Source organism: Amblyomma americanum, chromosome 2, assembly GCF_052857255.1.
Source record: "Amblyomma americanum isolate KBUSLIRL-KWMA chromosome 2, ASM5285725v1, whole genome shotgun sequence".
Lineage (NCBI taxonomy): Eukaryota > Metazoa > Arthropoda > Arachnida > Ixodida > Ixodidae > Amblyomma > Amblyomma americanum.
In genome coordinates this window covers 92,052,745-92,124,833 of record NC_135498.1, presented here as the reverse complement: position 1 = coordinate 92,124,833, position 72,089 = coordinate 92,052,745, and the positions used below count along the sequence as shown (strand labels likewise).

Sequence of the window (72,089 nt, the reverse complement as noted above, 5' to 3'; positions counted from 1 at the left end):
TGAGCCCAACCACGTTAGCTGTTTATGACATATGTGGTAGTTATGGTGTCGAACCCTGACCTTGACTCACGACTATTAGTTGACCTCTGACCTTTTGAACATCCGATGGGGTGATGTGAAGCAACGTGATGACATCCGGTGGGGGTGTCACAAGACCATATGATAGCACGTCATAGCCATGTGGTCGTGTGGGTGTATATAGAACCGCTGTCGTGAGCGTGTAGCGCAGCTGCCATGGACGAGCATCAGAAGCTTAGCAAGAGTGCTTGCTTTTCGCTGGTTTCCAGGGTTAACCAAGTTAATCCACTGCCAATTCTTTTTTTTTTTTGCTGCAGCAGCTTGAAAAATCTCAATTTGGAAAAGGTGAGATATTCTGGTTGTTAAATTTAGCAGAAATTCCTCACAAGAACCCTTTTCGTTGAATTTTCGCCCTAAAATTTCCTGAAAAGGGAAAATTAGCCGAAAGAAACATCACTGCCCTGCGGCTTCTTCCGGCGCAGCAAACGAACGCACATTGATTGCTCAACCCATGCTAGGCGATCACTCAGCGACAAGGGGAAAGGGCTGCTCCCAGGGACAAATACTGCCGGCGATGAGGCTCCTGTGATGCCATACAGCTATGCCTCGTTCCTTGGTTCCATCGCCTCATGCTTGGAGCTTGAGCGCTGCAGAGCCGTAGAAAGCCGTTCCCAAGAACTGGCAACCTGCCACGACCAGGCAGAGAGAGAGAGAGAGACCACGGCCGTCCTTGCCGTGGGAAAGAGCAGTTTAGAACAGGGGGACCCTTTGATTCCTATCGAATAGGGTGTAGGGGAATAGCGGGGCCCAAGTGCGCATGCGCAGGACAGGAACACCAGCGGAGCTATTAGGGAGCTTCAGAATAGGGGACCCAAGGAAACAGCGGGCCCCAGCGCTACGTACGACTGCGCCGGTGAGCTTTAGAATAGGGGTCTTCCCTACGCAGCGTGGCCAGGCTTGCGTTTATCGATTGCAGCGCCACTACGGCAAACCAAGAAGACAATCTTAAAAAAGATTTCAAAATATGCGTTCATTTATCTCAAAAATAGTTACTATTGCAGACATTAAATTTAAGAGTAAAAATAAAAAGAAGTGAGTGCTTTTAAACAGCTTCTTTTTAAGTCGATGCAAAATCGGTCAGCCAAGTCATCTCCATGGCGATCACGACGGAAGTGTGATGACGACCAAACGATATGGGTACTTGCTAAGCCTAGCAGTTCTGTAAACACTGAAGCAATCTGAAAATCTGGCGCATTTCATCGCTAAAGATGTGTGGTGCGGGCACTTCAGACAAACGGAAAGCTTCGTACGCCATCCGTTTCCCGTGAACATAAGACACAGAGTAGCGGCGACCACGAATGGGTGGTGAAGCGAGAGTCCTCGCTTCGACAGGCATCGCCATGTTGCCTGAACGCAAGAGCTGCGTTGGGGCGCACGCCTCTTTGAACCTCCCGCGCTTTCTGACGTCAAACGACGCGCAATCGCTAAGCCTAGCAGCTCTGTAAACACGGAAGCAATCTAAAAGTTTGGCCTGTTTTATCACTCCGATTTTGTGATTCTGGTAAGTTCAGACTAGTCGAGAGCTTCGTGCGCCTTTAGTTGGCCGTGAACGTGGGACACAGTGTAGCGGGAACGACGAATCGGTGGTGAAGCAAGCGGTCCCCGCTTCCATACATGCCGCCTTGTGTGCTACGCTATGCGTTAGCGTCACCAAAACACCCAGGGGCCCTTAGCGCTCAGCGGACGCGCAGTAGTGTTCCACTATTCCCCGATGCCCTAAAGTGACATCGTGACCACATACTAAAGCTCTCTATTATTCTGCGCATGCGCACTGGAATTCCGCTATTCTCCTATCCCTCTAGTAAATAGAGTCGCCATGTTCTAAAACTCACTTAGAAGCCGATGGCTTCACTTAGAAGCCGATGGCGGGTAGTTTTCGGCATCATGGCCCTCATTATGCTATTGCATTAGCAAAGGTACTGTTTGAAGTTGCCGGCAACAGCCTCTTCGAAAGTGGACTGCAATTTTTTTTTTCTTCGTGTGAAGGAACAGTGCAGGCCGGTCGAGCCTTAGGCACGTCTGTAGCTAAATTCACGCGCTTAGTCATATAGTAGAAATTGCTTATAGCAATAAAGAAAAATAAAAGTGCCAGGCACGCGCCGCCGGATAGCACAGCGGGCTACGCACTTAAAAAGCGGACAACGAGATCATTAGCGGGCAGGTTATGCTGCTAAAAGGGAATCGACATTCAGAACAATTGTAACCGAGGCGAGACGGAAGTTCCCATGTCGACATCAGGACTCGGCGAAGAGAAATGGTTGTGAACATTTGAGGCCAAATGTCGCAGTACTGGGGAGCAAAGGGAAGTGTAGCCGCGGACGGGAGGGAGCTGGTCAGATGACGAAAGGAACTCCTGGGACGGCGTGACCACGACTGGCACGGATTAATTATTGCGTATTGGTTAGAGAGGCATTTTCCTCTAAATAAAGCCACCAGGTATGATGATGATTATTTTCATGATTCCTGTTGTGCCCGGACAATAATTTATACAACCAGATTGCGCAACTCTTCGAAATGGGCATGCAAAAAGGCAGCTAATTTGTCCTCGCCGAGCGCTATCGTGACATTGGCTGTCAAAAAAAAAATAAATACGGCATGCGTCGAACCATCTACCACTCTGTCGAGGCCAGCATGTTCACACCCTCACCCTCGCAGTCCATCCGCGAGATCTCTAGTGAGAGATCGTGCGCTGAGAATTCTGAGAGCAGGCCACTCTTAGAGGAGAGTAGAGAGGACGACAGTAGTTTCCAATTATCTCCACAGTGTTGACAGCGCTGCTGCCTCCTAGTTACAAACGTCACAGAGGTAGAGTGGTAGCACCGGATCCTCTGCCCGTCCGCCTAGGCAGCCCCGTCGGAGAGGTGGAGAAGGGCACTACCAGCACCTTCCCGATGACAGTCTTTCGGCTCGTGGAGCACCACACACACCACACGCATGATGCAACGCACGCGAACCGGATGCAAATTGCGCCATTGGTAGGCGGAACCCAGTTCTTTCCCCCTCACTCCTTTCTTCCGCGGCGCTAAGAAGGAGAGCCCGAACTCTCACAACACGACCGACCTGGGTCGCAATGGCGCCATGAAAGAACAGCACGCGATAAAACTGTACATTTTGTTTATTTGCGACATCATTATAAGGGCTCTGCGCTTTTTTTTCTGAAAAAGGGGCGGAGGAGGGGACAACCGGAATAAAAAAGTAACTAGTAACATGACACAGTATTGCTTCCATCACATCTTTGGCCCCCTGGTGACGGCTCTGGGACGGGTGCTTGCCGGTAGTGGAGTTTTGTCCTCTGCGATGCTTCCTGCTGCGTATGAACTCGATGAAGTACCAGCCAGCCCCTCGTCACGGTAGTGTTGTGGCGAACTGTTCCGGGCATGAAAGGTTTTGTACAATACAGGGTCTTCGTCATAACTCTCGGTTGGTGTCGACTTAATGAACTCCGTTTCCTTGTTCCAATTTGAATATATGGAGTGGGACACTGAGCCCGACAGTTGTTAGCGCCCACAGAGAAGAAAGTGCTATCTTGCTCTGTGAGGTTATTTCCCTGTTGGCTTTCTTCGGTGCACGTAGCAGGGTGGGCACATTTCACACGATCAGGGGACATAATTGGGTTGCATATTACCCACGGTTACTTGGCAGGCCATAATTTCGGCACGTGGCAGTAATGAGCATACGTTAATGGTGTCTTGCAGCCTGTGTGCATGTGTTCCAGACAGTCTCTCTGAGATGACTTCTCTAATTTTCTCCACGTGTGACCTTCTCTATGCAAATAGCGGTGGATCTTCAGGTATTTCATTGTAAGGTCGCGTACTCACGGTTTTATCTTGCGTGGAACACTGCTCCTAGTTTTAGGTTTAAAGCACTTGATGCTAGCTGGCTTTCTATAGCGAGGAGTCTGCTTTTGCCTTGGGCAGCTCCTGATTTTATTTCTTCATTGCTAGCACGACGCCTTGACCTGATGCGTGCTTGCCACTGGCCGTCTCGTTGGGTTCTTGCTCACTAAAGTCCTTACAAGATGCTCGTTTTCGCCAGAGAACCACGGCCTGTGCAATGGCCACCGATCATGCCTCGTAGTTAATCACGGACCTCTGAAGGTCCTTGTAACTTCCGCCTTCAGTCAAATCGCGACCTGCAGAGGTGTACGCTCGCTTCCGTCCTAACTCATCGGCCTGCGTAACACTTTCCGCTGGCCTCGCTCCGTGAGTCTTTTGTGACGGCGAGGTACCGCGGTTGAGCTCTCTTGACCTCCGGCAAAAATATCTCTGAAAAATCTCTGACCCACTGCAATTTTCTTGTGGGCTCCCGCCTGTGTTACATTGCGCCCGATGAAAGTCAAGCGGCCTGCCTCGGCGGCTGGAAAGCCCATGTCTGAGGTCGTCGCAGGAGGCTCGTTCATCCGGAAGCCCTGGCGGCGTAGGCGGCGGGGGCCAGCATCCACGAACACCCAGTGATGGCGTTGGCGAACTGCGTCCCGGCTGCGGAGACCGGCCAGATGCCCTCCAAGTGCGTCCGTCACGGACAAGCGGCTTGCCGCGTTCAGAGCTCATTCCTGGAGAAGGCGATCCCGTGGATACCTGAAAGCGCGTCTGCGGCGGTCCCCAGCTGAAGAATTCGGGAGTGCCGCGGTCAAAGCTGAGACCCGGGTTGCCACGGCCGCTGTCGATGCCGGTGGAGGGGGGGGGAAGGGGGAGGTGCAGCTCACCCTGCAGACGAAAGGTGTATGCTTCAGGAGGCTGGCGACCTTCGCAGACAGATACAACCCATATCGTGGGGTCCTCTCCAGTGTTCTCCATCTTCGGCATCCTGAAGCTCGCTTCTTCTTCTTCTTCTTCTTCTTCACCCCAGGTATATGGCACATACCCACGCGGGGGGATTGTCCAAGGTGTAGTAGAATAAACAAAGAAGTTTCCTTGGAAGATGACGACAAAATTGTAGCACCAATCGTGAATTTTGAAAAATCAATGAATAAAAACAACAGAACAATATTGACAGTTAAATAACAGACAGCATTTTTGTGAAAAAGAAGAGCTCGTAGAACTTTAAAAGGATTAGCACATCAACCTACCAGTTGCAATTATGTAATCGTGGAGAAACCCACAAATAGAGCCCAATGCAAATCCCTTGGCGTTCGCACCAAACGATAATAATACTGGCAAAGATAAAGGGAGCCCTAACCTGGAGAGAGGGACCTCCAGGTAAATCTTTCTCTGAAGTGCGAACATTGGGCAGTAGAGGAGAAAATGGTATAAAGATTCAACTTTCCCACGTGCGTCACATAGGTTCGTCGGTGTCAACCCACACCTGCATAGATATAAATTCAAACTTGGAATCCTGCACCGCAAACGCGTCATTGTTATCTCACACAGCCTGGATTTACACGAACGGACGTTCCAATTATATGCTAAGTGGTGATAGTCAGTGGTATTTAGTAAGGGATCTCGTAACCTGGCAGATATATGTAGGAACCGCTGAAACCTGGAAATCTCCAGCAGGCTGAAATTCGGGACGTGATGTGTCACTGACCCATCAAGAGCCGACCTTGCTAAGTAATCAGCCACCTCATTTGAATGAATACCTGGATGGCCAGGGACCCAGACAAAACGGACCACCTTCAAAGTGCATGGGACAAAAAATCGCAGGATACGGCGCAAAAAATCTTCTTGTGAAGTGTCAAGGGAGACTAACACTGACAAACAATCAGCGAGAATATTACCATGAGACACATGGTATGGAATTTTGCGAAGGGCCATTCCAAGAGCCAAAAATTCCGCAAAGAATATAGAAATATAATCTGGGATGCGGACAGAATAGCTCCATGCCAAATCCTGCGAAAAGATGCCAACTGCAGCTTTTTGGCAGTTGATGGAGGCATCGGTAGCAAGCACCGTATGATGGGGGTATTTCTCTATGTGATCCGAGAGAATACTGTTTAAAATGTTTGCGGGCATGTGTTTCGCATGAGATGGGAAGATGTGGTCGAAATGGAATTCCACTGCTGCCGGCGTGTCATCAACCCACCGCAAAAAACTGAGATCAACACCAGTCGGTGTTAAAAGGTTCTGCGTTAACATGATTTGTGGCATTTGATACCGTGGCCAATGATGAGAAAAGAATAAGGCCGGCTGAGACAAAAATAGGAGTACTGACATCAGTCACTGGGTCCATCGACCTGAGGAAAGTTCGCACCGTGAGTATTTGAAAACGGGAAGTTAGATCAGGGATACGGGCTTCCAGATAAAGCAGGCCGTTTGAAACTGATTTTGGGAGACCAAGGCAGAGGCGGAGAGCGCGCCTTTCCAGTAAGATTAAGGGTCGAATCTTGTAGCTTGCGCTACCAGAGAACAGAATGCAACCAAATTCAAGTAAAGGTCTTACGTAGGCTTTGTATAGTAACGATAACGTGTCGCGGCGCATCCCAACTTTTTATTGGCGATTCTTGTCAGCCGGCCTAGAGCGCGTTCTCCTTGAAACGCATTGTTCTTTATATGAAGGCTCTAATCTAATGCTGGGTGATAAGTAACACCCAAATATTTTACGGATTCCACTTGTGGAATCTGGAGAGAGCGATGAATTAATGAAATGTGCAAAGTCCTGTCTGGAGGAAATACCAAAACTCCGCATTTGTCTACATTCAGGGATAAATTAATACCCTGCAACCATACTCCAAGAGCATCCAAATATCCCTGCAGAATGTGGTAAAGGGAGTGAACATCCCTGGCCGAAGCGAAAAAAGCTGTCATCTGCATACATAAGAACTGTTATATTGGGACGAATGGGGATGTCACTGACCAAAATATTAAAAAGCAGAGGTGATAGCACCGATCCTTGCGGCACACCTCTTGATTGATAATATGTATCTGAACATAGGGTTCCCTCGGCGCAATAAAAGAATCTGTCCTTCAGAAATTTTGATATCCACGCATAAATGTAGGTTGGAGGATGTAACTGAGCAAGTCTGTTAAGTAAAATAAATAGTATGCTCTACACTGTCATAGGCCTTTGCTGCATCAAGAGTGACCAAAGCTGAAACTTCTGCGTAGCCAGAGCCGGATTCTGCTCTCTAGATCCACATGCGCGGACCACATAGAGCATCCACGACGAAAGCCAATCTGAGCTGAGCTGAGACCGTTGATGTCATGAACATGTTTTGTGAGGCGACTGTGCACTATTCTTTCTATTAATTTGACTAAATTTGAAGTCAGCGCAATTGGCCGAATATTATTTAAGACGTATCCTTTTCCTACATCTTTCATTAATAAAATAATTTTCGCCGTCTTCCAAATGCTTGTAATCCATGCATTTTCCATAGAAGCATTGACCATATCTAAGAGGGCGCTTGTAAACTCCTCGGCTAAAATAGAAGCTCGCTTCTGAACGAACGCTTTCTTCTTTTTCTTCTTCTTTGCCTCAGTAAATATGCCACATGCCCACGCGGGGGTATTGGCCGAACGAATGATTTTTTCCTGTTCTATTCGCTTTCTTTCTCTTCACCTTACCTTGGTCTTCTTCGTCTTCTAGTGCTGAATTGGAAGGAGTACATGGTCATGACTATTCTGCGCATTTTTAATGAAATGCGCAAGACATTAGTAAACATGGATTGTCACGAGCAATTAGCTTTCGCCTGGTAAGTTATAACTTATTATCTTCTTCCATGTTTCTGCTTCGGTTTAAGCCATCGAACGGCAGCTATGCCATCACGAGCGAGGTTGATATTAGGTGAAGCACGGGCAAAATGAAATATTACCGCTGATTGATGGTTTTAATTACAGTGAAACGCTCTTATTGTGTGAAGATCCTGGTCACTGTTGCGTGACGCTTCCGAGGGCGTACTGAGCACCCAGCAGTCTACTGGGCGGCTACAATCTAGCTGTCTCAGCAAGATAAGCCGCCTTATATACGTCTTAACCAACCCCGAGACAGTGATGTTTTTTAGATGCCTTGACAAATTTTCTTGCAGTCTGCTTCAAGAACGTTTCGAAACATCTTGACAGATCTTGTAGCTCAGCTCAGCTAATGCGCCAATTTCTTTAAAGCTACAAGACACCTTGCAAGACACATTGTAGAAATCTCAAAAACAGAATCCCGTGCACCCTGTAAACCACAGATGTCACTGTTATGGGACGGTAGTTACTTACGTCAGCTTTGTCCCCCTTTCCCTAATATATCAAGATCATTTTACTTAATCGCCATTCATCGGAGACTTTCCCATCCACTATCATTTTATTCACTACCTGTATCAATGTCTGCCTAAATTTTGGTCCTAGCTTCTTTATTAACATAATTGGAATACCATCTGGTCCTGTTGATGTGCCACTAGGAACTTCCTTCTCTGCCCTTTCCCACTCTCTTTGCTCAAGTGAATCTATTGCAGTAACCGGTCAATCCTCCTTCGAAAATTATGTGCAACATTTCTTTCTTTAAATTTTTCTGGCATCCTTGTTCTTATGTGTTTTATCGCTTCATCCCCTTTTAGTCGAATACCCTGATCTGTAACAATAAACGTTTGTTCTAACCTATTCCTATTACTCATTGCATTTAGATACTTCCAGAATTTTTGAGCTGGTGTTCTATCCTTTTTATTTACTTTTGACATCCATTGGACACCCTTTTTTCTAATTTTCTCATTATTCAAATAGGATGCTTCCCTTCTACACTTTATGAAGGTATCCCATTTTCTGTCTATTTCAACTTCTGGTTCCCCCCTCTTCTTGGAATATCTGTGTTCCCTGGACGCTTCCAGACGTTTCTCTATTGCCCTCTTGACCTCCTCATCCCACCAACTCTTGGGTTTGCATCTTTTCCCTTTTAGCTTTACTCGCACCTTAGCTAGCTCTAGCCCCAGTAATCGAGTTAATTTGGTATAAGTCTATTCTGTTTCACTGTCCTCAAACATTACTTTCTCAATTTGTTTAGCTGCTGCTTCCAATTGCTTTTCTGAGTAAAAATTCCCCTCTGATTGTTCCTCTCGCTTCAGTCCTACATTGGTTTCTCTTCTGAAACTCAACTTGATACGCTTGTGGTCACTACTTATACTTCTGGAAACATGTTCATCTATGCTCATTACCCCTAATCTATTATAAATCCTCTGTGACATTAGTGCATAATCTATTGTCGAGTGCAGACTCTCTGCCTCCCATGTTATGAGGCCTTCACACTTCTCGGTACTGTTGCATAAAACTAAATCATGCCTGTCACACATGTCCTGCAGCATGTTTCCTGTCGAATGTGTGTACCCATCCAGATCTTCTATGTGTCCGTTCATGTCGCCTAATATAATTATCTCGCCCTGTCCTCCTAGCTCATCAATGTCGCTTGCAATACATTCTAACATTTCCCTGTTTTCCTCTTTGGCATTAGCTCCTGCCCACAGGTATACAAAGCCAAGGAGGGTTTGCTCCCCTGCCACTTTTCCTTTTAGCCAAAAATGTTCCTTGTATCCCAGTTTAACCCTTTGAAAATGCTTACTTTTATGAATGAATGCCCCAATTCCACCCCCCCCCCCTTTCTGCTGCCCTCTGTTCTATTGAAATATTCCCATGCGTAGTTTGGGTTACAGGGTGGTTGCTCCATGTCTCTAAGATGCGTTTCCACTAAACCATATACCATTATTTCCTCCTGCCTTAACTGTTCTTCTATTTCCTCTCATTTGAGTCTATTCCTGCCACCTTCACTTCACTTCACTTCACTTTATTACCTTAAAGACCCCACTTTGGGGGTGTTACATAAGGGGTGGGAGTACAAATAGGTTGAATATGATTGCTTACATGATATTTATGAAATGCATATTTAAATTGTTCACAAAACTTGATTGGCAGGTGATGGCATCAACGTCGTGGGGAAGGCCATTCCAGTCTTTAGCAGTGCGAAGAAAAAAGGATGCGGAAAAAGTGACGGTGCGGGTGCGTTGGCATGACACTTGCAGTGGATGGCCGGTGCGATGAGATATGCGAGCGGGCGGTGTGATGTAGGGTGGTTGTCCGAGGGAACTGTAAAAATACTTATGAAACAGACTAAGAGAAGCAATGCGACGACGATGGGCAAGAGTCGATAAACCTGACTGTCGTTTAAGTGACGATACACGGATGTCGTATGAATAGGCAGAATGAATGAACCTCGTGGCGCGATTTTGGACAGATTCTAGTGAACTGATGAGATATGCTTGTTGCGGGCTCCAGATAGCAGATGCGTATTCTAGTTTTGGTTGAATGAGTGATTGGTAGGCGAGAAGTTTAATACTTTGAGGGGCGTGCCGTAGATGACGTTTCAAAAAACCCAATGACCGGTTAGCTGATGCAACGATGTTCGTTACATGAGAGCGCCAGGAGAGATCCTGGCACAAGGTGACACCTAGGTACTTGTATGAGTATACAGATTCTAGTGGAACGTTAGCAACGGAGTAAGGGAAAATATGGGGGTTACGCCGGCGGTGAAAAGATACGAGTTTACATTTATTAGGATAAAGCGACATTAGCCAGTCATCGCACCAGGCATGCACTGTGTCAATGTCGTTTTGGAGCTGTGATTGGTCAAAGGTGTTGGAAATCGTGTGGTAAATAACGCAGTCGTCTGCAAACAGACGAACATTGCAAACCAGGTTTGAGGGTAAGTCGTTTATGTAGATTAAGAATAGGAGGGGAGCAAGTACAGAACCTTGTGGTACGCCTGATGTTACTGGAAGAGGGTGGAACTCTGGCTGTTAGCGAGAAAAAACTGAAAGCGGTTAGAAAGGAATTCTTCGATCCACAATAAGACGTTAGGATGCAGTTTTAGCATGGTTAGTTTTAGCAGTAGACGCCTGTGGGGAACTTTATCAAATGCTTTAGCAAAGGCTAGAAAAATAGCGTCAGTTTGTAAATTTAGGTCGAGGTTTTTTTATGTCTTATCTTTTTTTATTCTCAGAAACAGTACACAAACTGTTGGTTGGACCCATAGACTTTACGGCTAGTGAGGGGTCCAAATACAGCACAAGCACAATAATACCGCAGACCGTGTAAAATAAAAAACTTCAAGATTAACACACACAATTGATTCCTACATTTCCATGGAAATTAAATAGTGTTTTAAAGATGCTGAAAAGTTATTTTTTTCTTTAACTTCATTCGGGATTTCATTCCACACATGGGCTCCACTGTATTCTAAGAGTCTCCGGCCGTACATATTGTAACAAGGTGGTAAATTAAATAGATTGTTAGTTGCAGCTCTTGTTTGTTTCATTGGTAATCTAAATAAACTAAGGGGCAGGGGGTTGTTAGATTTTATTACATTGTTTACTATTTCAGCTATCTTCAGTTTATATGCCATTGATAGGGGTAAGATACGAAGCTGCTGAAAGAGTGGCCTGCTGGGGTGTGTATTATTTGAATAAGTTATCATACGAATAGTGAACGTCATGAAGAAAGACGGCCAGTTGAGTTTCACATGTTAATGAAACATATATCTGAATTAACTTGGCCCTGGCGCTTTGGTCTATTTCTTCTCCTATGGTTCCATCGTCTCTGTAATCTTTGTTCTTTGTTCTCTACACTGGTTCTCTCAGAGCTCTGGGTCCCACCAAAAAAGCTGTTGCCTGGCCACCTATCCTACTACCCACCTTCTTGCCAGTGGCACCACCGTAGTGAATGCCATCCTGTGCAAAAGGGTGGGGCCTGAACTCGTACACTTACCTATTAATTTTCATTACCCTGTATCTTAGTCGTCGACTCATTAACCCAATTACACAGTTAGCCTCAATGATCCTCCTTTGCGTTTAGGTAGCCTGCCTCTGGACCTCTGGGATTGTGCATATGGTCACATGCACACTCTCAGAGGCCTCTCTAAGCCTACGCATCCCCGCTTCTGCTTCTCGAGATTCAGGCTCCTCCCCTTCAGCACATCGTTGAGACCAGCATGGATAACGACAAGGTGTTCGCCATCTATGCTGACCCCCACCACCTCCTGGGCTTTGGTCATTTCATCTACCATGCACTTCCATGACTGGGCCTCTACCTGCACCCGCCTGTCCGCCTCCACTGTCGTCAAAATTCCTCCCTCAACCCTCGCTACCTTCGAGTCACCGACTATGAGAACCCTCCTCCGCTCTAATCATTCTCTTCCTGACTGCGACTGTTGCCCTCCGGATCGCACTACCTGTCTCTCCCGCCGCCTTATGCTACTGTCGCGAGATTTTACCTCTCTCTTTTCCCAACTCAAAGCCTGCTGCGCTACAGCACTGTTGGATCAACGAACCTCGTCCCCCACCTGACACTCTTCCGAACCGGGGTGCCCCGCCGGCCGCCACCTGAGCGCTTTTACCTCCTCTTCTAGCGTGGCCCGCTTTTCCCGCTCCTCCTTCAGCTCGCCCACATTTCGCTCGAACAAGTCGGGATTAGCCTCCTCCCTCTTAAGCAACTCGGCGAACTGAGTTTCTAACTTTATCCGTTCCCCTCGTTCAACCTTCAGGTCCCCTTTGAGTTCCTTAATCGTAGCTGCCCATTCCCCTTTCAACGTCTCTACGGCGTCCTCAAAAACGCCCCACCTGCCTCGGCTAAGCTCCTGAACTTGGTCTCATCTAAATAGCACCAACGGTCGCACTCCTGGCACTGCACTAACTCCCCGTCCCCTTCCACCTTGACTTTCCTAACTTGCCGACCCATGGTCCCGCCGACTACGCAACGTAAAAGCCCGCCAAAACTCCTACACAAAAACCTTCGGCACACACATTTCCGCTAGCCTTCCTGCCCTTAACTCGGTTTAAATCTACCGCCCGACAGCATGTACAAACGCAAACACCAAAAAAACACTTAGCTCCGGACGTAGTCGCTGGAGCTCCGAGAAAAGCGTCCTGCACAGACGGCGTCACGAGCCAAAACCGCTACCATTTCCAGATTACGCCCTCCCACGTTCTTTGTCAGTTTGCTTTTCATCTTTCTTAAGGCGGATAAGCTCTGGCGAGTCGAAACATTGTGTTACCGATTTCCGTCAATTAGTTACAATTCACAGCACGGACAGAGCGTAGCGGATCGATTTAAACCTGCCGCACGACTTCCGCGACTCGCGAGTGCGAATCGACTGATACTGGCCCGCCTGATACTGACCATATAATTTACTGGCTCTGTTACTGCTCCTGAGCACCTCGTCATGTTTCACTCGCCAGCGATAAGCACCTGGTTGATTTCTCCCTCTCCTAAATTTCGGTGTCTGATGGCTGTTATCGTTCAGGCACTTGTGTCCTGTTCCAAGGCTTGCTCTGACCAATACCCCTTTTCGGAGATTTACATCCTCCCCTTTATCTCTATCGCTTCCTGACTTCCTAGCTACCACATGGAAATAGCTGTGCCAGTTCAAGTATTTATGAGCTACTTCCTTATCTTCGCTCCCATTGTCAGTCGAGCTCTCATATATGTGGCCTGCGCTCGTACGCCCATCAATGTCGCCTAGAATGGCTGTGGTAGCCATTTACGCCTCCATTTCTGCCAACCTTTCCACGTGTTTCCGGTTTCCTACAGTACCCCCACCTCAATCTCTCCTTCCGGGGCATTTACTGGTGACGCTGCTGCGTCGCGTTTTCTCTGTCAACCATGTCCTGTCGTGCACTTATGCACATCAGCTGCACATAAAATCATCATCTTCCGCCGCCTCTACTGACTCAAACTGCGTTTCCTTTATGTTTACTAACCCGCACAGAAACCAAGCGTATAATACTAGTTTTCTGACCATCATATGTCACCACGTTATTGTTAATAAATAAAAATAAATCTAAATGCAGACAGGCTCAAACACCGCGTGCAAACACGTCCCAGAAAAATTCTCGTCACGGCACAAGCCGGCTTCCAGGAAAATGAATAACATTCGGTCACGATATTCTTTTATTTTCCAATTGAACGACGCCTACACACGAATAAGGGCTGAATATGCTGTCTGTTCGAATACCCTGGCTGCTAGAACAATAAACTCAATCCTTCTCCCTATGGCATTCATCTAACCTAATTAGCCTACAAGTAATACACTAAAAAAATATCAGAGAAAAAGAACTCATCTCTTGTCGTCAGTCTATCTGGTCCCGGTAGCCACATGCAATGCTAAGAGCGCCGAATCTTGCCTCTGCAGCGCGCGGCTGTCAGCTCTTGCGCACAAAACAGACAAAGCATATAATAAAAAACTAAAAGGCAGGAAAGTAAGCAGCAGCACAAAAATAAATTGAATGCAAAATCAAGGCACTTAAGCGAGGAACTGCGGTAGTGGTGGCTACTCGTTAAACATTTTTGTTATTGCTATTTTGTCTTGTTAAAAGTTTCCAGGACGTGCTGTCAATGAAATCCTTGTGTATTAGGATAAGGATGATAATTAAGTCCCTTGAGTATTTTTGATATGAATAAAAGTCTTAAATGCGATGAAAAATGCATCGACTGAAAGCAATATGAGCCTCAAATTTAAAAGAGACCGCGTATTTTTTTTCAAGTATACATCACAATACGTGGAAAACGTCTCTTTTGCGATTCCGAACAATTGCAAGTTTGGATACGAGAACAGACAAAGCCTAATATTTTGTGGGACCTAAATTTTCTCTGGGCAATTATATGGACATTCTTCTGTTTGATGCAGTGCAAAATGCCTTTTTGCCTCCTGCAATTTGACAACAAAAAAAGGAAATCGCAAACATTGCTAACAAATTTACGCAATCAAAAGACCAGTTACAATATCAATAATGGAACATGAAGGAACATCCACTTGACGGCAAAACTTTCATCTAGTATTTGTCACTTCCTTCTAAGACTGCGAGAGAAAATTTTTACACACTGTATGGGTAAGCTTTTTTTAGTTCCTTGTTGAAGCCTTTTGCAATTTGCAAGATAGTGAGAAGTGTTCGTAATTTTTTACGAATAAAAAAAACAGACACCCTTGATTAAAATTTCCCTGAAAGATCTTTAGCACCTATTAAATCTCGCGGCTTGGGAAAGTCTTAAATTATATTTTCAGCGGTATATAAATAAATACCTAAATCAGATGCAACTCAACAATGCAGTGCAAATGCTCCTCAAAGGAAGCACTCCTGTAAATGGCGTTGACCGGTTCTCATGACATCACGGCTGATCCCAAGGCCTTGCATCCGTAAAATGAATTTAAGCGTGACTTCATAAGAATCCGCAGACGCCATTCTGTCTTTTGACGAGTATTTGCAGCTGTGCTGTAAGTTGTATTCGACTATAATGCAGATGTTATTTCGTTTGATACCAGATGCAATTAGTGTTAATAGCAACGGTCACTAAATTGACTTCGAAGCATGCGGCTGAAAAAGAAAGAGCGGCAGCGGCCAAAAGGACGCGCCATCCAAACCGCAGTACGACAGCGAGCATGAGACAGCAGAAAGCTACAGCAAAGCATGCAATACATTGCTGCAGCTTTACACGAAAAATCATAAATATAGAAAAATTGTTGGAACGAAGGTGGTAAGAAGGGGGAGGGAGTTGGGGGCACAACGGTTTTCTACAAATGGCAGCTAGGGGACCGGTTTGAGTGAAAGGGGGAGATAAGATAACTGGGAATGCTTCAGAGTTCAGAGGGAGGAGCGTTTAACCTGCTCTCCCCATTCTCGTCGCTGATTGGCTGCGAAGGTCACGTGGCAACCCTTGCTCTATGTGCACACCAAGCCCGGCGGCTCATTCTGCTGTCGTCTCCGTGACGGTGCGTTCGTGTTGTCGCAGGTGCTGCAGCTGCTGTCTTGTCTTCGTGGCTTCGTCATGGTGCTGAACGTCAACGAGGCTGAGGCGCTGGCCGTCCTCAAGATCCAGGAGCTGCGTCGTCGAGGGGACCTCCGCAAGTGGCTGTTCCTCGTGAAGCTGCTCAGGTTCGCCAGCAGGATCCGGCACAACTGGCAAGTGGACTGACCCTTTCCTGCTTTCTAGTCTGCAAGGAGTTTAGAATAGGGGGACCCTATCGGTTATAGGGTGATACGGAAATAGCGGGGCGTATGTGCAGAACAATAGCACGGGGTGTGGTATTGTCCTGCACATCCTCACTGGGTGCCCCGTTATTTACCTAACCGACAGCGTCCTCCTATTGTGAATCTCTTCTGTTTGCCTGTCGAGTCTCTCTTCTATGCGCGTATTGCAGTCGTGTAAAGCAAGAGCTACACTGTAGCTCTGGCCTCGCCGCAATAAAAAATATGCTTACAGTGATTTCAGTACGAAGTAAAAACTTTAAATTTTGTGACCTATATGTTGAGTCTCAATGGTGAGTATTTCGATTTTATGTAGATTATACTTTCGTTTATGCTTCAGCAGAATATCGGATGTGGGGGTGATTGACGCTCAAATTTGAAAGTTTTTCTTCACAATGAAGAGAGCCACTGTGATCTTGCTATCAGTTTTATCAGACATGGGTTTGTTGTTTACGTGCAAACATGAACCCGTGGTTCCGGGTTTCTGTTGCATTGTTAATATTTAGTTTAGTTTGTGGGGTTTAACGTCCTGAAGCGACTCAGGCTGTGAGTGCCGCCGCAGAGGAATGCAATGCCAACATACTGTCTTAAAGACTTCAGGAATTTCGCATTCATTTTGTTACTGCGCACCACCGCTTCAATCATCACGCAAACCATTTCCTGCTCTAATCATGTATTCGTTGAGCTCATCACCTTTCCGCCAATACCAACGAGATGAACGGGTAACACTGAGCCCTTGAAATCGGGCCTTGAATCACGCCACCTAGCCTTGGCTCTTGAAATTTCACTCTTGTCTGAATTCTACCCGCTTAAAAATCCATTTTTCCTTCACTTCCCGCCGCGGTGGCTCAGTGGTTAGGGCGCTCGACTACTGATCCGGAGTTCCCGGGTTCGAACCCTACCGCGGCGGCTGCGTTTTTATGGAGGAAAAGCGCTAAGGCGCCCGTGTGCTGTGCGATGTCAGTGCACGTTAAAGATCCCCAGGTGGTCGAAATTATTCCGGAGCGCTCCACTACGGCATCTCTCTCTTCCTTTCTTCTTTCACTCCCTCCTTTACCCCCCTTACGGCGCGGTTCAGGTGTCCAACGATATATGAGACAGATACTGCGCCATTTCCTTTCCCCCAAAAAACCAATTATTATTATTATTCACTGGGCGTAAACCCCGATGCTTTGAATGAATCAGCCCCGCTGCTTTGAACTCTAGCGTGAAACCCTCTATACAAAAGTATGAAGTGTTCAGCCGTTTTCTCCTCCTCTCCACGCGCACCACGTAATTTCTCTATCTCCTGGTGCCTGACTCGATATGTTTTATTCTGCAGTACAGCTGTCCTGGCCTCGAACCACACAAAGCTTTCCCTACGATTAATTTCATTTATTTGGGTTTCACGTCCCACAGCAACTTCAGCTATGGGGGCCGCCGTAGTACAGGGCTTCGGTAATTTCGACCACCTGTGGTTCTTTAACGTGCTCAGACATCGTCCAGCACAGGGCCTTCTAGAATTTACCCCTGTCACACGGGACTTCTTCACGGCCTTTGCCGTAAAGTTGTCTTAATGAACTAAAGAAGGAAAACCGAAAAGGATCAGCTGCGCTGCTACACGGCAAATCCAAAGGAGCTAGAACGCGGCCTCCGTGAACGCCAAAAGTCACCGCTGTGTGTGAAGCGGCGCTAGTAACATTATGAAATTAAAGCAGACGGTAGCACTTCAGCTAAGAGGATAAGAGAGCTTTCGTGTATGTTTGAAAAAGTAGCTATCACGATAATAAACGAGCGTTCTGACGGTGAGAAAAGGATATTTTGAAACAAAAGTTTTTTTTTCCTTCGTTCCCGGTCCGACCACGGTGGCGCACTTTTCCGTTCGGCTCCTCATTGTGTGTGAGAAGCGTACTTTGTTGCTTATGTTCTTGTTCGTATTTCAAAGAAATTGGGTTGTGCCTGGTTGGCGTGCTGCCGTAATCATGAGCGACGAACCGCAAGACGTTAGAACCAAGTCTGTAATTGCCATGATGAGCAGACGAAGGAAAAACAGGAAAGCGAGAAGCGCAAGCACGTGTGTGTCGATGCGGCTGCTGAAAAGCGTTCAAGTCCTTTCTTAGCAGTGTAGGTGTCTTAAGTCATAGCCTCCTCTACGGTTAAGTGCACTGTAACGCAAAAGTAACCATTAAATAAGATAAATTAGATATTTTTTACGTTTTGAAAACAAAAAAATTGCGTAAATTTTTTATTCTTTGAGCTCGCTAGCTGGCGCTGCCGTCTGGGTTGCTCCTTTAAGACACTTTAAGGCCGCTGACGGCCGCCTTTGAGGCTACGGACCTTTTTCGCAAAGGTCTCGACGCTTTGCTGTGTAGATGCGCGTCACGCGCCTTTGGGGCAAAGGACCTTAATTCCTAAGGCCTTACAAGTGCCCGTGTGACAGTGGTATTAGCCTCCATCGAAATGCGACCGCCGCGGCTGGGATCGAACCCGCGCCTCTCGGGTCAGCACCCGAGCGACATATTAACTGAGCCACCGCGGCGGCTACTTAACCCATAATGAACGTAGAAATTTTCTTTGGCAATTTCCGGCTTCAGTATTCTGTATGTTCACAGAGCCGATTTCGCCAGCATCCCAGTTTTCCACTGAGCCCTCTTTGTTTGTTTAACCTTTTTTCCTAAACAATAATTCCTGATTTTCCTCCCAACTCCTTTATTGGTGTTTGCTTGTCAGTTTTCTAGTTCGCTTTCTCCATTTCGAGTCGACATTCCTGAAGGAGCGTCCTGTTTGATACCGGGTGGTGCTAGTTGCCACCATACTCCGCCCTTTTGCTTTGTATTTGTGTAATGGTTTAAATAGTCTGTCAAAAAATTCGCAATTATCTTTTAAAACATTTTCAATCCGACGCTTCACAACTTATGTCATTCCCAGGCTTTCGATCCACCAACCTTTCAATCGCTTTTTGCTAATTTCCACCGCAGATTCATTTACATGCCCATTGTTGCCTCTAAACCTCAGATAGGGTGACTGTGTTTGCATCGACATGCGGTTGGATATCGCCACATTATAGTATAAGATGTTTAGTTGTTTCAACATATTTACCACATGCTGCACACGTGTCATCCTCTTGGATAAATTTCTCTTTGCAGCTTCGCGTTTTAAAACACTCTCACCAAGCCTTAAAGAGTTCGGCGCTGCCTCCTGAGTTATCATACAATAATTCCGTCCGCATCTGCCTTTTACAATTTTCATGTTCTACACTCTGCTTCTTTCTCTTTGAAATAATCCGGTTTTCATCTTCTACACTATTGCACGTAGTGTGAAGCGTTTTATTCCTCCTTCCTTGTGTCCTGCCTATTTACTGGTTAGTTTCCTAGTCCTTTTCCACCAATGTGAGTAAATGGTCTTTTTTATCAGTATTTTAATACCTTAGGCGCCAATCTTACCCTAGGCACAGCGGTTGGCTGGGGGTTCAAAAAGCGCCCTCCTTCTGCGAACATTTTGAATTTTGTCCGCTTTCTTCTCAGCACAGAAGTTGCTTTTGTCTTAAGGCTAGCGGTGCTAGGCACGCGTGCCTTTATAGCACTTCGCCTCCATCTAAATATGCGACCGCTGTGGCCAGAATCCAACCCGAATCTTTCGGGCCAGCAGCCGAGCGCGCACTGCAACCATCGATCAGTCATCGATCACGGCGGCGAAAGAAAAGGGAAGCGCGAAAAAAATACAACAAAGCAAGTGCTCATTAAGCAGGAAAGGCTGCTATGCGAAGAGACAAACAGGTTAGAGACCTACGTCCGCCGACGAGGACAGAAACGACATTTCTTTTTCTCTGAGAATGTGTTGTCAACCTCAACGAGTGAGCGAAACAGTAAAAGGCACTTGCGGACTCATCGGTCAAGCACTATCCTATTTCGTCTGGAAGAAATTGCACCTGACTTTTTTGAAAAAAAAATTAATGAAACAAAACCCAGGAAAAACGAATAATGGCAGTTGCCTTTTTTTCAAATAGAAGAAACTTGCAGCCAAAAGTTGTAGGTTATGGTTTTAACATTCCAACGGCTGCCCAGGATATCCTACGGGGGTGGCGTACGTCGAAGGGGGAGTTAATTTTGGGCATTGTTCCTCTTCTAGACAAAATAAAAAGAACAAATTGCGACATTGAGACAGCGATATATTGGTTTCACATAACACAACGCGAATATTAAGCCGCTTGGGTGCTTGTGACCGAACAAAATCAATTCTTCCAGTGACAAAAAGAAGCACCGGACAAATTTTCGAGGTTGCGGCCGCCATCCCTTGCCTCCCGTTGGCGCCATCACTGAAACACAGTCACTGATTTCCCAGTGAAAGGTTAAAATATATATATTCATTCGTTTTTTTTCTTCTTCATTGGCATTAAAAAAATGGGACACTTATGTGATAACGCCATAAAAAACAGCGGGGCTGTCCTGTCGGCCCCTCGATGCCGCGCAGCGCGCGTATGAGGACGCGCTGTTTCTGCTCCAGGAGTCTACCCCAGCGCCGCGCCGCGGCAACCGCTTCTAAAGCCTCACGGGGAGAGCGCCACTTTTGCCACTAAAAAGACCTTCTAGAACACTGTAACCTGGCGAGGCACTTCTCTGGGTTTTAGTCAGTTGTTACATTTTCTTATACTTGCACAGTTTTTCTTCTTGGAACAAAAAAAAAAATAACTCTCAATGCAGCCACCTTCGTTATCAGTAATTACGGATCGGACAACATCCACCGGGTCAGAGTTGGCCGCTCTTTGTGCGGCTGTGCAGTACGTCGGTGCACAAACACCCCACAAATGGGCTGTGTTCTGCGACTCAAAAGCAGCCTTACAGTGTCCTAATTCTGCTTTACGCCATGGCGATCACTATCAACTCGTAGCTGAATTAACACATCTCCAACACCAGGCGCAGGAAGAGGGTCATGACATCGTCTTCCAGTGGATACCGGAACACTCTGGCATTGTCGGAAACGACGCAGCTGACGCTGCAACTCGAGCGGCTCACGGCAGTGCGAACATTGTCCAGATTCCGTTGACAAGAGCCGACGCAGCAAGACATCTGCGAATGCTCGGCCGAAGAGAGCTTTTAGCGTCATGGTCTTCTACTGGCAACTTCACATGCCGTCTGGCCTAGACCCCTTACTTCAACTCAGTCCTCCGTCCGGCCTCTCCCGCTGCGATGCTACGCTGTTGTGTCGCCTGTGGCTGGGAGTGGCGGTCACAAATGCCTACTCCCACTTAATCGCAATGGCAGACTCTCCTGCGTGTGAGATCTGTGGCTGCGACGAATCTATAGACACCTTCTATGTAACTGCCCTCGGTTTCAGCCTGAGCGTGCACTTCTGGCTGAAACACTCCGCCGTTTAGATCCTCGGCCCCTTACTGAAGCGAAGATTCTGGGTCCTTGGAGTAAGCCTTCATCGCAGAGGACAGCTTTGAAGGCACTTTTCAAGTTCTTAAAGGGCACAGGGCTGAGTGCAAGGTTGTGAACTATCAGTGTGTGTACCGTGTACCCTGCAAATATCGGCCAACGCACATGTGGAAAAGTGATCATCTCCCTTTGTTCTCTCCCCTTTCTATCTCTCCCTCCGTTCCCCTTCCCACGTATAGGGTAGCATACCGGGCGCTGCCTAGTTAACCTCCCTGCCTTTCCGTTTGTCTTTCTCTTTATTACGGATTAAAATTTCTGCAGCCCAGCGTTGATGTACATTGACGTCTTGTCACTAGATGGCGCTACTGTTTACACGTGCGAGTGAGGGACGCTACGGCACGGCCAACTCAGAGAATCGTGTTTAAACTATTCACAGCGTACGCAACGCAGTAAAAGATGCATACGCAAGCTTACTGCGTAAGCCCAACTAAAACTGTCTGCTCTGCTGGACCCCAACGTAGAGTTCCGCTTTTTAACCGCGCGTGAGTGAAGGGAAGAAACAAACAGTTAAGAAGACAGGTGCATGGGCTAAATTTCTAGTTACTTGTAATTAGTAGCAGCTACCGAAGCGAACTGCGCGAGGTAGCTATTCTATGTCTGCTGAATGGTAATCAGGTCGACGCTCAGTGGTAGCGTGCGGGTTCCTGATGTTTTTCCGTCCTGCAAATTACTTCCTCTTTTGTTCTCTGGCACCAGTTGCTCAAGTGCCCAGCAATTTACGTCACTGAACGCAAAGCTGTTCTGGCTTAGCTTAAACTGTATACCTAGCAGTGCTTTAGCACGTAGAATATAATAATTATCAGGCAGGGGTGCAACGCAACAAATTACAGAGAATATTAAGGTGTCATTGTCAATGGCACCGCAATGGCACCGGCTTTGCCTGCGTAAGTAGTTAACGAGTAAGTCACATAGATGCTCTTTACCGAAAAAAACATTAAATAAGAACAATGAAGTTGTTCGGAATGTGCACGTCTGCAAGTCCACGGTTGTTAAAACTGATCGCGGTCATTCACGCCTTCGTTCTTGAGAAAACCTTTCCGCTTCCAGTTTTGTTTTTAAGCATCAGTTATCATCGGGATATCCAAATTGTTGCGTTAACTACCTACACAACTGAGATACGACTAAGGGGCACTAACTGCTGTAGGTTTACCACTATAGTGGCGTGAAAAAATAAGTCCTGAGGCAACATGCAACAGAAAAATAAGTAGTGGCCCTCAAGATGAGGGTCACAAATTTTGAGATTTTCCCTGCCTGCGTGACTGCAATACCGATGCGCGCATAAATGAGTGCTTCGAAAAGTATAGACTAGAGACCGATGATTACTGGCGGCGCTGCTGCGTGGCGTTTTCTTCGTCAACCATGTCCAGTCTTGCACTTATACACAACGACTGCACATAAAACCAGCGCCTTCAGCCTCGTCTACCGACTCAATTTGCGTTTCCTTTATGTTTATCAACCCCTCAGAGATTGTATGTCTAACCTTCCTTTGCTTGGCCATCCTATCCCCACTTCGGTATTAATATCACAGAAGTAATCAAAATGCGCACAGGTTCAAACTCCGCGCTCAAACACGTGTCAGATAAACTGTTTACGGCAGAAGTCGGCCACGCGGAAAAGAAATAACTAAGTATCGGTCACGATATTTTTCTTTATTTTTGAAAGATACACGAATAAGCGCTCAAAATGCTAACTGCCGGTTCGAATACGTCGTTTTCGCTGACCAAGTGACTCAGGGCTGCTGTATCCTTCGCGCATACAAGCCTGCCGATTCTGAGATAATTAGCATGACACCTCCCCTAACAATAACGCAGCCCCATCGAATGACGCATTCCCCATTCCCTCGGACTAGTGTTACTGTATATGCTCCCGCAGGGATCAGAGTTGCGCGAAGGTCCGTCATTGTGTTCCAAGCTCTGCGGGAAAGATGTTTCTTCAGGAGCCTCACGGGATGGCTGTTTAGAGGCTCCCCTCCTCGTCGCTGTGGGGGCTTCACAATATCCCCTCAGTCGGATAACAAAGCAGACAGCACTCAAGATGGGGAGCCCCTGGCCGCATCCTCGTCCAGGTGGCGTATTTGCGTTTGCTAGCCGTTGCAGACAAGCCCAATGTTGCCCATGCCCATTCCCGACAAGTGCAATGTTGCCAAAACAGACGCTGCAGCCAAGTTCAGTGTTGCCTACGCCCGTTCCCGACAAGTGCAATGTTGCCAAAACAGACGCTGCAGCCAAGTGCAGTGTTGCCCACGTCCGTTCCCGACAAATGCAAGCGTCTGCCAGGCCTATAGTGAACTATTCTAGTTCACTATAACCAAGCCCAAGTTGTATTGTAGTAACGCTAGCCTGACCTGCATTTGTGCGAATAGGTAAGTGTCACAGGCAGTGTGTAAAATTCCTGGCCTTTCACAATAAGAAAGCCAACATTCCTTCTGGCACTTTTATTTCATTGTCGGTGATTTTTCTGCGTAACCGTCGCTTTGTTGAGTCTTTTCTCTTAGCGGGGCTGCTGTAATGTCCCTGCCGGAGTGGTTTTTAAATGATGTAGGTTTTCAGCGTATATTTTCGTGGTTTATTGAAAAAATTGTCCCTACAGTCCATACTCATTTTGCCCATTCTTCGTCTTGTGTTGTGGCACATTTTTGTTTCAAATTGCTGGATCGTCAAACGTTCATATCTATCTCATACCTCTCATGAAAGCTGCGCGCGGTTACGGGTGACGTTGTCGCATGATTGATTAGGCGAAACTGAAATAAAGGAGCTTGTGTCAATTGTGTCAGGTAACCTAGAACAGTGTATTGCGCTGTAAGATCATTTCCTTAATTTAAACATTGTTGCAAACAGTTTCATGATGGCATATACTTGTTGTCTTAACATTGCGCACAGGAAGGGAAAAATCCCACTAAGCACAACCAAACACTAGTCATTATTAATATTGCATCCACTGCTCTGTGTCTAATCTGAGCTCGATGTGGCATCCACATATCTTCTGCAATCTATGATCTGGTAGGTCCTAAACATAAGTGATATTGCTTCTGAAAGTGCAAGCTTCTCTCACTTAGAGACCTGCTTTCCATGCGTGGTTTATGTGCTTGCTCCTTTTATCCAATGCATAATGACTCTTTTTATGTTGTGTAGTGAGCCCCCCTTTGATGGCTTGGAGCTTATCTAGTGTCCTCAGAATAAAAAAAGGTGGCTACTTCTCTGAACATCAATATATTTTTTTAATAGTTACTTGCACCACCCCATAGCATCCAATGAGTTAAAAAAGTTGAAAAAGAAAACAGTCTACTCACTGAAATCATGGAAGAAAGCACCATTGGATAATATATGAACAGTACTTGACACTAAGCTGTTCTACTCTAGGATAGGTAAAAAACAGAAGAATGGAAAACATCACCCTTTAAGGAAAGCTCTTTTACCTTGAAATTCTTGAATATGTAATTAAGTTGTTGGTTGAGTATATTTCTCGCAGTTTACAGCAGTTTTAGCAAGTAAATATTGTAAAATTATTATAATCAAAGATTTTTCCCGTGGTCGTTCTGCTCCTGTTTCTATTTCAGTTTGCATTTGCTCTGTCATTCTGAGTTGCTGTCTTTAATTTCCCGGTGGAAATCAAGCAGCACTGTTGTAAATTTTTTTCAATTTACTTATAAGTGGCCATGTATGCAAGTCCCAACAATCACATCCATACTCAAGTATAGGTCAGACTTGACTATCAGCTGTATTCTGAAATCACTTTGCAAATGACCGAATCTCTACTGTAATAAACCAGGAGCTGATGGCTGCCTCGTTCCAAATGTAATTCACATGCTTAATCCAAGGCCTGAGATAAAAAGCGCTCCTAAACAAATTTCTTGCTTGTTCTTAAAGTAATAAGATTAACTCTGTACCTATTGAAGTGATTACAACACTTTCTTGTAAAGGTGATGTGAACAGTTTGCAAAGCTTTCAGCAAAGTAGGTGAATCATACACAATTTGTGAATTACACTGGCGGAATATCATCAGGACCAAATACCTTGGCCTAATTAACATCTTGGAATAATATACCAATCCCGTTACCTCAAAATCTGACCTTCAGCATGCGGTCTAGCTTAGCAGGCGGTGTCAATCTAACAATATGTGAGCAAGGCGGCATGCAGATGAGGAATAACCACTGCAAAGTTTTGTTTGACATACATTATTGTTTATTCAAAAACTAGTGCAGGCATGAGGTAAATAAATTAGTAGAGGAGGAGGCCCTGAGTAGAAACTGTCAGGGGGACCTCCTGTTACTAATTGTATATATGACACATATTAAACATATGGCAGATAGCAACTACATATCGGAAAACTGGTGCAGCAGGAATTAACAATCACAAGAAAAAATTAGATTAAGCATGCTCAATTTTACAAACTCATTAAAGAACATGGCGAAAAGAGAACACAATGCTATACAAAAGCACTCAAGCAATAAAAGCCATACACAATAAATACAGGGTTCATTGGCATGGCAAATGAAGGTAATTAAAAAGTACACACTTTTTCAACCTTTTATGGAATGATGCTTCTGTACTAGATGATGTGATGATTGTTAGTAGAGAGTTGCAGACAGTGATTGCTGAGAACAATGAATAAAAACGAAACTCTAGAATATCATCACTTTTCAAGCCAGGTATAGAGCTGTTGTCCGCACCAAAAAAAAAAAAAATTCCGGGCGTAGTGTACAGTATACCGTGCAGAGACTGTAAAACCATGTGCATGTGGGTGAAAGTGGAAACTTCGTTCAAAGGTTGAAACAACACCAGTATGATGTTGCAAACAAGAAAGCTTCGTCAAATGCACTCGTCAAAAATTCTGAAAGCAAGCAGCATCATACAGATTGAGCAACGCGTGTATTTTGAAAACAGAAAAGAATCTCCAGAGCTGTCTATATCTAGAATCCTTGATGATTCAGACAACCAAACACACTCTTAATCGCACTGACGGGCCACTTCCTAGTGCATACGCCTGCTGCCTAGGCCCATTTTCAAGCTTAAATAGCCAGCCTTACACGTCTGCACCTGTTTGTGAACAAAGCTCTCGTGTGGGAGCTGAAACGTCATTTAGGAGTTCATTTTATTTTGCTCGGTGTTCTGCATTCTCCACGTACAGCCCCGACCAGACAGGTTTCCGTCCAACCCTAGACTTCATGCAGCAAGCATATAGTTTCTAGAATGCCCAACAGGGAACCAAAACTCAAATGTCAGCATGTGTTAGTTCATGCTCTAGGTCATCCTGATAGGATTGCAGCCACGGCAAAAAAATGTGAAGTTGCTTCCATGCATGTTGCACAAAGCATTATCTAACATTGTCTCTAATCCTAAGTTTCAGTGTACTCCAAAAATGCAGAAAGATGACCCTGAGAAACTGCCAGAAAGCACATGTTAGGTCCAACAGGTTTGCAGCATAAGAATCCAGTTGTCTAAAAGCTTCCTGCTACATTTTATTCCATTGCAAGGAAAGTAACTTCAAACACTCTGTGGACTGCAGCTACTAGCCTGCTAAATATACCTATTAACTGAAACAGGTGCAATCAGACTCCACAGCCTTGGCAAAAGAAGAATAGGAAATTGGAAAGGGGTAGGTAATGCAGGCAGCACTGCAGCAAAAACCCTCTTATAACAAAAGAGTACACATGAAGGTTCATCGTGAGAGGCACTGAATGGAACTGTAAAGTGTGAGTGCGATTGATTTTTGTCCTAAGTCTGTGTACACAATGCTGTATCAAAAATATTGTTACAATAGGATGCATATATTCTTAAATACTGAATAGAAAATTCCTGTTGACAGTGTCAGCATGGAGCCTCTTGTTTTGTTTTGAGTTTCAGATTGCTAACTGTATTAGGGCAAGGATAATATTGGGGAATGGAAGATGCTCTTGGAATGCACATTCAGAATGTAGTACAAAGTGTTTAAGGGAAACACTAGAGGTGAAATGTATTTCAATTAGGCTGTAATTACTCATGAGTTTATACTTGATCGCAGTTATACGGTTGCAGAGCAAAGCTAGACAGCTTTCTCAGAAGCTTTGCAGCTGAAGGAAAATGCGTCTTAGTCTGGGGATGAAACCAGAGACCACTGCTTGCCTGGGCAGTCACTCTACATTTAAGCTAACCAGGATGACTAGCAGATGTCATGGTGAGGTCAAATTGATCAACAACCTGAAGCAAGAACGGTGTTAGTCTCGCTCTGAGCTGTTGATCAATTAGCTCTCTTTATCTAAATGTTTTGAAGCTTCTGACACCTTGAGACACTACGCAGGAAATAGTTCGGGATAGCCCTTGGCCTTTTGCTTCTGACAGCCTATGCGAAAGTTCTCGAGGCAGCATGGTCACATTGCATTAAGTGTATGTCTCTTCAGTCTTCTTTACGTGCTTGAAATTAATCCGGAGCCCTCCACTAAGGCGATCCTTGTAGCCGGCGGGTTGTTTTTGGATGTTAAACCCTACAATTTACAAATTTTCCACGTGCGGTACGCTGGTGCCGTAGACGGGGCAGAGAGACAGTCAAGAAGAGAGGCAATCCAGTGATCTTTACGCTGCTCAGAAGTCGTGTCGCAGGTGTGGAACAAAGGCGCAGCGGATTCGAGGGCAGAGAGGCTGGCAAGCTCGGCCAGTAGCGGGGAGCGGGACAAGGCATCAGCATCATGGTGCTTGCGGCCCGACCGATACACGACACGTATGTTATATTCTTGTAGATGGCGAGTCCATTGAGCCATGGCAGGCGACGGGAGGGATCTTTTAGCGAAGAAAGCCTGCATAGGGCGTGGTGGTTGGCGACCACGTGAAAAGGACGGCCATTATGATAAAGTCGAAACTTGCCAAGGGTCCAGACAATGGCCAAGCTAGGCCATCTTAGCCAAGCACTCTTTAGTATACTTCATACATTATCTGGTGACTGACTAGCGAGGTGGAGCTGCAATAAACGTTTTTCCAAGAACTCTCGTCCCGCAAACTTTTGTGTCCGATAGTACATATGTGAATAGTGGCGTGTCGCGTCCGCGAAATATGGGGTGCGGCACTGCTGTATTCTTGTAAACGCGGCTTATCTCAGCCTGCAATCTTTACCCATCCAATTGTGAAACGAGATATGACGCCTCGAGAAAAGGGGTTGAGACTGCATAATTATAATAGCTTCGCCATATCTTCCATGTACCTCCATGAATGCCAGCACCTCCGTTCAGCCGCTGCTGTGGTTATTGTGCTCGGCTCCTGACCCGAAAGACGCGGGTTCGATCCCGCGGCGGCTGTCGCATTTCGATGGAGGCGTTATAATGCTAGAGGCCCGTTTACTGTCTGATGGCAGTGCACGCTACTGAACCGAAACCAATGTTGTTTCGGTTACGAGAGAGCATTTGATTCGCGAAAGAGTATCCAGACCTACGGTGTACATATGTAGCTTGTAAATTTCTGCTTGAAATACTTGTCATACCTGGCAAATCTGCCGCTGCCGTGACGCAGGCGCTGTCGCGACTCTGACAGGAAAAAAATGGTGCCGGTTTTAGGAATAACATTTTCACGCTTCAAAATTGAGACTCAAGTTGGTGCAGCTGTAGGTGAACGCGCTTCGATGACAAAAAAAAATAGTGAAGTTGCCTTCCGAGTGCATTCCTTGCAGAGTTTCGGTTTTGATTTTACGTTTGGCAGTTTTGTCTAAAATCTGTACTTTCGTTATTTTTGCTGTCAGCTTTCATTGTTTTTATGGTGCTATTGTGGTGCCATTTCTTAAATTGTGAGCCATGTTTCCATGGAGGAAAAACGCTAAGGCGCCCGTGTGCTGTGCGATGTCAGTGCACGATGTCAGTGCACGTTAAAGATCCCCAGGTGGTCGAAATTATTCCGGTGTCCTCCACTACGGCGCCTATTCCTTTATTCTTTCACTCCCTCCTTTATCCCTTTCCTTACAGCGCGGTTCAGGTGTCCAACGATATATGAGACAGATACTGCGCCATTTCCTTTCCCCCCAAAAAAACCAATTATTTAGCCATGTTTCCAGCGCATTTCGTATCAGTTGCAGAAAAAGTTGATTTCGTAGGTAGCGTTGTAGCGCTATCTGCCTGGGACGACCTGCCCATCGACATCAGCATCATCCTGCGTGCCGCGGATCGTTTGTATCTGTGGCTGGATTGGTGCTGTTCTTGCATTTGTTGTAACACTGAGTGCATCTTTCAGCGCAAGGAAAAAAGTTATGCTGCAGTGTTCAAGTATGACACGTTGGAGCCAGTTCAGGTGAGCTTTCCGTGCTGCGCGGCTACCTACACGGCCTTCGTTAGTACTGTACTAATTTTTAGGAAAACAGCAGTTGTACCTTATGGTCACTTTTCTTTTCGGAGGCTTTTACTGCTGTGTAATCCTATCGGACAGAGTCGAGTTCATACCGCGCGCGTAAATGTATGTACCACCAGCAGCAAAATTTATTGGGGTGCGTGTTCTCGGGGAAGAAAAGTTATTGTGGGGCTTCCTCGCGACCTAGTGCTTTAAAAATGCTACGAGCGTGTGGCGAATGCAAGTCCCCTCGTTCAGACAGTTCGAGCGATTGGCTTAGGTGGCGATTGGCTACTGTGCCGGAGTTCCCGGGTTCGAACCCGACTGCAGCGACCGCGTTATCGATGGAGGCCAAACGCAAAGGCACCCGTGTGCTGTGCGATGTGAGTGCACGTTATACATCCCTAGGTGGTCGAAATTATTCCGGAGCCATACACTACGGCACCTCTTTTTTCCTTTCTTCTTTCATTCCCTCCTTTATCCCTTCCCTTAGGGCACGGTTCAGTTGTCCGCCAAGATGTGGGACAGATACTGCGCCATTTCTTTTCCCCAAAAACGAATCTTCTTCCCCGTACACTCCCACCTCGTAAATGTTGCCTGCCGATAGTACCTCCGTGTGACGTGATTCGAAATTGATCACTTCAGGCATGACCTGTTCAATTAAGCGAGTTCACACAGTTAATTTTCTTAGAAATACTGAGCGCAGTGCGCGAGCTCAGCCACTGTTACCCTGTATAGTAAATGTATGTGTGTATGTGTATGTGTATGTGTGAAAGCACGTGTTTAGCCTGGTTGTCTCATGGTTTTGCTTTGCTAGGTCGTCGGCACTTCTGGCGACGTGATTAGTTCTAGAGTAGTTTTAGTTGATGGACGACATGCAATGCACAGTGCGACCGTGTGTTTCAGTTTAACGCGAGCCGGGGTCGTCTGCGGCAGCAGCATAGTGCTCTCGTGCACAGGCCAGCGAAATTGATCTGCTCGCGCCGCCACGGGTTCGAATCCCAGTTGCGGCAATATTTATTTTATTATGTTTGCCAAGGTCATCCTCAAGGTCAAGCTTCACACTAACTCTGTGAGCCAGTTAGACCTTGTGAAGTAGTACTTTCACACTAAAATATTAGCCCTCCTGAGCCAAAATGACAGTGACAACGTTTACATTTGCTGTACAGTTGATGCCTTCATAACCGTATAAAGACACTCCATAAGCACGTTTCTGACCACTCCAGCTCGATTCAGCACCTCAAATGAGTCTCAACGCGGCTACCAGTTGTTTGACATAACTATTGTTAACAGAAGTCATCAACGTGCTTTAGCAAAGCATCTGTATTTGATAGCCTCTTCTCTCTCTCTCTCTCTTTTTTTGCTATAAGTGTTTTTCATCACCACTGCCTGCTCATAATGACAAATGCTACAACTGGTTAACATGTCTTGTATTTGGCAACAGCATGGCAAGACAGCCTAATACATTTGTAGCGAAGTCTGCCAAACAAGTTGTGGTACTATGTATTGCTGAACTTGGCATCACCGTATGCTGATATTGTGAAATAACATTGAGTGGCCGTTATGTCTTGCATTTTTCTCAGATCTGTCTGCTGTAGGTCAAAGTTTGGGCACATGAGCACAAAACAGATTTGTTGAAAATACTTTTCATGAAAACAGTTACTTATGGTACTGAGTACTGTGTAACAAGAAAGTATCTGCTGAGACTATGTTCAACTGTAAAAAATGCCTGAACAGTGAAAAGTAAATCATTCATAGTGTCATGGCGCAGGGGTTCACTCGAAACCGGGCTCCGGGTTGAAGAAATATGGAACTTCAAGCTTGGGAAAACGAAAAACAAACCGGTTTACTGGCACTTTTCATGAAACTTGATTACATAATTTAAAAGGAAACCGAAAGAGCAAACAGTCAAGAATTAAAAATTCATAGCGTCGAGCAACTGGATGAGCCTTGTCGTCGGGGCCCAGAGCGATCGTTCGTGCTCAGGACACTCGTTATTTTAAATACACTGAGGCTCCGCCGCTTTCACCCCACGATTCACAGATCAGAAGAGTCGCCGCACATAGCACGCTGAGCCCTGTGGGAATGGGCGAGGAGGATACGGAGGTCCGCTGCTACTTCGTCCTCGGGAATGCGCTTCTGCCCGCTTCCTTTCGTCATCTTGTCCATCGTCGGTCACGTCTCACGGTCCGACACAAAGGGAGCGTGCGTGGGAGATTCCACGGGTAGTTTCCCCGATACATCTTTTTTTCTTTTTCGTAAGGTCAACGAGGGGTCAAACAATGTGTCCCTAGCAGAATTGTAACAATAGTTAAAAGCAAACTGAGAATAATAAAAGGAGCATTACAAAAAACCTGTTTACTTATAAGAACAGATAACACAGTGTCCCCAAATATACCTGGGAGGAATGTATGCAAAAGGACATAGCAAACACGTTTGAAGTTTTCTGCCAGCATCTTGCCTCCCCCCCCCCCCCCCCTTCCCAGAAAAAAAAAACTTGAAGCATGTTAAGAGTAATTCAAGAATGGGTAGAAGTGTTTAAGTTCATTCGAAATATAGATTTTTTTAAAGTATTTGCGAGATATCAAGTTATCATGAGAACTACTGAATATAGAATATTCAATCTGTGGTAGAAGAAGCACCAAAAGATATTGACAGAAGAACTAGGGGGCTGTGCTGATCCTGTGCCATTGTCTTGTGGTGCTGCTGTTGCCATGGTATACCAACAACTCACAAATGTACGGTTCTCCTCTGTTGTATGTTTGCTATGTGCATGTTTGACAGAGTTTTCCATGGCTACTTTGTTAAATCCTATCATCCAGAAATCTTGAGTCATAGTCATGAGCTTGTGCTGCACTGCTATCTTCTGTTTTGTCAGCCTCAAAGGTTTGCAGAATGTGGCTGTGTAGGAAAAACTTCATTGGTGTGCTGGTGCCTTGTGTACCAGTTGCCTGGCATTATGCCAGTGAATGGAGCGTGCATGTTCCCTCATGATTGCCTTGGAAATGTTGCTATGGGTTATGGCGCATGTATATGGGTTTTTCTGCGCACCCAAATTTCGTTGAGTTTTGTCAGGATCATACATGCCAGAAGGGCTAGTAGTTATTATATCAGAACAGTGTGAATGTGAAAAAACATACTGCAGTGGGTAAATGAAAACTAAAAAGACTGGTACGATGTAAAGCTGCTGAAACCGCTCACCAGTTCTTCAAAAAGTGAACATATCACCACTAAATTAAAGCTTCTGTTTGGGCGAGTTTGTAATGATTCATTTGCTTCAGTGGTTGTGTTGCTTGTCTTCCTTTCATGTGTCCCGTCTTCCTGCACTCTTTAACAATCACATCACTACTACGCTTCAAAATGTTTTTCCTAATGTGTTTGTCTTGGGTGGCTTGCAAAAATGGCTCAAGCTTGCAGATCTGCAATGTCAACAGGCCGGCATATCAAGGTCCACAGGATGTTTAATTACGGAATAACTTGGACGGTGATCTGCGTGCATTGCTAAATAATCATTTTCAAAAAGAACTGCCTAACTATGTTATTGACATTGTTGTAATGAAATGCTGTGTAGCCCACCCCAGTTATGCCTCTAAGAGAAGAGACAGCAGTATGTGTAAATAAAAAATACTTGAATGTTTCCTTCCCAAAAAATTGATGCCATGCAATGACACCATTTTTTAGACATGAACTGATAATTCTTATCGCATGCTTTGTAGCATTTCCAGCCTTTGCAGCGCTTCCAGCAGTTAGCCTGTCTGTAAAGGCATTTTTTGTTATTGTTTCAGCGATGTAGGTGCCGATTAAACGAAGGCGCAGTGTTAGTGCATGAATCTGTCAATAAGAACAGCATGTTTATTACTGTTTATCAACGTGTACTGTACGCGTTAAGTGGCATATGAACCAAGTCACTCACACATGGATCTAGTCCGCAGAAAATGTTGCTTATTTCGCACGAAACGCGACCACAGAATGTAAAAAGCCAATTCAGCAACGAGAAGAGGTAATCGATGTGTTGCGGGTGTGAAAAATGAGATCTATGCATGGGGACAGAATGCCGAAAAAATCTCCGGACCATAATCAGCTCGGCATTCTTTCCGGCTTTCCTCAGAAGCGCCTCGCGGAAAGTCAACTTCACGCGACCGCATGTTCCCTTTAACAGTGTACCATACTGTACAGAAAACTAACATCCACATCAGTGTGACGCTGCATGTGACCGAAGGTGTGGTTTGACTGCCTATTTATGAGGACTGGAAGGAATACATCACTCGTCTGATATCCGCACTGTGCAGAAAGTTGTGTGGATTCTGTTGTGCAGCTCCTTAACTTATGTTTTGAACAGAAAACTCGCAGTGCCTTGGTGCGAAATACACTGTAGGAAATGGCTTGTTTGATGAGAAGGGGCCTGGTCTTGCAGCGTCTGTAATCGTAATTTTTATTTTTGGTTAAGTACACAGACAATGAATACCGGGGAAAGGATGATGCACTGCTGCTGCTGCTTGCCATTTACTGTTCGCACTCTTGCACAGACTTATGCAGTAAAAAGTGCTTGCAGTGTGAATGAATAAGAATCACCATCATGACGGCAGGTTTCTGCAGTAAAATGTCGGCCCGAGTAGATGTGCAGTTTTCTCTTTTCAGACTATGAATTATTTCTGTTCAGACAATTTCTCAGGTTATCAGATATGCTTCTTCCCGTTACAATATGTCAAAGATATGTTGGCATCTGCATACTCTGCAATGAAAGCTGAGGAAACCACCATTCTGACTTACATTTTTGCAATGCTCGTGAAAACAATCATTCAAATGTACCCCAGTCTGCCGTTAAAAAAACCGTACCTAAGACAGTGGGATCCAATGTACAATGAATCCTGTGCACTGAAAAAATCCGATGTTATGTTTTTTTTTTCGCATTTTATTCGTGCAAGAAATGGTTGGCCTAGTCATCTGGCACAACGATTGCAGCTCGTTTGGCACAGAAAACAACCACATTGACATTGAATCATTGAATCACTGTCCGATTTTCTCTTGGCTATATATATGGCAGTTTGGTTGCTCTGAAGAGCAATGAGGAGACAGTGCCTTTGTTAAAGGACTGCTTCCATACAATTCATTCCACCGTAAACTTGTCAAGACAGCTATCGTGAAGACATCTCTTCAATGTCATGTTCACACAATGTTGGCATCAGGTCCTCAAAGAATGAACACTTAGCAGAAGCACAGTATGTCAACTATGTTTTGGCAAATGTTGCTGAAAGGTTATGGGGGCTTAACGTCCCAAAGCGACTCAGGCTATGAGGGATGCCGTAGTGAAGGGCTCCGGAAATTTCGACCACCTAGAGTTCTTTAACGTGCACTGACATCGCACAGTACACTTGCCTCTAGAATTTCGCCTGCATCGAAATTCAGCCGCCACGGCCGGGATTGAACCCGCGTCTTTCGGGCCAGCAGCCGAGCGCCATAACCACTGACCCACCGCGGAGGATGTTGCTGAAGGCTTCATGTTATAGTCTCCAGGGCATTTCAGCTGTTGCATAGCTTGAAAATCAGGCAGCAAACTAATGTCAGTGTTTTTTTTTCTGCACAGCACTTGTTGCATTACTTTGTAGGATGAGGGCAACGACTTCTGGGAAAAAAGTATACAAATAAATATGTAAGGAAAAAATTCCACTGCACAATATTCAGTGTATTAGAGCCTGCTGTCATCGGGCAGGTGTTCAGAAGGGCACACTGGGGTACATATGTTTTCCGCTCCTCACGCCACAGTTTCACCTGAGGCTGCAGGATGTGAAAATAAATAAATTTTCATATGACCACCTCCATAAGCATTTCAACATTGTAGAGAAAAGAATGGAAGCTTCGTCAACCTTTGTTGCGCCAACCTGCGCCTGCAAAGAGAACAAAGCCGCTCAAAAAATAATGAAAACAAAGCTGTTCACTTGCATTGTGATGACCACTCGGGAAAAAAAGCACACAAGAAAAACATTTGCGGTGAAAATTAAGCGGTATTTGGTCTTGAGATATGACTGCGGTTAAGTGCAGAGGAACTGAGCTTAACAGCAGTTCAAAGCTCTAAATTTACAAGTATAAGCAGCAAGAACAATTTAATTTAGTCCAACCAGTGAGCAATGAAACCGAAATCAAACTTTTGGAGTTAGACAGGTTCAACACTTTACCTCAGCTTTGACGCACAGACTCTAGCATCGATACTGCCAGATTCGGGAATGGCTCAACTCAGCAGTGCAGTGTCTGCCATTGTGCAGACATCATGCACAAGAATTTGAATTTCGTTAGGGAACATGCAAATGATGCTAACATGAACACAGAAACATATGCAAACAGATAGGTGAACCAGGGAACCTATAACTCCAGTACAAAAGGTGCAAACGCCCACAGAAACCTGGAAGGATTCTGCATAGCCAACAAAGCCCACATATACATTGGCTCACCATCATTGATACAGAGCAGCCAAGAAACCGCATTCCTCTCAGGGAGGTCACAGACCAGGAAGTGATGAACAACTGGTGAACAAGCAAGTCGTCTACAGGGCCACTGTGGATACAACAGCAAACACAGAATCGGACACCCAGTGCGAATCTTGTCATCATGTCTCTCACGGCCTGTGAGGCACTTCGCACCGCTGTACAACTTTTGCGACCGGGAAAATGTTCAAGTTTCTAAGATTATAATTTGCTATTCACTGCTTGTTGTTATGCAGAAAAGCATACTGTAATCCCAGTGTGTATATCTGAATAAATGTCTTCTTTTTATTTTGCTTCCCAATTTGTTATGGACAGTTTTGACGGGGGACGAAAGTACCATATTAACGAGGCATGCCTCTATAACTATGCAGTATTCGAAAAACACCACCTGGTTTCGCATGTTATGCATGGCCTTCCTAAAGAATGTCCCTCATCCCTGCTATGACAAAAAAATAAAGAAATGGTAGGGCAGTAAGTTGAGCACACAGAAAAGGCATTATGCAAAACTTTCTGAAGTAAACAGCAGCCAGCCAAACAAGCTTCAGTGTTAATTTTGAGAGTCCTTTCAATGTTCCTGTTATGAGGAAGCCCACTAACTTTGCATGCATCTTCTAATGTGGCTGTATCAAAGGACGAACAGCATGATAAACACTGCCACTATAGTGGGAGTGATGCATAGGAAGACTCTTTGGATACAAATGATGGCAGAGGGTCACCCTTATCTCGGCCATGGAAGAACAGATGTGCTAACTTGCAGACTGTGGCTACATACAGAGTGCTACGACGTGGAGTTTCTGGAGTGCACCCATGGCAATAAACAGTCTCACATTAAAGTATTCCTGCATCATGGTCGGCTGCTGAAGTGTCAAGCAAGAGTGATTTCTGCATATTTCCAACCAGTCTGCTGGCACTTAGTGATTGCCAAATGGCCATTACTTCAAACAACATTTCTGGTCATGTGCCACTCTGTGTCAAAAAGAGGTGGCACCTTGCCCATTTTCAAAGTTCACTCGCACTTGACAAGGAAATGTGAGAACCAGTCAGAAAGGCAATGCAGCAAGCAATACGGCACTTGACGTAAACAATAGGATTCCAAGTCAGCATGATATGTCCGGCAGTCTGTCCCACGCCTCCATTTCAGAAGGGACGCAACTTTCAACAAAATTTAGTTTATTTCTAGCTGTATTTACATGACATTTTTTGAGGAATTTAAAAATTTTATGACTGCTCTCATCAAATGTCACTGTTTTATGTGCAGAACATTATTTTCCGATATATATTTTTCTTGAAACCTGCAAAGCTAAGAAAATATGGCAGAAGGCTAGTTCAACATTCATTGTTCTTGCAGGGTGAAGTCATTCTTGTAATTCTTTTTGTTTTGCAAAGCTCAAATTTTTGTTTTGAATTTTTGAGATTCAGTGTTCGTTGACATATTAGAGTGAGAAGACAATTTCTTACAAGAAATTTAAAATTCATAAATTTGAAAAAATTTTTTTCTAGACCTGCGCTGCGGTCCTAGGAGTGCAACGAAACAAGTGGTCCAGAAAGCATAAAACTGTTGGGGACAAGTATGCTCCATAAGGCATGTATCTAGGCAGAAAACCTTAACAAAGAAAATTGCCCGTTTCATGAATGTTTCGTCACTATTCACAGCCGCCGAGGTTCATGAAACAATTTTTTTACAGTACTTTCCAGTCGAGTTAAAGAATTAAATTTGGGGACAGCAGTCATTCCACGCGAAAGGAGATGCACCAAATTCTTGGTATTTTAGATTCCGCTGAGAAAATTCATTGAAGACCAGTCCCAACAGAAGTGTAGAGACCTTCTCTCAAAGAAAAAAATATTTGCTCCATATATCATGCTCCAAAGTGTAAGACATCACCTTCATCTGGGCATTTTGCAAGAATTATTGTTCAGGAACTGGTCCTTGTTGGCAATGTTTATCTCCGCATGTAGTCAGGTATCGAGGTGCCCTGTCATGCCTCAGAAAAAAAAAACTGTGGATGATGCCATTTTGGTTTAATATGGAAGTGCTTAACAGGAGAAAAATTTGAAGATTTCCGCATTTTTAAAATAAACTTGGAGTCTAAATTTAAGTAAACTTTTTTGGAGTTTTGCCTGAAACCTTGATCTAGCACTGTTTGAATTAAACTTGAACCTTGCGTTGTTCTGTAATTTAATAAAGAGTACATAGATTTCTGCGGAAACGGCCACATTGAGGACCAGAAAATGCTATGTGGGCAACGGTGCTAGACAAAAAAATTTGCCAAATGGTCAACCCATTTAGTTTCGCATATTAAAAAAACTAGAAAAATATTTTTGTTGGCGAGAAATAAATTTTTATAAAGGAGTTCCAGCAATGTGGTGCCCGCACCTGTTATGGTCCGTCCGGTAAAACGCTGCTTTTATTTCCGGCCTTGCTAAACTCTAGCAATTGCCATTATCATTGGACATATTGTGAGAAGATGGCGCAACGGAGCCATTTTAGTGTTTTCATTTATTCATAAAGAATATGTTTGGGTAATATACTCATGGAATACAGTGTGTGCCATGTTATTCCCTATAGATACGACCTAAACGCAGGATTTAAAAAGCCAATCTGAAAGTGTTAGTTGTATAAGCATTTATTATTTACATTGCACTTGACTGAGGCATCTGCCTCACCGATTATTCAACTTCCAAAGCTGTGGTGTACATCAAATGCAATGTTTAATAAACCATTTGTATTGAATTAAATCGGACACCTTGTATATGCATAAAATAGGAAGGGAGACTGCATTCTACAGCAAAAAAGGGCTATAACATCATGTGGCCTGAATTGGGAACAGCTGGGGATAAGAGTTAATGGAGAATACCTAAATAATCTGTGATTTGCTGATGACATTGCCTTGCTGAGTCACTCACGAGACGAATTGCAAAGCATGATCAATGATTTAGACAGGCAGAGCAGAACGGTGGGTCTAAAAATTAACATGCAGAAAGCCAAAGTAATGTTCAATAGCCTAGCAAGGGAACAGCAGTTCACAATTGGAAGCGAGATGCTGGAAGTGGTAAGAGAATATGCCTACTTAGGGCAGGCAGAGACTTAATCCGGATCATGAGAGGGATGTAACTAGAAGGATAAGAAGGGTGGAGTGTATATGGCAGGTTCTCTCAGATCATGAATAGCAGTTTACCAATATCCCTCAACAGAAAATTGTACAACAGCTGTATCTTGCCGGTACTCGCCTATGGGGCAGAAACGTAAAGGCTAACGAAAAGGGTTCAGTTTAAGTTAAGGACAACGCAGCGAGCCATGGAAAGAAAAATGATAGGTGTAACGTTAAGAGAACGGAAGCGGGCTGAGTGGGTAAGGGAACAAACACGGGTTAATGGCATCCTAGTCGAAATTAAGAGGAAGAAATGGGCTTGGGCAGGGCATGTAATGCGAAGGCAAGATAACTGCTGGTCTTTAAGGGTAACGGAGTGGGTTCCAAGAGAAAGTAAGCGTAGCAGGGGGCGGCAGAAGGTTAGATGGGCGGATGAGATTAAGAAGTTTGCAGGCAAAGGGTGGATGCAGCTGGCAAAGGATAGGGTTAATTGGAGAGACATGGGAGAGGCCTTTGCCCTGCAGTGGGTGTAGTAGGGCTGATGATGATGATGATGATGATGACATCAACAAAGGCAGAAGAGATTATGTAAGCACACCCTCGCTTACAATTGACAGAAAAGAAAGTGTCTTTTTAGATATGTGCTCAGACATTTTTTTTTCTATAGCCATTTGTTACCTTATTGTTCCTGCTTGTGCGCATGTATAGGTCCCTCTCTGCTTTTGCCTTTTTGTCTATATATTCACTTGCTTCAATAGGTGAATAAACAGTTGCACTTGTTTCGTCTGTCTACCCCCAGAGTTGTCTGCTTTGCACGTCTGTTTTCAAAACCATGCACCAACTTAGCCCCCCAGAGAGTATTACCGAAAGGGATGTTTTTGTATGAGCCGCAAGTTGGAATAAAGTGCAGTGTTGGTGGCATGGCCTGAGGCGCACTGTGTTTGCTTATGTCTTTTTTTGTTAACTCTTTCAGCTCTTAATCTTTTGCTCAACCTCGGGTACACCTTGGCACGCTTACGAGAGGAGGTCTAAAATTTGTGGCCGTTAGTTGATGGAACGAAAGGCAAAGTACCAAAAGAGTCTATTCATTCAAACATCTCTCAACATATTTGCCATTGATGTCAGTGTGTTTCTTGTTGTGGCAGATTTGTTTTTCCTAATATGCTTTGAAATTATTCCTTTGTAGCTTTTGTAATTCACTGTTCCGAGTGGCAGTGGTCTCATTTCTGGAAATAAACAGTGGTCCTACATGAATCTTCATTCACAAAATGCTGTTGGAATTCAACAAATGAATAGGTGGGCCTGAGCTCATAGTGAAAATGGTGCAGTATCCTTGTTCATTTTTGTTCTTTCAAGAATGTCGCCGTTGTCTTTGCACCATCTTAACATTTTTCTCATATTTATAGTCAGTATGTGCATTTAGAAATGCACCATGAAGCAGTTATGCCTCTAAAACGACATAGGAACGCCACTCTAAGCTTGACAAGACAGAACATTCATGCAGCAAAATGTATTGCCAAAGTCCACAAAAATTTGGAGCTCCTCGCATAAATGGCACAAAAAACACAGGCTTACTCGTTACCTGCCTGCAGCTTGCTTGACGTGAGAAACATAATGCAGGTAAGGCAAGGAACACACTCGCTACCTCTCTTCATTGCTCTTCAAATTCTGTGTGTGTGTGTAGTTCTCATTCCTCCTCCTTCCTTTCTTGCTTTTTCACTTTTTTTACAGGACTATACCCACACCAAATCTTTGCTTGCGTGTTTTCTTGTTTGAAACGATGCGTTAGACATTAGTATATATGGATCACCCCATACACATCAGTGGCTAAATAATTTACAATCGAATTTCCTCTTGATGCTGTTTTGATTCCAGCAGCTAGGAGATGGTTGTGATATCAAAGGTCGGTGTACGCCACATGCGGCATAAAAAAGACTGCAATATAACTGCTCCTTCTTTGTTTTCATTAACTGCAATGCTAAAACCAGCCTGTCTCAAGAGTGAGAATGACTACAAATGAAGAAGCAGTGACCTATACTGACCTTTAATGTCATAGCCATTGTCCGGCTGTCTAAACCGAAACAGCATGAGAAAATAACTTGAATTTTAAATCACATAGCAGGCCTAGCTAAATACCATGTGGTGATCCATGTATTCTAATATCTTATGCTTCACTACACAGAAGACAAGATGTAACTAAAATTAGGTGTCAATTTCGAAAGTGAGTGACAGTATGACATTTACTGTGGCCTCTCTTTATTCTTGTTTAACCATGTTCACAATACATCAACCTTTTCATGCAGTTCAGATTATAGTAACTGCATGAAGCTTATCTATGTAATAAAGTACACTACTTGCGCAATGTATGAAAGAACTCTGACTGGCACCTACAAAATGTGCCAACTTTCTTCTTCTGTCATGAGCATGTTTGCAATTCGTAACGGTTGGAGAAAGCTTAGCTAGCAGCACAAGCGGCCATCTCAGCAAGAATGAAACTATTAATGACCTCACTGACACCATGTCTGGCCTCTTTTTTTTAAATGCATATAATTTCATACATGTAGAATTGCAAGGGAAATTAGCACAGCTCAAAATGGAACTAAGCCTCTGCAAGTTTGTTCAGCGTTACACTATGTATATGACCCTTTCAAATGTTGAAAACTGGAAGTGATTTCCTCACTAAATTCCCTTCAGATATAGTTTAATGCACCTACATTTCGAGCAATCTATCTCGAGTCAACATACACTGAAGCTGGGTGCAACACTAATGAGGTGCATATTTCAGTGTTTGCCGTTCAGAAACTTTGTACGCCACAGCTCTCTGGAATATAAAATTGCGCATATGAAAGATCTGTTTTTAGATGGACCAGCTTATTATTAGTCATTATACAACCTCACTTACACAGCTTTAGACCCGATATCTAAAAGCAATCTTTGTACAACGTACAGTTATGAGCAGGTTTTATTGCTCTCTCAGTGCATAGCAATCGTGAACCTCATGTTAACTAAATTATTTAAGGATGAAGTGCACTTTTGAGAGTAATTTTAAAGTTCTCTGAAAAATTTCAGCCCCCAAATGAATGCTGCATAACTACACACAATATAAGCTTCAGTTAAGACTGGGCACAAATCAAACGAAACTTAAAAGAACATTGAGGATAAATTAAAGTTGACCTGCTACTCGACAGACTATGATATTCTAATGTCAAAGGAACTGCTGTCACAGAAAACTGAGCTTTAATAAGACGGAAAACACCAAAAGGTGAACAACAGGTGTTGTCATCAGCAGCTGATTTTGCAAGTAAACTGCGTGCGTGCGCAGGCACCAAATTTTGGGCATATCCAAAAAAAACCCAGAAAATACCAGGAGTTTCTAAAACAATTGCATGATTGAACAAGATGAAAATAGCCCAATTTGTGGAAAATTTTTAATAAAAAAAGAGCATTACCTAGAATATTTACCTGTACCATTCACGGTACCTTGTTCTTCACAACTTCGTTCTGTTCCTCTCTAAGAAGAAAGTCCACAGGGTAAACTGTTCTGTGGTCGTGGAACGAAGCCATTTGCACATACATTGAATTAAGCTTGCCCAAACGGCACTTTTTTACGCCATGTATTTATGCAGTCTCTAACGCACTAAAAAAAAAAAACTGGGACAGCCCAATGTCCCAGATAAATTGGCCAAACGGCACTCTTTTACGCCATTTATTCATTTAGCCTCTTACGCGCTAAAAAAAAACTGGGACAGCACAGTTGTCCCAGATAAATTGCTCACCTTCATTAAACTTATCCCATACCAGCCCTACGGCAGACATCGTTGCTTCACCGCCTCACCGGCGTCGATGCAAAGAATGAAAGCAAAAAAATACCCACCTTGCATTAAGCTTGTCCAAACGGCACCCTCATAGTCTGATAGTCGCCGAAAGCGGCAGTCATCGTTGCTGTCATCGAAAAGCACGAACACCCAGAGGCATCAGGGCGCCGCCATTTGCAATTACCGGCGTCGCATATATTTTCCACTCTTTGCCATGGGAACAGCTGCTCCGCGTGCGCGTTGGCGTAGGCAACCATGGCATGTACATAGTTGTCATGGCAACAGCTGCTCAGCGCGCGCGTTGGCGTGGGCAACATTGGGCTTGTCTGCAGCGGCTAGCAAACGGAAATACGCGTCCAGGTGGGGCCTTCACAATACCCCCCCCCCCCCCCTCGGATAACAAAGCAGACTGTGCTCAAGATAGGAAGGGGTGTCCCCTGTGCAGTGTTCCTGTGGGAGCATATACAGCAACACTATGCCAGTGAATTCAGCTTCCCCGCGGAAATGTTGAACATTTGACGTCACGAAAATCATGTGATCGCCTCTTGGCGAATGGCGTTCGGAGCGGCGAGGGAAAACAGACGCGCAACTCTGCTCCCTGCGGGAGCATGTTCAGGAACACTGCCTCTGACCCGGTACTGCCACGGCACCGAAGTGCTTTCCTATTCCCTCCCTCTCTCTCTCTCTCCATCTGCTGGGATAAACACTTTTGTCTCCGCCTGCAGCAAACGTGTTGAGAGGTTCCGCGCCCACGGGGCTCCCACGCCCCTAACAGCAACCTTGAACAGAATACCCTGCCTTCTTGAACAATAAACTAATGTTGAATTCCAATGGCAGATCGAGAGCGCTCCGTCGGATCACAAACGGAGCGCGTAGTTCAGGCGGAGATCACTCCCTCCCATTTTGCCAATGGAATGCATGCGCTCCCGCGGGGGCACTTCAGCGCAAGAATAGCTCGAAGTTCAGGCAACATGGCGGCGCCCATCGAAGCGCGGCCTCTCGCTTCACCAGCGATTCGTTCTTGCCGCCACTCTGTCTCTCGCGTTCACGGCAAACAAAAGGCGCACGAAGCTTTCGCTTTGTGTGATGATGCCCGCACCACAAAATTCCAGTGATGAAACGCGCCAAATTTTCAGATTGCTTCCTTATTTACAGAGCTGCTAGGCTTAGAGAGTACGCGTCGTCTGACGTCAGAAAGCGCGGGAGGTTCAAACAAGTCAACGATTTTGGTCTAAAAAGCGGTCACAAAGAATTGACCGCGATGGAATTGACTTCCTGTTAAGAAAATTTTTTGTTTTAACTTGTGCGGACGCGAACAAAACGAAAAATAATTACATTTGGGAGAATTCAATTAAAAAAAAACTCAAAAATACTGCTTGTACGTTGCCCGGATCACCGCGTAGCGACGACAGGAAGGCAGCAGCCGGTCGTGACCGGAAGCAGACGCGGGAAAGTAAAACGTCGCGCGGGGTTCCGGTAAAATCTGCCGATTTCGGCGGAGCAAATATCGCTGCTCCACGGAGCGATCCGGGATCGACGTCTGATCCCGATCTGCCATTGGAACAGACAACTAGCACTCCCATTTTGCCATTGGAATACGATTGCTCCCAACAGAGCAGGAAAACTTGATCCGGATCTGCCATTGGAATTCAACATAAATCCTGCATCCCCAGCCATCACCTGATCTAACCAGCCTGCAACTAAATACACCTATTAAAATATTAAAGGAAAAGAACTCATCTACTTGACCTTTGCAGGTCGGTCCCGCCAGTTAACTTGTTTATAATCCAAGAAGAAACATGCACTTGAAGCTAAGACTTTTGCCGAGTTTTTGTGGCTTCCTTCTACTACCACCAGGGACAATTTATACTTACTAGATCGGTAAGTTGGCGCCGCGGCAGCTGAGTGCTTATGGCACCCGGCTGCCGAACCGGAAGGCGCGGGTTCAATTCCGGCCGCGGCGGTCGTCTATCGATGCAGGTGGAATCCTAGAGGCCCGAGTGTTATGCTATGTTAGTGCGCGTTAAAGAACTCCACCTGAGCGAAATTTCTGCAGCCCTTCACTACGGCGTCCCTCACAGGCTAAGTCACTTTGGGACTTAAATCCCCCCATAAACTAAGATGCGGAATTATTTTTTTTCGCAGTTGCTTGCTCAAAGCCGGCTGGATTTTGAAAAATTGCAGGTAATATACATTTTTCCAGCACCTCTAAATGTTAGCGTTAGAATAAAGTGTTACATTATATATTTTGAACTCTAAATATGTGCCGTTATGGAATACAACTCAACAACGCAGCGGCAAATGTCCCTCAAATGTCGCCATCCTGACAATGGCGTTGGTGGCTTCTCATGATGTCGCGTCACAGCCGATAACATCACTTGGCAGGGCAATTTCAGGTGCCTCGTTGAAATGAGATTAACCGTGACAACATGATAATCGATAGACGCCATTGCGTCTTTTGGCGAGTATCTGCAGCTGTGCCGTGAGTTGTATTCGACTATAATGTTAATGATATTTCGATTACTACCAGTTGCAATTACTGTTAAGAGCAACGGTCACTAAATCGACTTCGAAGCAAGCGATGAAAGATCTGCAGCGGCCAAAAGTACGCGCCATCCAAACCGCAGTACGAAAGCAAGTATTGAACATCACAAAGCTGCAGCAAAGCATTTAATGCATTGCTGCAGCTTTGCACGAAAGTTCAGCAATGCAGAAAAATTCCGGGAACGAAGGTGGCAAGAAGGGGGAGGGAATCGGAGGCACAACGGTTTTCTACAAATGGCAGCTAGGGGAGAGGTTCGGGTGCAAGGGGGAGATAACTGCGAATGCTTCAGAGTTCAGAGGGAGCGGCGTTTCCCCTCCTCCCCCATTCTCGTCGCTAAATTGGCTGCTGAGGTCACGTGGCAAACCTTGCTCTATGTGCACACTAAGTCCGGCGGCTCATTGTGTTGTCTCTGTGACGGTGTGTTCGTGTTGTCGCTGGCACTGCAGCTGCTGTCTTCGTCATGGTGCTGAACGTCAACGAGGCTGAGGCGCTGGCCGTCCTCAAGATCCAGGGGCTCCGGCGTCGAGGAGACCTCCGCAAGTGGCTGTTCCTCGTGAAACTGCTCAGGTTCACCAGCAGGATCCGGCACAACTGGCAAGTGGACTGACTCTTTCCTGCTTTCCATAGTCTGCACGGAGTTTTAGAACAGGGGGATACGTAAATAGCGCGGCGAGAGTGCAGAATAATAACACGAGGTGCGGTATTGTCCTGCACAACCTCACTGGGCGCCCCATTATTTACCTAACCGATAGCGTCCCCCTATTCTAGATCTCTCCTATTTACCTGTCGAGTCTCTCTTCTATATGGGTATTACGGTCATGTAAAGCAAGAGCTACACTGTAGCTCTTGCCTCGCTGCAAGAAAAAAATACGCTACAGTCATTTCAGTGGGCAGGAAAAAATTTAAATTTGAGCCCTAAGTGCCGAGGCCCACTGATGAGTATTTCAATTTTTTGTAGATTTTACTTTCTTTCGCGCTTCGGCAGAATCTCGGTTGTGGCTGTGATTGAAGCTTAAATTTGAATGTTTTTCTTAAGAACGAAAAAGAGAGTCAATGTGACCTTGCTATCAATTTTCACGCATGGGTTTGTTTTTTATGTGCAAACATGAGCCTGTGGTTTCGGATTTCTGTTGCAGTGTTGATGTTTAGTTTAGTTTGTGGAGTTTAACGTCCCGAAGCGACTCAGGCTATGTGCACTGTCGCAGATGAATGCAATGCCAACATACGCTTATTCAACTTGCCAGGCAAATCCAGTTTCTGACATTAGAATGGAGGTGGTAGTTTCACTTCCACATTGGTCAGGGCCAAATATCACTGTCTTAGAAGCTTCAGGAATTTCGCATTCGTTTTGTTCCCGCGCACCACCGATTTAGTAATTACGCTATGCATTTCTGCATTAATCATGTGTCCTTCGATCTGATCCCCTTTCTGCCAACACCCACTGGATGGACGGGTAACGCTGAACCCTTTAAAGCAGGCCTTGAATCACACCCACCCAGCCTTGGCTCGTAAAATTTCACTCTTGTCTGGATTCTAGCTACCAATGAGAGAACCTTCGCTTGGTTACTTCTACCCGCTTAAAATCTATTTTTCCTTCACTGCGCGTAAACCGCGACTCTTTGAATGAATCAGCCCCGCTGCTTTGAACTGTAGCATGAAACCCTTTACAGAAAAGTATCATGTGTTCAGCCGTTTTCTGCTCTTCTCCACATGCACCATGTAATGTGTCTCGTGGTACCTCACTCGATATGTCTTAGTCTGCAATACAGCTGTCCTGGCCTCGAACCACACAAAGCTTTCCCTAGGATTAATTTCGTTTATGGGGGTTTCACGTCCCAGAGCAACTTGAGCTATGAGGGCCGCTGTAGTGCACGGATTCGGTAATTTCTACCGCCTAGGGTTATTTAACGTCTACTGCCATCGCCCAGTACACGGGCTTCTAGAATTTAGCCTCCATAGAAATGCGACCGCCGCGGTTGGGATCAAACCTGCGTCTGTCGGGTCAGCAGCTGTGCGCCATTATCAATGAGCCAGCGCGGCGGCTACTTCCCCCATAATGATCGTAGATATTTTTTTGGCACTTTCGGTCTTCAACATTCTGTATGCTCCCAGTGCCGATTTCGTCAGCATCCCTGTTTTACACTGAACCCTATTTGTTGGTTTAACCTTTTTCTCAAGCACAACACTCAGTTGTCGTTCGTTGTCTGTGCGCGAGACAATCCACCTTAAATTACCACTGTCTGTTTTAAATCACTTAATTTCCGTCACAGTTGCTGTCTGCACTTACCAGAGATCATTCCAACATGTCTTCGCCGTTTCAAATCACCCACCTCGTTAACATGGACAGAGATGACGGATGCCTTTGAGCAGTCCATCAAGGTTCTGGAAGAGGCTTCCAAGCTGGAGGACACAATTATTGTATTCAGCAGTGACAATGCCGGTGCTCCGACGGTGCCCATCGCCCATCGGGGCATCAACTGGCCGCAGCGGTGATCCAGGGGCACCCTCTGGGACTGCGGCATCCGCGCGGCTGGTTTCATCAGGGCTTCCGAACTGCTCCCGCACCAGAGAGCATCCCAGCAACCCATGCACATTACCGATTGGCTTCCCACACTTTATTCCACTGCTGGTACGCGCCCACAGTGCGACCCTCTACAGTGACTGACTTGCAAACGTGACTTCTCCCTTGTTTGCATGAACTCTATTCGTCCTTGTTTCTGCGTTCTAATCGTTCCAAAGTGGAGCGTTTAATAGTGGGAAGGGAGTGAGAAAACGAGTTAAATTTTGTTCACGGATTAGTTGGCGCATTAGTTGGGATGAAGTTTGGGCCTTGCCTTCGGTTCCTGTCTTGGAAGCATGGATGCCTATCTCCCTCCTGAACTCCGATTATAAAATACTAACTGCATGCAATATCAGCACATCGCATAACGTCCACTCTTCCGGATATAATAAGCAATGCTCAGATATGTGTGCCCGGACGCACAATTTTTTCGTCACTAACTTTAACCCGCGATTTGTTCACTTTTGCTACCGCACGCAGGTTTCGGGAGCTTTTGTTTTCCTGGTTCAAGAAAAAGCCTTTGACCGCGTTGAGCGTGACTACCTTTTCACAGTTCTAGACTGCTTTGGTTTCCCAAGGCGTCTGATAGACGTCTTGAGATTGTTGTACACCGACTTAGCAGCAAACCTCGAAGTGAACGATCAGATAACCGACCCGATTCCAGTGAGCCGTGGAATACGCCAGGGATGCCCACTGTCATCAATTCTTTTCGTCTTTTGCGTAGAACCGCTGTTGCGAAAAATTCAAAGTTGCAAGTCGATACGGGGCTTTCCTCTCCCAGGCATGGGCGAGGTTGAAGTAGCATCTTATGCTGATGATATTTCACTGCTTATTAGAAATAGACAGCTATAGAGCATTTCTGAGGCTCTTTCACACTTACAGTTGCCTGTCAGCTGCACGTCTCAATCCTGCTAAAAGTCAGGCGTTACGCTTTGGATCTTTTAATGACCAATTTCCCGATGGTGTCCAATGGGTAGGTGGCGTAAAAGTCCTTGGTTTCATTTTCCTCGCCTCCGGTGCATTAGCCCGAGCCACCATGGAATGAAATAAAACGCAAGGCTGATCAGCGCATGGATGTCGCAAAATCCTTCGACCTACGTTTCTCTGAACGAGCTTACCTTATCAGAACAAGCGTAATAGCATACTTGTTCTACGCCGCAATAATAGCGGGAGCTCCTCGCCGTGACCCGCCGCGGTGGCTCAGTGGTTAGTGCGCTCGACTACTAATCCGGAGCTCTCGGGTTCGAACCCAAGCGCGGAGGCTGCATTCTTACGGAGGTAAAACGCTAAGGCGCCCGTCTGCTGTGAGATGTAAGTGCACGTTAAAGATCCCCAGGTGGTCGAAATTATTCCGCATCCCTTCACTACGGCACCTCTTTCTTCCTTTCTTCTTTCACTCCCTCCTTTATCCCTTCCTTTACAGTGCGGTTCTGGTAACCGCCCATGTATGAGACAGATACCGTGCCATTTCCTTTCCCCCAAAAACTGATTGTTATTACTCCTCGCCGCGCCCTCCAGAGGCTGGCCACAGCGTGTGGATCTTTCTTCTGGGGTGGACATGCAGAGATCGTTGCAAGAGTTTTGTCCGCCTGCCCACCGACATGGGTGGCTTCAGCAACCGGATCTTGAAGTTATGTGTCGCGTATTGGCCTTAAGGGCCATGTGGGACCTTATTTCAGACACAGCGCACCGAGGAAGAGCACTCATCGCATATTTGATGGGAACATCGCGTCGCTTCTTTGAGTTATCAAATTGGAAAGGCCCTGCGGCTGAAATGTCGCCAGCTTTCTATACATATGTCGTGAGATCCTTACATTTCCTTGAAGGTACACCTCCTAATTGTGATTTGAAATAATTGTCCGCGAGTGAAACTTGAGAATATGTTGCTTTTCGCACCCTGAATGTATAGACCAGCGCAGGAAATTGCGCAAAAGGCGGATACAAAGAATCTTTGCCTCTGTCCCCGCTGATGCATCCTATTTTACCTGGCTTCGCGAATGGAAACCGTTACGCACAGCTTACTGCCTTGCGGCGTGGGGCGTGGCTCCCTCCGCCTCATGTCGAACTGAAACTCTGCACTATGTCGTTTTTGAACGCCCAGTCACGCGCACTTTCTGGCGTTTGGTAGCGCGAATGTCCCAGGTGCGCATGTGGTGGCAGAGTCGCAGACGCTGTTTTTTTTTTGTTGAATTAATATGATGTGGGTGCTTATGTACACTGGAAAAGGTGGGGACTTGCTGTCTTGCGGGGACGCCCGCAGAAAGCAATGTTCCCTTTACTGTACCGCCTTAGAACTTTGATGCTTAAACACTTGAATGAAGAACTCGTCGTGTTGAGTGAGGAGGGCTTCCTCCTCCGCTGGTCAACAAGGCTCATTGTTGTTAGCTGTAGAGGTGTGTCCACGACCATTATTCCGCATTAGGAAGTTTGGCGAGTGTTGCTCATCCTTTCCTTGTATTCCACTTGAGCGCATAATGAAGCTGCTTTAGGCCAGCTCGAGTAGACACCACAAATTATCCATTGAAATGTCATTTGCATATATGTGATACCTTTACAATGATGACTCATTGTGATGTCCTTGGAAACCAGACCACTCGTGTAAAGAGTCCTTAGGACTATAGATATTTTCGGAAAAATAAAATTCTCTTGAAAGCTGTCTTCGGCGCAAGCAACACAATATGATCAAGATCGATATGCACGTGTACTGCTTAAAAATTTCTTTTCAACCTTATACAAAGATACGGATGGGTCGCTGACGCACATGCGTCCGTTCTCTCCGATAAAAAATGCCTCAATTGATTCCCGAGCTTTCGTATCTTTACTGGTAGGTGGAATCCGCGCCCCTGAAAAACATGGCGCACAGGAGCGTGACGGGCAGGACCTGATATGCTTGGATATGTTTGGCCCTTCTTTATCTCGCTCTATATTTCTTTCATGTTCCATAATTCGGTCATTGACGAAGCGCCCGTTTGCTCTACGTAGGAGTCTGTCTGTTGTTGCCAGGAAGAAAGAAAAGGAAAGTGCACAGGCCTGCCCACTGGCTCAAGCCGAGCCACAATCGCTATCACGTGCTGATAGTAGGAGAGTTGAAAGATGGGATAGAAAGGCAGGATAGAAAAGACGCGCGGTATAATGACCCAGGCCGATCCCGGAGGCAGTGCAATACCGGGCCAACCGGTGGCGGAAGTGAAGCAACCTTCAAGCACTCCGCCACATTTCCAAAAATAAGTCCAATATATTGGGTTCAAATGGGACCCGTATCAGATATTCTACGGGTCCCAACCCATCGGATATGGATAGTGACTGCATGAGAAGGGTATTTCCTACACCTCCCTTTATGAAGTGCGCCGAGTGGGTGGTGTATGAAATACCCCTCTTATGCATCACGTGACTGCACTGACGCTGCCCTGTTGAAAACCTAGTGTAGTGAAGCTCCCAATTCAAAACTTTATTTTACTCTAGTGCTTCTTTCTGCTGTTTCGGAGAGCTTCAGAAATGTTTTCGCTTTGATTGTAACCCCAGGAGTCTTCTGTCGAGGTCCTTTCTATAAAAATCAATTTTCAAACAGCGTGTCCGTTTTGTTTTCTAAATCCTGAACATGATACCCGCCTAAGTGGCTCGTGGTTAGGGCGCTCGGCTACTGATCCGGAGTACCCGGGTTCCAACCCGACCGCGGCGGTCTCGTTTCGATGGAGGTGAAACGCAAAAGGTGCCCGTGTGCTGTGCGATAATAATAATAATTGGTTTTTGGGGAAAGGAAATGGCGAAGTATCTGTCTCATATATCGTTGGACACCTAAACCGCGCCGTAAGGGAAGGGATAAAGGGGGGAGTGAAAGAAGAAAGGAAGAAAGAGGTGCCGTAGTGGAAGGCTCCGGAATAATTTCGACCGCCTGGGGATCTAATGTGAACTGACATCGCACAGCACACGGGCGCCTTAGCGTTTTTCCTCCATAAAAACGCAGCCACCGCGGTCGGGTTCGAACACGGGAACTTCGGATCAGTTGTTGAGCGCCCTAACCACTGAGCCGCCGCGGCGGGTGAGTGCACGTTAAACAACCCCAAGTAGTCGAAATTATTCCGGAGCCCTCTGCTACTTAACCTCTTTCTTGCATTCTTATTTCACTCCCTCTTTTACGTTACGTTTTTCACGTTATCCCTTCCCTTGTGGAGCGGTTCGGGTGTCAACGGAGATAAATGAGACAGTTACTGCGTCATTTCGATCCTTTCCTTAAAAAAAAAACAAAAAGATTTCATGAAAGCCTCGCTTGCACGCCCACATCCCAGGAGGGCGCGAGAAAGTTCAGCAACCGCCACTGGTGTTGGCGGCCATTGTTCACTAACAAAACCACGAAAAGAAGCTGGCAACCGAGTTTCAGAGCGCACTTTGTTTAGAAGAATTGCAGTTCAGAATGCCTCTTGGTCGAAAAATTATGCCAGCTGTGGATTTGCCGAAACCTCAGGTGGCATTTTTACCCATCGCAAGCTTCGCCACTTGCTCTCCTTGCTGGGCCGCCTGGAGTGCCGTCCGTCCGCTGGTGGCGGTATCGGTTCATCGCTCAGGCCTCCTCTCACCCCACGTACTAATCTTTCGCCTTTTACTAAAGATTACCGTGGGAGGGGGCACTCCAATGAGCCTATAGGCCAATTTTTGAGAGGCTGCGTCCGTTTGGGCGGAGCCTAACATCAATCCAAAAAAAAAGAATAGTATGTCATACCCCAAGCACGTGTAACGTGCATACCGGTATTGACCGCCGCGGTGGCTCAGTGGTGTGGTGCTCGGCTGCTGGCCATTAAGACGCTGTTTCGATCCCGGCCGTGGCTTCCGAATTTGGATGAAGGTGAAATCTTACAGGCCCGTATCATATGCGACGCCAGTGCACGTTAAAGAAAGGCCGCCACAGTCTGGAAGACGTTGAAGTAACGAGCGAAGAAGAACGCGCCGCTCGTGTCGAGAAACAGAATTTTAAACCCACAATTTAGGTGAATGTATTCGAGAATATTGCCACCACATTGACGTCACCCAGAGATGACATCACTGGAATTTACTCTGCACCTGCATGTCTGTTGTACAAACCAGCGTCGTCGCTTCGGCAGAAGCCGCCGCGGGGCTCAGTGGTTAGGGCGCTCGGCTACTGATCCGCAGTTTCCCGGTTCGAACCCTACCGCGACGGCCCCCCATCACCCCTTCCCTTACTCGAGAGTACTGGGAGGCGGTCCTCTCGGCTGCCAGGAACTATCGCTCCAACAGGCCCTGGTTCGGTGGACCTGCACAGCGGTCAGGACCAACGGGGTCCCGGAATGAACGACTCCGACTTTTATTGCAAGGGGCGAGAGTCACAGGTGCCTCTCCCCGAGAAATTCTTTTCACCACCAACGTTTCGATGGAGGCGAAACGCTAAGGCGCCCGTGTGCGTGCGATGCCAGTGCACGTTAAAGATCCCCAGGTGGTCGAAATTATTGCGGAGCCCTCCACTACGGCACCTCTTTCTTCTTTCACTCCCTCTTTATCACTTCCTTTACGGCGCGGTTCAGTTACCTGCCGATATGTGAGACATATACTACACCATTTCCTTTCCCCAAAAAACAAATTTCAATTTTTGCTTCGGCAACCAAAGCCGGCTTGAAACGCCACACGAAAATACCGTAAAAGGTGGAATGAAAGAGGAACAACGTACGCTAACAAATGACTAGCGGTCGTACGGTGGTCCCTCCTTGCACTTCAGTGAAGCTTTGTGCTGTGCTATTTGCTTCTCCTTGCAACGACAGGAACGTGTACAGCAGCATGAAAGGACGCACATCAATGCGTTCGTGTGTGCCGTTTCATGTTTCTGTGGTTCTGATTGGAAAATTTTTTTTACATATGTACACATGCCAAGGTTACCGGATACATTGGCATTCACAAGTAGACATGACGCTAAGCATGTAATGCGAGCCAAGTTAAAACGGTCTAAAGATCCCCAGGTGGTTGAAATTATTCCAGAGCCCTCCACTACGGCACCTCTCCTTTCACTCTCTCCTTTATCCCTTTCCTTAAGTCCGGTTCAGGTATCCGCCGATATGTGAGACAGATACTGCGCCATTTAGATGCAGGTAGATGCAGTAATAACAGGCATATAAGTCAGCCTTAAATCTCTCACAACGAGCTTCCATCACCCATCTCCTACGCATGGGAGTACACAATGCACTACAAGAACTGAAGCTCATCGCACGGCTCAGATTGACAGACTCTCCTCCACAAATACAGGCAGACACATTCTCGGCTGTCTAAAGATTCAACCAACAGGTCCACCCCCTAACAACACTAGCGCCATCCAAGCACACATCAGGGACAGACTAATAGTTCACCCTCTGCCCAAGAACGTACACCCAGTTCACAACCAGGCCAGACGCGAAGCTCGTGGCAAGGCTTTACACAATGCTCATGAAACGACAAAGACGCGGTCTACGTGGACGCGGCAGAGTACATCCACAATTTGGCCTACGTCATCAACGTAGCATCGCATGACCTCAAACACATCGCCTCGTGCTCGATTAAGGCAACAACCTCACTTGAAGCCGAAGAAGCAGCCATAGCGTTTGCCGTTTCCTCCTCCGCTGCCACACTCATTCTGAGTGACTCTAGAACAGCAATCACGAATTTTGCACGGGGACAGATTCATTCTACTGCCCGAAAAATTCTCAATTCTTGCTCCACAGAACCCCGACCAGTTCAAATTGTTTGGGTGCCAGCCCACGCAGGCAACCCAGGCAACGAAGTGGCCCACTCTCTTTCTCGAGCGTACGTCAAGCTAGGAGGGGGCACACCTAGACCGGGTAGTGCTAGGGTCCGGCTCCTCACCTATCATGAAATAACCCTCCATTACAAGGAGCAAAGACTCGTCTATGCCCCACCATACATCTCCCTCTCGAAAGAACAACTACCTAGCTGGACAACAAACTCCAGGCTCGCACATTCCCTTCACCGGCTTTGTTAGCCCTTCACCACCCAGGCCAATTCAGACCCGAATGCTCTCTTTGTGGGGCTCCGAGAGCCAACTTTGACCACATTTTGTATCACTGTCGAGAATTCCAGCCACCATCTCGCTGGAACCTCACGGACAAAGAGGGTTGGGAGATCGCGGTCTCCAGCTCCGAACCAGCCTCACAAAGGTGGCTGGTAGAGCGGGCTGGAGAGGTCGCCGCACGTCATGGACTGTTGGCCACCACCCGGGATCAAGAGCCAGACCATCCCAAGGCAGTGAGTCATCCATAAGGCTCATCAATAAAGTTTTCACTTACCTACCTCCATAAAAACCAATTTTCCATTTTTGCTTCGGCAGACGTGGTTTTGCGCCGCGCGCCTTTTTCCACCATTCGTTAGTGATGACGCCTTATTTTTCATTTCGTTATTTTCAGCTTAATAATGAACTAATTTATAATATTTAAAGTAATTTCTTAATTAGTATTAAAATCTAATGGTGTGACATCCTTCTTCACCAAGGCATATAAAACCAATAATTTATTTCTCATTATCCTTAAACTTTTACATTAATTTCCTTTAATGCTAACTCTAGTGCCAGAAAGGAATCCCTGCCTCAAAGCGCAAGAACTAACGAAAAAACAGACTGGACTGTTTTAATGTACTACACAAGGATAATATATCAGTTTCTGCACGTAACTAGCATATCCCTCATAAAAAAAAAGCAGCTATGAACCGTACCCTCAGTTGCGCCCGGCTCACTTTACGGGCACTGCACTCGCTCCAGTCAACTCCTGAACCCGATAAGATCAAATTTACCGAGTCTATTGGAGTGGTGTACCACACAGCCAAGCGAGATGAGCACGTTGCAGTGTCTTTATACCGTTTTGCTCTTCAACGCCACCTGCATGCGCTTACATGCACGAGCTTCCCTGCCTACGCCACGCGTGGCGTGCGTCACCCAACTGAGCTACGTCGAGAGCACGTTTCATAAAACTTCCTAACATACCTTTAGAATAGGTGGGTCTTATCGATTAGGGAGACAAGGAAAACCAGAAGCACGGCGACAGCCTGCGTTCTATTCAATCCGCTTACCGCCAGTTGCTTTTCGCCTGCAATGTGCAAGCTACGCTTCACCATCATGGCACCCATGAGATCACTTCCAAGCAATACATAGAAAAGCAGGCAACATTACCTGCTCTGTACTTTCAATGCAAATTTTTTACATGTTTTACTTCCGGCGAATCCCCTGAAAGAAAATATGGGAATTTATTCAGCCATTCTTCTGAGCATCCTTCAGGCTGTGGGTCCCTTAAATATCTAAGGATATGGCCTGTGGCCTTTTAGCATTGATTCAGTTTATTATTTAGACCTCAAATTAGAGTATATTTCTGTTAGCTCGATAGCTGTCCGAACGTTGGAGATGTGGTTTAAAAATCTGCAATTTAGGGATAAAACCATAAAACTTGGAAGTCATGCATTCTGAAAGACTGCTTCTCTAGCTGCTCGGTGGCTTGTCTACGGTTGGATAAAATGCGAAGGCATGTTGAGGAATGGTGTAATTCATTGAAGTGACCACTTACGTGTCATCAAGATGAAGCAAGCAAAGTCGAGCCTACACTCCAGCAAAATAACATTTATTTTCTTCTCGATTAAATGCACGGAGCAGAAGCCCCATTCAGCGCAAGCTTCGCCGATCGCCGGTCACGTACGACGTTCACTGCATCGGCGACGGCGATGCTTGCACCCGGAAGTGATGACGCTGCAATAAGTAGTAGCGCCACCACAAAGCGGCGCAATCATCTTGAGCGGTCGTTCACATCAGCCGACGCAGGCTCGCTAATGGCCGGCAAGTTGCAGCTCCACGAACGGTGGCCGGAACCCGTCTCCGCTCTGGATGCAGTGTCACTATAGACCAGCAGTCCTTGTATGGTTGCCTGTCAACACGCGCACGCGTACCCTGCAGTAATACATTTGCGGGAGACACGAACAGAAGAGGATTCAGAAAAAACGGCAAATTTCATAAACTCTAGCAAAATGGTGGTTTGAGCTAGTTGGTACATATTCACAATTTCACCAGCGCTGCGACTAAGAACAAGAACAGAGAAGGAAGACAAGGACAAGCGCTACTAACAACTGAAAGTTTATTTGAAAAAAACACAGATTATATGCACACAACTGACAACCCAAAGCGCCTGCGCTTCCCCCACCAGGCACGCAAAAGAGAGTTAAAAATCTAGATACAAAATTTCACACTCATGTAAGTTTACAGATGGTGTGCTAACGCACGTGTCGATGTTCTTGTGAATGTGATAGGCTTCACACAACTCCCTAGTTAACTGATCTGGATGTCTGAATTTAATCTTAGCCCTGTTAAGCAGAGGAAAGCATGCTTTTTTGTTAGACACACCGGGTTTGTTTAAAAGACAATCTCTGTAATGAAGGGACAGATTTGATGAAGGAGCACCATTCAAAGAGGTTCTATGCTGACGTAAGCGTGTATTTATGCATTTACCGGTTTGCCCAATGTAACTCTTGCCGCATTTAAAAGGTATGTCATAAACCACTCCCTCTGCACATGGCACAAAGGTTGACTCATGATCCACCTGGCATGCATTTTTTCTTTTGCCTCTTATTTGCTTCTGTTCCCGGGCTCTTTTGTCAACAATAGCACAAACCTTGCCTAGTTTATTAGGGACCGAAAAGAGCACTTTTACCCCATATCTAGTGCCAACCTGCTTAAGCCTATGGGATAACTGATGAATGTAGGGTATTACCGCATACTTCGTTCTGTCATTGCCGGAATTTTCCTGTGCTTCATGTCTACCAAACGACTTCATCTTCTTCAGGATCTTGTTGCTAGCAAGCGCTATCACATCTTTGGGGAAGCCCGCTGACCTTAGCCTTTGAACTTGCTTATCGAAACTGCTGCCTAAAGTATGAATACATGACTTAGTAAGTGCAGATCCTAAACAAGACACTGCTATGCCACATTTAACTATTTTCGAGTGCCCAGACTGATAATTTAGCAAGGGCTTTTCCGACCGCTGTAGGAAGGACCAACAAACATGATTCACCTTTTTCTCCAATCTTTTTGTATCTAGATTTTTAACTCTCTTTTGCGTGCCTGGTGGGGGAAGCGCAGGCGCTTTGGGTTGTCAGTTGTGTGCATATAATCTGTGTTTTTTTCAAATAAACTTTCAGTTGTTAGTAGCGCTTGTCCTTGTCTTCCTTCTCTGTTCTTGTTCCTAGTCGCAGCGCTGGTGAAATTGTGTTCATAAACTCGTAGCGGCATCACACTTGGAATCTACATGACATCAATGAAGCAGTCGTGAGGAGTCGAAGGGGCGTTTGCTGATCATGCAAGGCAACTAGCAGGAAGTGTGTGTGTGTGTGTGTGTGTGTGTGTGTGTGTGTGTGTGTGTGTGTGTGTGTGTGTGTGTGTGTGTGTGTGTGTGTGTGTGTGTGTGTGTGTGTGTGTGTGTGTGTGTGTGTGTGTGTGTGTGTGTGTGTGTGTGTGTGTGTGTGTGTGTGTGTGTGTAGGGGAGGGGGGATGCGCAAGCAAAGCTTGAAACCTCGCAAGAAAATACTGAGAAGGGTGAAATAGGAGAGGAATAACGTACGCTCATAAATGACTAGCGGTCGTATACGGTGGTCCCTTCTTGCATCATCAGTAAAGCTTCGTGAAGGGCTGTTTGCTTCTGCATGCAACCACAGGAAAAGTGTACAAGAACATGAAAGGACGCAGATCAATGTGCTCATGTGTGCCGTTGCGTGTTTCTGAGGCTGTCTCTGTATCTTATACTTTAGTAAAACAATTATTATCCGTTGCCTTTTGTGCGTAGCAAGCGCACAAGTCGCTATTAACCCCTTCACCACTGCTGCCAGATTTGCGTGGGTGAGAAGTCGCATAGAAGACACACGCCATCCCCGTACAGCCAACAGTATACACAATCAGTAATAGGCCACAGCAAAGAGACGTCATTTTCCTATTTTTACTGACTTTGATAAGAAACGTGAGGCTGGTGCGTAAAACTACTACTCATTGCCGACCAGCAGAAGGCTCAACAAACTGGGTGCGCGGTGCTGGGTGCTTTGGGAGCGATGGCCAAGTCACTTGCCTGTCCCGGTCTTGGACCGGAGTTGTGACTTGTGCTTGGTTAGCAATGGGCTCGGGACGCTGAGTACGTAATACCTGCTTGGTCACCAAGGGTGTGTGTAGCTCAGGCAGGGATGGCCAAGGCCCCTCTGCGACAACCGTCTGTGCCTTGCCAGTCATATTGCTCCCAATCCTTAAAGTAGTATACCGGGGGGGGGGGGGGGGAGGAGAAGTTGCGGAAATTGTTGGACGATCCTTTCCAGTGCTCGGTACACTTTTAGAAGGTCTGTGACGAGGGCGACGACGCCGTCGCACCTTAGCGGCAGCTTCTCTGTGTGTGGAATTCTCTTGTTATTTGTTTGAGTATCACCCTTTCCCTTTTCAGGCGAGGACAATCTTTTGAGGCATCGTCATGAGGGCCGCAGAAATTGGCACACGTAATGACTGTTGCGCGGCAAGAATCGCCGCTGTGTGGCTGTGTACATCTTGGGCAAACGATGGGAAAATTGCACACACTACTCACGTGTCCTATCTTCATGTCTTTCCTGCACTGGAGAGGCTTCGGGACGAAAGGCCTAACTGCATGCCGAAAGTGTCCAACCTTCACGTACGTTGGAATGCAGTCCCCTTGGAAGGTGAACTTGATGCACTTTGCCCTTCCAAGACGCCGAGCCTGCAGTATGGCTACACCGTCGGTAGCCGGTTGAAACAAAATGGGCAGATCAGAGTCGCGGATGGTACGTCGATGTCGTAAATGATGCCTGCCGTAGTGCTACTGCCTAGAAGGACATGGGAACGAACGCTGATGCCACCGAGCGTTCTGATGTTGCTCAAACTTTCAAGTGCGTTCCGGTCCATGACATCAATGGCGACGACATTCCTAAACCGATTCACCCTCACATGTTTAACTGCTCCCGGGACGCTGGTCTCCAGGAACGCAGACGTGACTTGCCTATTGATGTGGTTGAGATTGTCGGTGGGAGTCTCTGGCAAAAATAGGGCAGTATGTGCCGATGATCCTCGCTCAGTAGTGATCGTGGATGTACTCGACGACGACGAGTCCTCACCTTTGCGCAGTCTCCGTTTAGCCTTCTTGCTTACGACTCTGATGAAGCCGTCGTCAGACGAAGAGTCATCACTGGTGGCCGAGTACACCACGGTGGCCTGGCTGCTTGCATCATTCGGGAGGCCAAGACGTTTCTTTTGGGCGGCAGCGGCTGACCGAACGGACTGAAGTTCAACAGCGTCCACTTCCATCACCGTCACCAATAAAGAAACAGTGGTTTCATTATAATGTCGTAAATGAGGAAAAACTGAATAGGCGAAGGGATGGCGTTCTGGTCTAGCAAAAAGAACGAGGCGCAGCTAAAGCATTAGGGGTTTTCAAATCTTATGGGATCACCCTAAGTGACAACTGAGGGGGAGGGGGGAAGCTGGTTCTGTTCTTGCGCCGCGGCTGTCCAACAAGATTTGTTAAAAATTAATGACTATGAGCTTAAGATACGCAAAAATTCGGACTTGCGTCGTCCAGTGCCGCTCTGTGTCAATGCCTGTATTATTTTTACCGTTGTTTCCTGCTCTGCACTGCATGTAACAGATTGTTTTTTTTCTCACTCTATGCTGAGGTGTTGTGTGCATTGAGAGACTGACACTCGTCAGACATCCGTGCCTTTTTGTCAGCCTGTAAGACAGACGTGTACTTTCTTGTGCCTTGTCTGCCTGAAACAAACATTCATTCATTCAAAAAGACCTCAATCGGTGGCTTGTTCCGATGACTCCTAAACGCGGTTAGAATAAGAATCACCTGAAATCCCAAAGCAGCACAGCGGTTGGCTGGGAGGTCAGAAAGCGCCCATCCTTCTCCGAAAATTTTGAATTTTGTACGCATTTTCTCACCACAGAAGGCGCTTTTGTCTTACGGCTAGCGGTGCTAATATCGCTTCATTTGCGACTTTCTGGGGTGTTTTATAACTTCGCAAATGGAAGATGTGACATATGCCCCTGGAAGTATCTAAGGCGGCAACTAAATATTTGCGCATGAAGTATGAAATGCCGAGCCGTCTCTGGCAGTGACCGCCGCCAAGGGAGCTGTGCAGTTTCTGTTTCACTACGGATATCAGTTTATTTTTTCTTTTCAACCTTTGACCTTCGATCCACACCTAGTGTGATAGATTCATGCAGTTTCTCACCGAACAGACTGCTTCAGGGTGTCGCGGCCTCGTTGACGTCACTGGTACCTCTAAGCCGAAACAACCGGACTTTTTGGCCAACACATGACTCGCAGTTGTGCCAGCTGCGGGAAAGAGTTTGGACATGGCGGAATAGAATAAACGTGGACTTCACCACTCGAGCCCCACACCTTAGCTTACCGGCAGCGTTACGCAATAAGTTCAAATAGCGCGTAGGACACCCTGTGCGCCATTTTGATGATTTCCGTGGAGTGACGAAGGGCCGCAGGACGCCATAGACTCCTCCGCTAGAGGCTGAGGGAGCACTAAGAGGCCACCGTAGCTAGCATTCCTTGCTGCCCGTTCCCTCATGCTGAAAAAAAAATAATACGGGGCTTTAGGTGGAAGCGCCCTCTATGCCACCTAACGGAAAAACTGGTGCCTGCATAGTTATGGCTGAGGCTGAGACTACGCTAGTTTTTCAGTAACAACACTCGAGCCCGCACCCAGTGCTTAATTGTTAGGATGTGTTAGTGAAGGCACACAACAATCGGTAACTGCAAACCTGTCAATTCTGGTTTTTGAAAGCCGAATGAAAACTGAATATAGCAATTTTGAAGGCCACCTGGAGTGAATGGAGTTCTAATAGAACCGTCTGGTAATCTTGTTACCCTAACCGCCTCCTGTTTCTGCGCTTACTTCTTGAGGACGGCCAGCGCCTCAGCCTCGTTGACGTGCAGCACTATGACGAATACAGCTCCTGCGACGAGACTAGCACACCGTCACAAAGACGACAGCAGAGTGAGCTGCTGGGCTTGGTGTTCACGTAGAGCATGGCTTGTCACGTGGCCTTCACATCCAATCAGTGACGAGATTGGGGAGAGGAGGAGGAAAGCTCCTCTTTCTTCAGCTCCTCTTTCTTCAGTAATTCCCTAGCTGCCCTATCCCCTTCTCTTCTCCCCAACCTGTCCTGCACCTGCGCTGTGATTGAAGTCCGTTGTGCCCCCGATTACGTCAGCCTTGCTTTCACCTTCATGTCCAGAATTTTCGCCGCATTTCGCAATGGGCGCTTTCACGCGCAAGCAAGGTGGTTGCTTCGCAGCGTAACACGAGCTACTGTGCCTTGTTGACCATGCGCTCGCCCCTCGACAGAACTAGTCTTTGAGTGCATCTATACTATATGATTCGTAAAATACTGGTTTGAGGTGGACATTCAATGGAGGTGGACATTCAATCGGAATTGCTCGTCTTAGCTACGAAGGCTAAAACCGCCGTTCTGAATCATGCCTAGGTCACGCGAAAATACTTACTTTTAGTGTTCAATCACTCAAGAAATATGCTTTTTCAAGAAATATTTCTACACAGCACTTATACCGATAGCCTACATGGTTGTATCCGGTCCAATACAAAACAAGACAATTCGACAACCGCAGTATGAATGTGTGTTCCGTTATTTTGCAAACTTATAAATATTGTTATGCAGCGCAAGTTTTCGTTCCTTGTGGAAGCTAATTTTTATTGCACACTTTTCACCACAGACTCTTGCTTCTGCGCTTGCCAATATAATGCAAAAGGAAAACGCTTTAAATTATCTCGTTCGAAGGAGGCAGCGTTAGTTTTGATTCTTGCGAGTTACGTTCAACTTCGTGTAAGACTTTTTTGTTTTTTTGATCAATGTAAGGCAACACTCAAACGCATGCACTGGCTCTCCGTTTCCGCTGACTTGGTGCATTCCGTCCTTAGCGCTTCTGGTTCTGCGAACACCATGATCTGCACCAGCTGTGCAATTTCTCCTCCACTGCCGGAGCTAATCTTACCTCCATGTGTGTGGCGTCACCGTTCAGTACACCATTCAGTCCCGCCGCCACCATTACCAGATTACGCTTTGCCACATTCTCGAAGAGTTTGCTTTTCACCTCTCTGAAAAATGCACTAAAGATTATTATGGGTTCGTCTTTTATCCCGCGAAAACTCGATCTGCAAGCTCCGAGCATTCTTAGAAACTTGCAATTATTGTACGTTTTTTTTTTAACTCACCTCCGAAAAGAGGACTCAGCCAGCCGTGTGGAGGCATGCCGCTCAGCCATCGGCGGAGTGATACGTAGTAATGGGCAAGGTGATCTGCGAAAGCAGAGTCCACGCTTATTTTAAGGCGAAAGCCTTTAATGGGTGATACTCGCGCTTCCGTTGTAACGCCGTCTTCCACGAATGACTCCGCAACTAATCAGGACAGCAGAAAATGGACGATTGCTTCAGATAGAGGGAACAAAATGTAACCCCGTCGCCACGATTGATGACTGTAGAGTGATCAGTTAAAATGATAGTCGAATATAGATAAAACAAAGAAAACAAACAAACGCGTCGATGTAGGGACGGGAGAGGGTGACGTCACACCCGAGGTTGTCACGGTAAGGGCGCGCGCGCTGGTGGCGCCACCACTAGAGAAGCCAGACTTATCTGAAAAACTCTCTGTGCCCCCAAAACATGGCCAATCTCCCTCGGTGTGCATATGCTATTGTGTGGGAGTAACAGCAACAACGACAACTTTGGGACTGCCACTGGGATGTGAACCTGCGAAGCTAGAATCGCAGTCGGCAAGGTCAAAGGCTTCCGGCCTGCCGCACTTTAGATTGCCAAAGTGCTCCGCTAAATTTATTTATTTCTGTGGGCCTAAGTTCCGGCTGTGTAGTCTACGACTGAAACTATTTATTCACGGAAACTTAAATGCAAAATACCAGCGAAGCCGCCACGGGACTGGCTCAAATTCACTACACGCGTTTGTTGACTCCTCCTACCTTCAGCGTTGAGTTAGAAAAAAATGCGGGAGGTGGGACATTTAATGCCATTTAAATTCAGGAAATCGGCCGCACAGGACAATAATTCGCAGATTCTATCAATGCTCGGAGAGTGAAGATAGAGTTCTGGCGGTGAAAGGACGATTTAAGATTCCTCTTTAGTGAACAACAATTCTGGGCAAAAGCATTTTTGAACGAAAACCAGTTTATGAACGCTGTTTTTTTCATACATTGCAAGATTTCACTGTAACAATATATATATATCCGCAGATCTCCAGTCGGCAGGCTTGAATTATTTTTCTATTCACGTTTTTGCTATGGTCAAAAGCGTTCCTTATTGGTTTTCTCTTGCACGCTTAACTGCTCGATGCGAGCGATGCAAACACCCTAAAAGGAAGATTTTGGTACACATGGAAAGAATTGACAAATTATCTTCACTATTTTTACAACAATGCCCTACAATATTTCAATATTCAAAATTTTTGTCGAAGAATATTGGACATGTTGAAGGCGGATTCGCACTGGTGCGTTGAAGACATTGTGTGACCGGTCTCAGTCGGTTAGTTCGGGCTTTCGGAGCATTACGAAAACCAGGATGGAGCGTAGCGGATCGATTTCAACCTGTCGCACGACCTCCGCGACTCGCCACCGTGAATTCAATTTCGCATTGTGTTTCACTGTCCTTTGTGGACAACTCCCCTCTGATACTGGCCATATCATTTACTGGCTCTGTTATGGCTCCTGCGCCCCTCCTCATGTTTGAGTCACCGGCGACAAGCACCTGGCTCATTTCTCCCGCTCCTAAATTGCGGTGTCTGCTTGCTGTTATCAGTCAGGCACTTTTGTCCTGTTTCCAAAGCTTGCTCTGACCATGACCTCCTTTCTGAGATTCACTTTCTCTCTATCACTTCCGGGATTCTTATCTACCGCATATGAATAGCCCTTCCTGTTCAAGAAATCTGGAGCTACTTCCTTATCTTCGCTGGCCACGCCAAAGCAGATCCCTTCAGTTGTGGCTTACAATGGCTGTGGTAACCACTTACCCCTCCATTTCTGCCACCGTTTCCCCGAGTTTCCGGTTTTCTACACAATCTCCGCCATCTCTCCTTCCGGGGCATTCACTGGCGGCGCTGCTGCGTGGCGTTTTCTTCGTCAACCATGTCCAGTCTTGCACTTATACACAACCACTGCACATAAAACCAGCGCCTTCAGCCTCGTCTACCGAATCAAATTGCATTTCCTTTATGTTTACCAATCCCTCAGAGACCCTATGTCTAACCTTCCTTTGCTTGGCCATCGTATTTCCCCTTGATTATTAATATCACAGAAATAATCAGAATGCGCCCAGGTTCAAACACCGATTGCAAAGACGTGTCAGATAAACTCTGTTTACGGCAGAAGTCGGCCACACGGAAAAGGAATAGCTAAGCATCGGTCATGATATCCTTTCTTTTTTTATTTAAAAGATACACGAATAAGCACTAAAAATGCTAACTGCGGGTTTGAATACGTCGTGTCCGCAGACGAAGTGACGCAGGGCTGCTGTATCCTTCGCGCATACAAGCCTGCTGATTCCGAGAAAACTAGCATGGCACCTCAAACAATACCGCAGCCCCATCCCATCTGACCACCTGCGTTTCTATGGCACCCGAAGTGATATCCTCTTCACTCTCTCTCTCTCTCTCTCCATCTGCTGCGATAAACACTTTTGCCTCCAACCAGCAAACATGTTGAGAGGTTCCTTGTTCGCAGGGCTCCCACGCCCCGAATTAACATCAATCTTAACAGAATACCCTGGCTGCTTGTACAATAAAATAAATTAAATCCTGCTCCCTAGCTTTCACTTGATCTAACCAGCCTGGAGCTAAATACACATATTCAAATATCAAAGGAAAAGAACTCATCTACTTGACGTTTGCAGGTTGGTCCCGCCAGTTACCGTGTTAATAATCCAAGAATAAGGAACATGCGTTAGAAGCTAAAACTTTTTTCCTGTTTTTGTGGCTTCCTTCTACTATCGCCAGAGGTAATTTATACTTACTAGATCGGTAAGTTGGCGCCCCGGTAGCTGTGTGATTATGACGCCTAAAATGAGATACAACTCAACAACGCAGCGGCGAAAGCCCCTCAAATGACGCCCTCCTGCCAATGTCGTTGGCCGTTTCTCATGACATCGCGGCAAATCCATAATATCACTTGGCGGGTAAATTTCAGGTGGGTAAATTTCAGGTGCCTCCTTAAAATCAGATTAACCGCTACATCACGATAATCGGTAGACGGCATTGCGTCTTTTGGCGAGTATCTGCAGCTGTGCCGTGAGTTGTATTCGACTATATTGTTAATGATATTACGATTACTACCAGTTGCAATTACTGTTAAGAGCAATGGTCACTAAACCGACTTCGAAGCAAGCGAAGAAATAGCTTCAGCGGCCAAAAGGACGCGCCATCCGAATCGCAGTACGACAGCGAGCATAAGACAGCAGAAAGCTGCAGCAATGCATTCCTGCAGCTTTCTACGAAAATTAAGGAATGCAGAAAAATTCCCGGAACGAAGGTGGCAAGAAGGCTGGTGTAATCGGGGGGATTACGGTTTTCTACAAATGGCAGCTACCAGACCGGTTCGGGTGAAAGGGAGAGATAAGATAACTGGAAATGCTTTAGAGTTCAGAGGGAGGGGCGTTTGACCTCCTCTCCCCATTCTCGTCGCTGAATTGGCTGCGGAGGTCACGTGGCAACCCTTGCTCTACGTGCACACCAAGCCCGGCGGCTCATTCTGTTGTCATCTCTGTGACGGTGCGTTCGTGTTGTCGCTGGCGCTGCAGCTGCTGTCTTCGTCATGGTGCTGAACGTCAACGAGGCTGAGGCGCTGGCCGTCCTCAAGATCCAGGAGCTGCGCCGTCGAGGGGACCTCCGCAAGTGGCTGTTCCTCGTGAAGCTGCTCAGGTTCGTCAGCAGGATCCGGCACAACTGGCAAGTGGACTGACCCTTTCCTGCTTTCTAGTCTGCAAGGAGTTTAGAATAGGGGGACCCTATCGGTTATATGGTGATACGGAAATAGCGGGGCGTATGTGCAGAACAATAACACGGGGTGTGGTATTGTCCTGCACATCCTCACTGGGTGCCCCGTTATTTACCTAACCGACAGCGTCCTCCTATTGTGAATCTCTTCTGGTTACCTGTCGAGTTTCTCTTCTATGCGCGTATTGCAGTCGTGTAAAGCAAGGGCTACACTGTAGCTCTGGCCTCGCCGCAATAAAAAATATGCTTACAGTCATTTTAGTACGAAGTAAAAACTTTAAATTTTGTGACGCATATGTTGAGGCCCAATGGTGAGTATTTCGATTTTATGTAGATTGTACTTTCGTTTACGCTTCAGCAGAATGTCGGATGTGGGGGTGATTGACGATCAAATTTGATAGTTTTTCTACAGAACGAAGAAGAGAGCCACAGTAATCTTGTTATCCATTTTATCACGCATGGGTTTGTTGTTTCCGTGCAAACATCTGCCCGTTGTTCCAGGTTTCTATTGCTCGGTTGATATTTAGTTTACTTTCTGGGGTTTAACGTCCCAAAGCGACTAAGGCTATGAGCGCCGCCGCAGAGGAATGCAATGACACCGTACGCTTATTCAACTTGCCAGGCAAATCCAGTTCTTTAAATTAGAAGGGAGTGGCAGTTTCACTTCCACATTGGTCAGGGCCGAATCTCACTGTCTCAGAGGCTTCTGGAATTTCAGATTCATTTTGTTCCCGCGCACCACCGATTCAATAATTACGCACTGCATTTCCTGCACTAATCATGGGTTCTTCGACCTCATCACCTTCCCGCCAATACCCACTAGATGGACGTTTAATGCTGAATCCTTTAAATCAGGCCTTGGATCACGCCACGCAGCCGTGGCTCGTGAATTTTCACTCTTGTCTGGAATTTAGGCACCAATCGGATAACCTTCGCTTGGTTACTTCTACCCCCTTAAAGTTCATTTTTCCTTCACTGCGCTTAAACCTCAATGCTTTGAAGGGATCAGCCCCACTGCTTTGAACTGTAGCGTGAAACCCTTTACAGAAAAGTATAAAGTGTTCAGCCGTTTCCCCCTCTTCTCCAGACGCACCACGTAATTTCTCTATCTCGTGGTACATGACTTGATATGTCTTAGTTTACAATACTGCTGTCGTGGCCTCGAACCACACAAAGCTTTCCCCTATAGGATCAATTTCGTTTATGGGGCTTTCACGTCCCAGAGCAACTTGTGCTATGAGGGACGCCGTAGTGCAGGGCGTCGGTAATTTCGATCACCTTGGTTTCTTTAACGTGTAATGACATCGCCCAGTACACAGGGTTTCTAGAATTTAACCTCCATCGAAATGCGAACCCTGTGGCCGGGATCGAACCCGCGTCTTTTGGGTGAGGAGCCGAGCGCCATAACCACTGAGCGACCGCAGCGGCTACTTGCCCCATAATGATCGTAGATATTTTCTTTCGCAATGCCCGGCTTCAACATTCTGTATGTTCCGAGTGCCGATGTCGTCAGCATACTGGTCTTCTACAGAGCCCTCTCTGTTCGTTTTTCTTTACTGACAATTACTGATTTTCCCCCAACTGCTTTCCTGGTGCTTGCTTCTCAGTTTTCTAGTTCGCTTTCTCCATTTTGTGTCGACATTCCTGAAGGAGCGTCCCGTTTGATACCGGGTGGTGCTAGTTGTCACCATATTCTGCTCTTTTGCTTTCTATTTTTGTAACGGTTTAAACAATCTGTCAACAAATTCGCAATTATGTTTTAAAACATTTCAAAATCGTACACTTCACAAGTTATGTCATCCCCGGCGTTCGAGCCACCAACCTTCCAATCGATTTTTGCTAATTTCCACCGCAGATTCATTCACGTGGCCATTGTTACCTCTAAGTCTCAGAAAGAGTGAATATATTTGCATCGACATGCGGTTGGATATCGCCACATTATAGTACAAGGTGTTTAGTTATTTCAACATATTTACCACACGCTGCACACGCGTCATCTTCTTGGTTAAATTTCTCTTTGCAGCTTCGCGTTCTAAGACACCCTGACCCAGCCTTAAAGAGTTTGTCGCTGCCTCTTGATTTATCATACAGTGATTCCGTCCTCATCTGCCTTTTACAATTCCGATGTTGTTCTACACTCTGCTTCTTTCCCTTTGAAATAATCCTGTTTTCACCTTCTGCGCTATTGCATGCCGTGTGAAGCTTTTTTTCCTCCGTCCTTGTATCCTACCTGTTTGCTGGTTGGTTTCCTAGTTCTTTTCCGCCACTGAGATTAAACAGTCTTTGTTATCAGTATTTTAACACCTTAGGTTCTCATCTTTTCTCGTCCAATTTCCTCAGTCGTTCTTTACATCATACTTTCCCCCTAGCTTCCCGTGCTTCGATCGATGCCCAGCCCATATACCCCTGTGCTGCCTTGCTCGTTGTTTTGTAGCAAACACCTATAGTGCTAATCTTCCAACAGCTCTCTGCGACCATGGATGCGACAATGCAGCTCTAGACTCAGGGGGAGTTTGGGATTGAGTGGAAAGCTTTCTCGGCTACTCTATTGTTTCCTTGGAGCTGTGTCTCTTCAACAACTTTTCTCTCAAACAGATACAGGCACCTACCTCTCTGCTTTTCGAAAAGACTGTAGAAGTGCTGTCAGCGAAAGAGGGCTTTCGTTTGAAAAATATTAAATTTGTCCATTGCGTGCCAAAAAATAAACTAAGGTACGCAGTAATAGCCTCGGTTACATGAACCCGATAGCGTTGGATCGAGTTGGGGGTCGTGTTGAGCAAGGTCACCCGAACTCGACGACTGCGTGCTTACATGAACTCTGATTTTAGCGAGTGGAGACCAGTTCAACTGCAGCGACAGCAAGCGTCCAGCAGCACTGTGCAAGCGAACAGTGGCAGCCTCCAAGATCACGGCACGGCACCGCTGTCTCGGAGACGCGACGGCTCAAGCGGAAAACAGTATCGCATTTACCTTCTCCCCTCCCACGAATACCACTCTTCGACTATATAGACAGCATTTACAGGAACACAGGGGAAGGATCGAATGAGCCAAGCTGCCCCTTGGGGAGCAGTTGACTGGACCTGACCGACCCTTCGACTTCCGAACCAACTGGGCGCGCATTTAAATGAACCTCGGAACCGGTTCTCGACCCGGGGAAAAATTGAAAAGAGAGAACTTGAAGAAAAAAAAAACTGGAAATTGTGTTCAAAACCCGGCTTTTTTGTGGGGATCACCAAATAGACAGGCAAAGCTGTTTTTTTTAACCCTACTCCCCAGCCTACAGCTGCTGGAGAGAGAATTATCCTCTCTCAGCTGTCCCTTCTTCTAACCTGTTTACACTGCTGGTTCAACCTCAAGATTTTGAATCAAGTTCTGCGAAAAATTTTACAATTGAGATCAAGATAGCTTTCTGTCAGGCGCATGCCTTGTATTAAGTATGCTTCCAGAGAGCAAATATCTCGAAGCATAATGGTAATCGAGACGACGTTATTCGCTTTTCCAAGTACATAGGGGAACGCTTCCCCATGACTAGTTCAGTTGCGTTGTTTTTGCCAAGCGTGACGCGAAAACGCTAGCGAATCCTGCCACCGCATCACGCTGGGCACTAACAGCGCAACTGAACGAGCCATGGGGATTCTTCGGCGGGCGCTCGAAGCGAGCGGACGTGTTTTAGCTCTCCGCTCCTTCGGACTCTGGGCCTAAGGCTTCGCGGCACTGCGAGGTCTCCCCATGGAGGCCACAGACACCGTGAACGAGTGACAGCCAGCGTTCGGCGGTGATAATGAGCAACGCAGGGCAGGCCGCTCACGATCACGGACACGAGCGCCATCCAGAGCAAGGTCGTCCAGCACCATTCGGCGAATGTAGGCCGAGATCGCTGATCTGCGGGACACGGTGAGGTGCCTGACGGCGGCGCTCATCACCACCTCGGAGAACCTCGAGTCCGTCATTGGGACCTTGGACGTGTAGCCGGCGGACCCACGCGTTCTAGCCCTGAGGGACACCATAGCGCTTGCTCACCAGACGCAGGACTGCATGGCGGCTCCCTCCCCGCCATTTCTGGCCACCCCTGCGCCTCCCACCGCCATTGCTACTCACGGGGAACCGGCTGTGATGCCCTCTCCCCCTGATGCTGCTGCTGCGGGCTCACCGCGGACACCTGTAGCCGAGGAGAGCAAGTGCACCCCTATGGACGAGTCTGTTCTCAGGAAACGGCGATGCTCAACGGGGTCCGAGCAGGACACCAACAGGGACATCGCGGTGGCCAAGCGGGAAGCTCGAATCCCCTCCACCGTCACTGTTCCCTCTCCCTCCACACACGAAGGAGCAGGGCCTGCCCCGCATGAACGATATGGAACCCACCTCCAGCCTGCTGCTGATGCTGCTGCTGGGGCGACGGCGTCCGGAAGAAAACCGGATGCGACCTCGCCAAATCCCACCTCACGAGACCAGGCTGCGGCTGAGACTTCGTCTGCTGGCAGCGAGCGCGCCCAACTCCGCAGCGCGCCGCAGCAGTAGGCCACAGACAGCGGCGACGCTGATGCTGGGGCCAGCCTGGTCCCGTGGCGGATTATCACTACCAAGGCGCAGCGGCGTCGGAGAGCTGCCCTGGAGCGAGCCGCGGCTGCCGTGGAGGTCCCGTCCAGCCTGGTAGGGACGGAGCCGTTTAGGCCGGCGAACCGGGGCACCGCCTTCACCAAGGAACAGGGCTGGGAGTTGGCCGAGGAGTTCGGACCCCGTCCGGGTGTCCTCGCCGTCCGGGTAAACATGCAGCGGAATGTAGTGGCAGTGGACAAGGGTAGCAGCGATGCTCTCCAGGCCCTGCTAGCCATAGGCGTCATCCAGGGCGTGCCGGTCTGCAACAAG

At 46.3% G+C, this 72,089-nt stretch overlaps 1 non-coding gene and 1 pseudogene across 1 annotated transcript; one reads left to right on the top strand and one right to left on the bottom strand.

The window, feature by feature from the left end:
* Positions 1-51,313: 51,313 nt before the first annotated feature.
* On the bottom strand, positions 51,314-51,485 carry LOC144122335 (U2 spliceosomal RNA; annotated as a pseudogene).
* A 1,250-nt stretch (positions 51,486-52,735) lies between these two features.
* LOC144122270 (U5 spliceosomal RNA) lies at positions 52,736-52,860 on the top strand. Its single transcript, XR_013312876.1, has one exon. It is a non-coding gene; the product is annotated as a U5 spliceosomal RNA (small nuclear RNA).
* The last annotated feature ends 19,229 nt before the right edge of the window (positions 52,861-72,089 follow it).